The 72,089-nt window shown below is 46.9% G+C and overlaps 2 protein-coding genes and 1 long non-coding RNA gene across 4 annotated transcripts in view; all 3 read left to right on the forward strand.

The window, feature by feature from the left end:
• Nucleotides 1-2,796, forward strand: part of LOC135385742 (cytoplasmic polyadenylation element-binding protein 1-like) — a 20,699-nt gene extending 17,903 nt beyond the window's left edge. For both annotated transcript variants that reach the window (XM_064615231.1, XM_064615232.1), the window contains exons 8-9: nucleotides 1,451-1,545; nucleotides 1,703-2,796. In XM_064615231.1, the coding sequence (XP_064471301.1) occupies nucleotides 1,451-1,545; nucleotides 1,703-1,885 (278 nt within the window). In that variant the 3' untranslated portion in view covers nucleotides 1,886-2,796. The remainder of the gene's footprint in view (nucleotides 1-1,450; nucleotides 1,546-1,702) is intronic.
• A 10,542-nt stretch (nucleotides 2,797-13,338) lies between these two features.
• LOC135383833 (solute carrier family 22 member 7-like) lies at nucleotides 13,339-15,458 on the forward strand. Its single transcript, XM_064613144.1, has one exon. The coding sequence runs from the start codon at nucleotides 13,422-13,424 to the stop codon at nucleotides 15,321-15,323; it is 1,902 nt and encodes a 633-aa protein (XP_064469214.1). The 5' UTR covers nucleotides 13,339-13,421; the 3' UTR covers nucleotides 15,324-15,458.
• A 21,551-nt stretch (nucleotides 15,459-37,009) lies between these two features.
• LOC135385749 (uncharacterized) lies at nucleotides 37,010-47,785 on the forward strand. The gene is made up of 3 exons (XR_010420488.1): nucleotides 37,010-37,116; nucleotides 45,234-45,386; nucleotides 47,328-47,785. It is a non-coding gene; the product is annotated as an uncharacterized LOC135385749 (long non-coding RNA).
• Nucleotides 47,786-72,089: the final 24,304 nt, after the last annotated feature.

Raw genomic sequence — 72,089 nt, forward strand, 5'->3', positions numbered from 1 at the left:
GTGTAGGCAGGTAGGCCGAAGTGTTCCAGTAAGGGGGCGACAGAACCGCATCTGGTTAGTGAGCAGTGCGCTCGAAGTGTGGTGCCGAAGTGCCGGGGAGGACCATCGTTACGCACAGGGAGACCGGGAGAACGCACTGTGGCCTCAGTGCTTGTCCTCGGTGGAACGTTGGTCCCAGTGCCTCTTGACCACAACTGGACGGACTGTCAGGACCTTGCATCGCAGTCTGATGGCAAGGCTAGGCTGCCAGGGTTCTTGGGGCTGGCATGGCGGTGCGGATGGGGCCCTGCAGTTGACCGCGGTGTACTGCAACCGGTATGGGAGCGTGACGCTCCGGAAGGTGCTTGCTGGTCACCAAATGTAGAGATGGTGTTCCTTTACATTAGTCGTGACCGGCGATGATGGCAAACGGCAGATGTTTGTTGCGTCACGCTGGGACGACTGCGCCAGTAGAACTGGCTGGTAGGCGCAGTGGCACACGGCAGTAGAGGCATGCCTTCGTTGTCGCCCACAGGCTGCCACAAAGCTAACTTGATTTTTTATAAATCATACCCCATGTACTTACCTCTCACAAGATGCTTGTTTTTTTTCAGTGAAATTTGGGAGGGTAGAACTACACATCTGGCTCATTTCGTGTGGAATCACCCATGCTTAGCTCATTTGCCATATTTTGCACGAGTGAGCATGCTCATGAGTTTTTTTAGGTATTTATATCGTAGGATTTACTGCAGCAAAAAAATGGGCAAAATGCCTGTTGGTGGTCGTCCTGTACTCTTACTAATAACTACAAGACATAGCTGCTTTTCAGCCGTGGATGCAGGACTACCAACCTCTCTGAACCACACTTTCAGTGTCTCTAAATCAGCTCTCTCTCGCTGTCAAAATTGCTTGGTCCATGTCCCAATCCAGCCCACAAACGCTCTGCCTTAAAAGCTTTTGGACACTTTAGACCTTCGGTCCTCACTGTGAGGTGATTTCATTGTTCCATTTCACCACATTACTGCAGCACTACGGCAGAGTATTGCCCTGGCATTGAAACTCCCCAGCGATCATCATTAAATATAGTTGCTTGAATGTGTGCTGGTTTTACCATTTGACATGGTGCTTCCCTTGCTTATCTGCCAATCAACATGTGCCACAATGTCCTTTCATTTTTTCATGTTTTTTTTTTTCACATGGTGGACAATTTACTGAGCACCTGATCAGTTCACTACTGCATGCACGTGTGTGTTCCTGTCTGCATGTCAATGTTCTGCATTTTTCAGTAATCCGAAACACTAATTTTACCTAACACTAATCTAAAGCTTCGACACTCCAATTGGTTTGCAAGTATGCCAGATCCGATAATTTATTACGCATTCACTACAGTCAGTCCTTCCTTGCCCTGCCTGCTAATGGTTATTAGGATGTAATGTCATTTTGTGTAAGTGGGTCTTCACGTTTCTTGTAGGTTCCGGTAGAGTGACCTTCAACAACCAAAGGAGTTTCATGAAAGCTGTAACAGCTGCTTTTGTTGAAATCAAGACTCAAAGATTTTCTAAGAAGGTCAGTTCTTTTCCTGTTCCTTATTCCACGGTAGAAAATGGTGGCGTGACTGACTTGATCACACTGCCAGTATGCCTTGCATTTGAAACAGTGAAAGACTTCAACTGTGGCACTTTCTTTGTCTAACTTGGAGACCAACACTCTTGCATAAATTCAGGTACAGGTGGATCCCTACCTGGAGGATGCTTTGTGCTCAACATGTCACCAAAAGCAGGGCCCCATCTTCTGCAGGGATCAGGCGTGCTTCCGCTACTTTTGCCGCCCCTGTTGGCAGTGGCAACATTCCCTAGACAGCATGCGCAGCCACAAGCCTCTAATGCGCAACAAGTCCAACCGCTGAATGCAAACCCCCTTCTTACTTCGTTTGTGTGGACACTTGTTTTCTAACCAGAGAATGTGCTTAGTACATCGCGGGGTGGGTGCCTTTGAAAGCTATTTTTTTCTCCCCTGTTGTTTGTTAGTATGAGTCACTAATATAAAAGAAAAAAATTGTTGACACTTTTTGTACTGTTCTTGAGTGGAGTGGAAGGCCCCCTATTTCTTTTGTGTATCAGCACTTGATCCTTTTGCCTATTGCTCCTTTCAAATCGAACAAGTTGTTTTTAAGTTGCGGGCAACATGTGCCTGGTGTGATATTACGATCGCTACTAGTATTTTTGTTTGTGTGTGTGGTACAGGGGCGTATTTATTAGTTTTATTTGTACAGATCTAGGCATGTGATAAAGCCACGTGTGACCCCCTATTCCCCCCTTTCAAGAGACTGCCTTTACCATTCTTAAGACCGTTTTAAGAAACGCCTCCTCTTGTTCTTAACGGGCATGTGCTGCATTGCCAGGCATTAGTTCCGCACTATTAGCTCTACTAGTCAAGGTGTACTTTTGTTTCATGCACTAATGCAGTCCACTGCATTTCTTGACTGTTCTGAACGGTGTTAAATGCTGTGATGTTTTTATATTCCAGATGAAACATTTTATCCAGCATGTTGAGTGTTTAAAAAAAAAAAAAACATGAAGGGAGCTAGGATGAACATATTACCGGTAGCCTCTACGGATATGACCTTGGCACGAATTACGGACCAAATTTTGTGGATTGGAATTTGATGGGATTTTGGTTATGCCTGAATTCTTTACATCTGGATGGTTGTAAAGATTCAGGAATCTCTGCATTGGGTTATGTGTGTGCATTGGGAACTCCCTCACCAATGTTCTCTATAATCCTGTAGTGGAATAAAGATTTGCATTGTAACTTGCAGCCTTCCATGCTCTATGCTATGTAGTATAGAATGTACTATAGGGAGAATAGCTGATCTTTGTACTCATCTGTATACTGTGCCCAACACTTTGCCAAAGATTGCCTTGCTTGCATCGACAAAGTTTTGCCAACTGCACTGTAAATGTGCTATACTAAATGAACAATGGGGTGACACTTAATGTGGTTCGAAAGACTATCATGTCAGGCTGTCCATCAGGAGCCACCATGCGAAATATTTTTGCTGTGCGTTGTATTGTTACTGTGCAATCAAATTTACAAACACAGTGAAGTAGCCCTGGACGTCCGACACGATCCTCGTGTGATGTACCCGTGCCTTTGTTTCTTCTCGGCTCACGTACGCGCAGGTGTGCGCTCAAGTTTGCCTGGCGATACACCAACGCCCATCTGAGCCCAAGCGGCAGCTGGCACATCCCCCCCCCCCCCCGCTATCGAAGGCCAGATAGCCTGGTTTGCTTTTAGAGATACGCGGTCAAAATCCAGCTACCTCTGTTCGGTAGCTAGTCCACATCTCTGAAACCAGTCTGCAGACGCTCTAGGGTTCCGTGTTACACACGCCGAATACTTTCCTTGGAAAGTTAGGCACATACTCCGAATTGCCCTCTTGCATATTGTATTGTGCAGCATGCCGAAAATGCCGGTACCCCGATTGCATTTTCTTTTTCCTCTGCATGGGACATCACATTTCAGCTTTTGCTTCACTTTTCCGCTGGCAGTGTGGGGAATACCGCCATTGCGACACTTGTACTTGTACGTGGAATCCCCGCAACGTACGAAAGGAAATTCTTCGTGTTCTCAATGCCCACCTACTGCTCTGCTTCCACGAGACATAGCTGCCGATTTTTGGGCATCTATTTTCCGGAAACTTTCTAAATTCAGAATTTCCGAATCATCTCCGCCTCTTGTCGCGATACTCAAACCACCAGTCTCCATGCGCTCCTTAATTAGGCTCGCGAGCCTAATTAAGGACTGCCAAAGGTGGACTGCCAAAATCGCACTTCTTGATGAATACTGTCTTGAGTGACTGACGATAACGTAACATTCCACATAATCCGGTAAACATCTGAATAGCGTATCAATGTTTGAAAGATCAAGGAAAATGTTAATTGCTTCGCGTGCACAGTTAACGTGGGGAGTGCCGGCCGATGAGATCTTTTCCCACACCGGTTCCCGAGCGGGAGAAAATGAACGGGCACGAAATGAACACTAACGAATACACACACACTGGAAAATGAAGGAACTCTGCAAACGGCAGTACACACTGAACCCTAGACATATCCGATACGCGCGCAACGAAACTATGTGGTAGCGGCAAAGGGACGGCGAAGCGAAAGGCGATGACAGAGTGGATCAAAATGAGGGCTCAGGATCTAACGCGTTTTTTCCGATTTTCGTTTAAAAAAGTTTAAACGTTTTATACGCCGTTTAGATTAACGTATAGTCTGGAAAAAGTTTTATGAAATGTTTAAGCGTTTTGTTAAAATGAAGCGGTTGAACGTTATGTCACCATATGTCAAGGTCGTTTAAACGTCTTGTTAATACGAAACTCAACGCCTTTCGAAACGGGTAGCTATTTAAGCAACTTATCTTTATTAATGGGAAACATGGACGCGCCAGGCATTACGGGGACAGAAGTATGGCGGGCTACTCTTAAAAAAAAGGGTGTACTTTAACTCCTTTCCTTGCCACATATATAACACCCTTTTGGAGAGTACAATTACGCTCAAAAGGGTGTCTCCTCACTCCCTCAAGGGAGTAGCATAACACCTTCTCCCTGCCGGGGAGTAATATTACTCTCCAGTGGGGAGAAAGGTGTTATGCTACTCCCTTGAGGGAGTGAGGAGACACCCTTTTGAGCGTAATTGTACTCTTCAAAAGGGTGTTATATATGTGGCAAAAAAGGAGTTAAAGTACACCCTTTTTTTTAAGAGTGTAGAAGTAGGCATTCTAGCCCGCCATAACAGAAGTTCCCGTTATGGCTGGCGCGTCCATCGTTCCCATCAGTAATTACCAACTACGCCAGTTTCTCACTGTCTTATAAGTAGCTTATTCAGTTCATATTTGGCTTTTAAGCAACCCTGTTTGTGTTCATTTTCGTCGTACATTTCATTATGAACCGACGTGTTTCACTATAGTTTTAAACATGTCGAGCTCGTAATAGCGGTGATGTTTGAATCTTTTGGGTAGCCTTCTTTACGCGAGTAGTATTTTGGTGAAAAGACCAACGCGGAAGGTTGTCACCTTGAGCGACTACTTTAGCCTGAAACATGTAACCTGCTCTTTCCTCCCACTATTGCGCTCTAAAACCAGAACATTTGCTAATTACGCGTTAAGAACCAATCACTGTCCCGAATGATATTCTTGCGCCAGAGTTGGAAAAAAAGGGATGAGCCCGACTTGGCATGATGCGCTGGCACGAATTCCCACTAGGAGCCGTACACCCCCCCCCCCCCCTCCCCGTTATGAACAAATTGGGATGTAGAAAAAGATGAAAAAAAGATAACACTCAGAATTGTAATTCTGCTGGACGATGTCGATGAGATAAAGCTCCGCTTTTGGAGTGTCAGCGATCCCAATGCCATGAGTGCACGCGGAGCGGAGCTCGGTGTACGCTGCGAACGGGGTCGTGGCAACGCTCTATTAACCACCAAGAAACTGAATAAAATGCGCCCTGCGCTGTCTCTGTTGTTTATTAAACATAAGACTGTCACAAATGAGCGGGACAAAGTAACATGCCACTTTAACGATACCCTGCACTGTCTTTCAAGGAAAGTAAGCTGTAGTAGTGTTTAGAGGAAAGAAAACGATTAAAAACGATTATGTAAAAGAAAACTATTAAACGTCTCATAGGAAAACGTTTATATACGTATGCGTGCCGCTGTATGTTTATGCAAACGAAAACATTTAAACGTATCTTGGGAAAACGTTTAAATACGTATATGTGCTGTTCAACGTATATCTCACAGAACACTTTTAATCTGTGAAACGTGTTGCAAAACGAGTTTCTTAAGAAAACGTTTAACATAGAGCTCTAATCATAATCATAACATATGAATCAAATTAAGGAACAATGCTGGAAGACAGGAATGTGGAAAAATGTATGGACGTCTACAAAGCACAGACCAACGTGGTCCGGAAAAATTCTACAGGGGAGACAACCGAAGCAGCCTGCTCTTTCAAGCACGGATCATTACAAGAAAACGCACCTAACAAGTTTTCCACACTGACAATGCCGAATGCATCCTCTGCAAGACTGGAGAGTAAGAAGATCACATATACTGCATTCAGGCCAAACACTACTTAAACGAGGCCGAAACCGGAACTACTACCAATGCTACTGGGCCTGACAGTACGCACTACATTACGGAACACACAAAAGGCATCTGGAAGCGTGGGAAAAAGAATGGGATTGAACGAACGCTTAACATAACCAACCATACCGTACCGAACGACCGGCGCCGTCCAGAACCGACACACAGCTCCGAGCCAACAAGCCAGGCTTCCAGCCCTATCAGAGATGTCAGAACAGCAGTCGACCAAGAAGACTACTACAACACTCAACATGCCGGACGTAAGGCAAGGCCAGGCTAGCCAGGCGATCCTGGTCGCCCAGGGAGGGGACCCGACAAGAAACCCCATAGCAACACTTCACGAAAAAACAAAATTGATTGTTTTATTTTTCCTTAAATATAGACGTTGCCCTAGATTCCAGCAGCAACATACGCCAGTGAAGCAATCTGTCTCAGTAAGCAAGCGATGGAACTACTGGACCGCCAACAGCGCGATATCGGCAGGTGCTTCCTTTGCCACGCTAAACCCCGCTTTTGCGGGAAAACTCTGTTGGTGCTCTTTCTCGTATAACGAAGCCAGGTCCAAGACACGATATGGGCAGGAACTCGCATGTTCCGGCACATCCGATTCACGGGATCGCGAACCAACCGAAGCGTGGCAGTGCGAAATCAGAGCGGCACTGGAACAGAAACGAACACAGTAGAAGAGAAACCTGCCAACGACTAAAAAGAAAAGCATGACCATGTACAGAGAAAACAATTGTGTCCCAGCACCGGAAGATTTCTACTATTGAGATAAAGCCAACGGACTACTCTTCCAAGCACTTACAGGGTCCCTGACTAGAGAAGAGACTGAATCAACTCTTCGAATCGGGAAGCGCAGCCTGCCAACTGTACGATACAGGCAGGGGCGTGGGAAGGTGGAGGCAGCCCCCCCCCCCCCCTTTCATGAGTCCCGTCACCTCATTTTTCATCTGTACGTGTCGTCCGAGACACTCGCTTTCAGTTCTGTGAACGCGCAGAGTGAAAAGGGACACACGTTTAAAAAGTGGAAGACTAGATTCACCCGCATAGGTATATACTATCCACACAATTACCCTATGTGATACTGTATGTGCGAACCTGCTGTCCGAAGAGTAGCGACACGCCGTTCAGTAGCCTTGAGACGATACAGGAAAACGGATTTCGCGAAGACTCGAGGAGTCTTTATAACCAGTTCACTGGTGTGCTTGATGACACGTCTAGCATATCCGTTGTCTTTGCATGAGCCATGGCCAGAACCCTCCGCTATCGCCATACCTCGGCGGAGCTTTTTCAGTGCCCCATTGAGCTTTTGACGAGAACAAAATAAAGGAACATGCCACCGCTTGCTTATTACTTCCGTTTGTCTTATCGCACTTAATAGAGAGTTTTAGCAGACCGTTGATAACGTGGCTAGCGCCTCACCGTATCAACCGGAATTGCCCCTACACACCAAGTTCCCGTTTTTTATAACGTGGTTCTTCGTGTCACCTCTGCTCCAGTGGTTACAGCAGGGCTCAAGAAGACGAAACAAATAAAAAAACGCTGGTCCGTCCTCAAGTCCCCCGCCAATGGTCCGCGGTGGGATTTCGGTCCCCCGCGGACCGGAGAAGGCGCACATTTTGATGACGTAGGCTGTGACGTTTACGCCGTTCGCGGACTTCTCCCGGGGATGCGTCCCTCGTGTGAACCCACCCTTAGCACTAATGTCCGTGCACCAAAAGGTCCGTTCTCCGAAATGTCCGTGCACCGAAACGTCCGGTTCCCGTTGGATGACAGCATAACTGATGAAGAGACGCCACGTCACTTCGACAGTGGCGTCGGAACTATTTTTCCACTGGGGGAGCGAAAAAAAAAGCCATCATCATCATCATCATCATCATCATCATCATTTATTTTCCTTGAGGGCTTTTGTAGGCATTACAGGGGTGGTACACAAAATTGAAAACGTGCTCCAGGCAAATTACGACATGTGCATACTTGTACAGCAGACATAAACTAACATTGGAGAAGTAATGTGAATGAATAATATCAGCGAGAAGATGATGTTAATGTAAGTACAAACATAATTTACATAATATTTTATACATACTTTACAAACAAGGAGAGATAAACGAATGCTATTAGCCGCGAGAACGATGGACTTTTTGTGCGGGCTTTTCCAGTCAAGGATATTTGTGTCTAGCAAGCTTGTTGCCGATGCGGCAGCCCCAGCAACGGAAGACGCCACGGAAAGAACATGAAATGTCTACACTCTAAATCTTTTCACACCTTTAAAGGTGTAATAGCGTGCATGGCGCACGCCTTTTTAGGTGTAATTTTGGTAACATCATTATGGAGCACGGATTCGCACAAATTTTCTTTACTCGAGTGTTGTCTGTCCTCCAAAAATTCAGTCTTGCAACATCTCAACATTGTTCAACAGTATTGTAGACACTTGCGCGTGCTCGATTATCGATAGCGATGCCTATATGAATTAGCTCGTACCTACGATATCCAAGACATAATGAAAGCAAGATTTGCACTGACACTTGATCTTTAGTAGTGCTTTCCAAATTTTGTAAAATGTCATCCTGGAGATGCAATGTTAGGCAACCAGGTTGAATGTGCATAGCGCACACCTTTAAAGGTGTGAAAAAGTTTACAGTGTACGTGGGAGCCGCGGCACGGAACGAAGATTCCCTTACCAATAGTCTCACAGCACGACTGTAGGACGCCAACTCCAACGAAAATCTGGAACTATATTCTCCGGGGCTGAAAGCGAGTATCGTCTGATCCTCAATCCTTTTACCTTCTGCGATTAAACCAAGCTTTCCTGGCGCGGTCTGGGTGCTCAGCAAGAGCCTACAGGTACCTGTCCCAAGGCTCGGTCGGGACGATACTGAGTATAAAGTCTGGAGCTCCGTGCTAATCAAGATTCGGACTCAGCGGGTGAAGCGGATTACGGGCAGTGGCCTCGCGATGAATACACGGCTTCCGTTTACGCTAGACAAATCTTCACCGATCACTAAAATTCCATACAGGCTGTCCAACAAATTGCCCAAAGACATTCTAAGCTCAAGAAACTTGAGATCGAACTGGCCACACAGGCTTCTCGACAAGATGCACAGAAGTGACCTCTGCTACTCACACTCAAAATCGCAACACAGGCAACCCGACAAATTACACAAAAGTGATCTCTGCTTGTTAAAATCTCGATCGCCAGGCTACCCAACAAGTTGCACAAATCCTTAAATAAACTCAAAATTGCCACACAGGCTACCTAGCTAAACAACTTTCACGTCAGTCTCGTCAACTTCACTTAGCTGTAAGGGTGGGGAAGTCCGAAGATTCCTCGAAGAGGCCTGAGACGTCTTTCTTGTCGGCGGGGTGTCTTCTGGCATTTTCCTCGACGATACACCGTGGCAACCAACATTTGCACAGGTCACAAAAATAATCTAACTGCACTGTGCAGCAACCTGCAGTTGACACTTACCTCGTTACGCTACCTCGTTAAACGGGGCTCCCGCAAGTCACCCCACGGAACATCCCTCTTTTCTTGGGCGGGAAAGAGTCACGACGCCACTGTCACAAAACCCGACTATGGCCGCTATACGTAAAAAAACAACAACAAACAAACAATAATTTACTTCATTTCTAAATGTCAGGGTGCAAAGACAATTCCCAGGTCTCGGGGGCCAAAAGATTCTGGGCAAAAACACGTGGCATCGGGTTACTGTAGACGGTCCGAACGACCCAGAAATGCAATGCCTGGTCTCTCCGTAGGGGGTCGAGACCTACCCGGAGGACGCACACTCGGAGTGTCCCTCCAGCGCGTCTGCCAAAACATGTGGAAGCAATAAGTTTGGGGATCCCGAAGCTGTCATGGCCAACTGAACCAATTCCTGTTGCAACAACTCTTCTCTAACGTAACTCGCAATTAAACGAAAATTCGCACAAGAGCTTGTCGCCCTGTGGCAGTGCCCTTTGACTGGGGGAGCCGTCGCTCCCCCTGTTCCGGCGCCCCTGCAAATCGATACTGGGAGGTAACCGGGTTCGAATTCCGGTGACGGCTGTGCTGTCTGGGGCTTTCCTCGACGCTTTCAGACATATGTCGGCACAGTTACCTCAGAAGTCGGCCCAGGACGCACATTCCCCCAGGGCGTCAATCGTAACGTTGCCCACCTCTGTGAGGCCGACAACGGCGAGTCCTTTCACCATCACCATCACCATCACCACCACCACCGCCGCCGCCGCTTCCTACAGGCTACAGAAATGACCGCCACGCTCATGGTGCAGATCTTTTCGCCCTGGTTGAACGTAAAATAAAAAGAGTTGGTATTATGATGCAAACGTTGATGGATGTGAATCTGTTTGGTGCATGGTTCAAGGAATTGATAACACTCAGGCGGCAATATGTACATTTTACCGGCCTCCTAATTCAGACTGTGAAGCTTTGACGGGTGATTTTAATCTTTCGGGTATTCAGTGGTGTAGTGAGTCAATTTTTCGGAATAATGTAGTAGAGGAGTTTATCGTGAATTCCAAATATCTTGCAAGTGTTCGAGAGGCAATACCATATTCAGCAGCGCTTCCAAAACTGGGTCGCGGAGGAAGCAGAAGAAGGGACAGCAACAGTTTTCGCTGAAGCTACTTCACGTACTTTGGGCACGGTTGGAAGGAAACTACACATTCTTGAGTACCAAAGCTACGAAGATCCTCTTTCCCTTTGCCACGACTATTTTTGCGAACTTTGTTTGAAGCAGTGGCGTGCATGAAAACAAAGTACAGGTCGCCGCTTAACATCGAGCTGGAATCGAGAGTTGCTCTGTCCAAATTCCGCCCTCGTTTTAACAAACTGTGCTCTAACAATCAAGCTTGCTTTAGTCATTGGGAGCAGTTCTTCCTGCTGGCATACGAAGCGTGAACTGGAACTGTTATCCGTCTCGTCACCTAAATAGATGGGCTGTTAGAAGGTGCAGAACAATGAATGCAGCAAACACTTCCACGCATTTTGAACATAATTAATCAAGTATGCCCAATAGACCTCTACCCGAGAAACGTTATTATGACGTTGGTAGACAGACTGAAACCGAAACAAATCGGAAGGGCGAGGGCTGAGTTCCACGGATGGGCACTTGTTTTCGCGTTTTTCGCCAAATCGACGCCGCATAGCGGTGAAACTCGGGACTAGCCAAACCAGGTACACCCGGCCGGCCTCGCGTACACTTGCGGAGAAGTTGCTGTTTTTCGCGTGAATCGCTGAGCTGCACTCGTATTTTGCTGTTGAAATCATGGATGAAGTGAACATTGCAGACAACGATTAGCGAACTAAACCAAACTATTTTTGTCCTGTGTCACAATGCGACTCTGCGCGCCGAGGGGATGATAGCAGTTTGTCTTTTCTCGTTTTCTTCTTTCCACACATAGAATATCGCCTACTTCGAAGCATCCTCGGAAGAAATGGATTGAGCGACTCAAAATCAGCAAACCTGTTACATCAGCAATGCTTGTCTGTGTCTGGCAGAGCTCTTGGAGCGGTACTGCATACATATCTGATGAACGTTCTTTCTTTCTCTTTTTTGTTTTTTCTGAAGCACACTTCTGTGCAACTCACGCCAGGAAGCGGAGCAAAAACTTGTCTAGACAAAACAGAACAAGTTTGTTTCAAACTGGAATAGCCATTATGTGTAAGAAAGCGCAAGAGATGGCGTGAAAACGTATACCAAGTCAGTTTTGTATCTCTGCATTTGAATCAGCTCGTCAAATCACTTGGGAAAGAATGCAGAAAAAATGCGTTTCGTTAAGGTTTCCCAAAAACATGCGCACCAGTGACACACGGAGGTCGCAACATTACCGTGTAACTTGGAAACTACATTCGTACACGCGCTACACACTTAGAAGATGTTAGCTGTAAGAGAACTGCAGCACAGATGTCATGTGCTTGCATGTCTCTCACATTCCTGCAGCGCAGGGCACTCGCTGCTTGCTATTTCGGCCTCGCAAGCGGTAAGCGTGAAATTCATCTTAACGAAATGCGGTTGATCAAACACGCCGGAACTTCGCAAATAATACGCGACAACTATAGCCTTCTCTTTGGACAACCCGGTTACACCTGCCAGAAGTATATAAGCAGCGCTTAATACTCGTTCGCCTTCAACGCATCGAGAAATAACATTGCAGTTCAGAAATCTTAAAATCGAAACTAAGCGATAACCTGGATACGTCCACCATGTTGAAGTTTAGATGCACCACCTAGTTAGAAGCAAATCAAATTCTCACACCATCAGTGGCGTAGCCAGACCTCCAAGGTAGGGGGGGGGAGGGGCTCGATACGAAAACTTGCCCCCCCCCCCCCCCCCGCTGATCCTGTGTCGACAACACACACATACTTATGCACACTGCAAACTGAGGATTAAAAAGGAACGAAACTAGTTGATTTAGGCGTTCACAGTACGATTACATGTATAGGCTGTCATGACCAATGAGGTGGTGTCACGAGATTGGAAGTATTTTGAAAAACTCATACTTTGAAAACCATTCAAGATAGGCGCCATGAACTGCAAGAACTTTCGCGATCGTCACACTGGTCCCCCCCCCCCCCACACACACACATATATCATGTTCTCGGATTTGCACGATTTGTGTAGGTCGGTCCGTGGCAGGTAGGGGGGGGCTCGAGCCCCCCCCCCCCCCCCCCCCCCCCCCCCCCCGCCGTGGCTACGCCACTGCACCCCATGCATTTCCTATGGCCACCCGCAAACCGCCATTTCGCCTGGAGACGAAGCAAAACCAAAATATTCAACAACCAGATGGACTAGATGCAGGGTTTCGAGGCAGCGCCACCAATACGTGTGAATGTGAACGTGAAGCAGACAGAGGAAATGGCGGGTTTTCCTGTGGTATAGGCCATATAGGAAATGCATGGAGTAAGAATTTGCTTTGCTTCTAACTTTTTTTGTACGAAGTGACAACATTTGAAAAAACATATCGATAACTATCCGTGTGGAAAGTTTGAAGCGCCAGTAATGTAATCTTCTATTTTTACGACGCGATCAAAAATGTGTAACCTTTGCTAAATTCACCCTGTAGTTACAGTTACAAGTTATTTGTAACGTAGCTTTCTACCCAAGACTGCGTTGAAGGGAAGAGTGGATGAAGAAGAATGTCACGATCCGTGGCCAATTGCCCCGTGCTATGCGCCACTGCGGAGAAAGACGAAGAAGAAGAAGGCACGAGTAGCTCGCGGCCATCTTTTGATTGGACGAAGAAGGCACGAGAGTGGCAGCGTTGTTTCCACAGCCAGTTTGCTTTCATATGTCTGACTCCAAAATTATGCCTACGAGCAAATTCCCGTCTCCACGGCATCCAAGTTTCAAGGACGCATTGAACCTAAGCGAACCTTCACCCGTCATAGCGATCAACACCATTGACGCTGGAACCATCGTACCGGACGTCGGCAAATCAACCGTTCTCGAGAACGAACCTTCGAAAGGTCAGCCACGACGTTCTATCCTTGACACCCTTGATGCCTCACACCTGGACGATATTCACCATGAATACAGCTTCGGCAACATCTACGGTCACGGCTGCTTCCAGCGAACAGTTCTGTTCTTTACCATCTTGTCAGGAGTCGTCCTGCAGTCCCACAGTCTCGCTTTTGCTCTCATTGCTCATCACGTCGACTTCTGGTGCAAGCGCCCGGTTGCCTTTGCGAACCTCAATGATACAGAGTGGAAAGAGGTCGGCATTCCTAGAAAGGACGACGGGAGCTACGACAGATGTCTTGTCTACGAGCATTTTTATGCGGGTAACCACACAGCAGTCAGGTGCCGCGAATGGGAGTACGAGAAGCACTCCAAAACTATCATAATGCAGTGGAACCTCGTCTGTGATCGAGAATGGCTTCTTGCGCTGGCAGCTACGGTCTACATGATAGGTGCGCTGGTTGCTGTTCCTGTTATGGGTGTCGCAGCAGACCGCTACGGACGCAGAACAGTCATCTGTTGGGCTGTCATCATTTTGCAATTCGCCGCCTTCGGAAGCTGCTTTGCCACCAACTTTGCAGCTTTCATCTTTGTCCGATGCATTGTCTCAGGCTGCGTGAGCGTAACTCAAGTTACACTCTTCATCCTGATGTTTGAAGTGACGTCAATGGAGCATCGAACATTCTATGGCACAGCGGCAATCGCTCTCAACATCCTATTCGCAAGAATACTAATGGGCGTGCTGAGTATTTTAGGACTGGATTGGCAGACAGTCATGCTTGTCTTCATGGGCATAACAACAACGCTCAGCGGTGTATTTTACTTCATCGAAGAATCACCTCGTTGGCTGATAACGACGTATAACTTCGAGCGCGCCGAGCAGTCGCTGCTATGGGCGGCCAGCGTCAACGGCGAACCGCTGGAAACAGTTCGTAAGGGTTACGAGGAGATAACAAGCAAACTGCCGAAGCAAGCTGAGACTAATCCTGCGGGAATGGTAGTCCTGTTCAAGTCTAGGCCAATGTTGCTACGTTCTAGCATACTGTTCACATTTTGGTTCACCGTAATGTTCTCATACTACGGATTATCCTTCCTCTTTGAGGTCGAGCGTTGGGTGTTTGTGGTGAATATCTTGGATATTTGCCCTCTTGCTGTGACGACGTACTATGCGATGTGCAAAGTAGGGAGAAAAGCTACTTTTACCGCCATCTTCCTGGTGCTTGGGACATGCAGCGCTTTGCTGGCATTGACTTCATTTCTGGAACACATGTTCGTGCATACAGTGCTTCTGATTGTGGCGAAAGAAGCGGCGTTACTGTCCGGTCTCGTCTGCTTCCTTTACACAGCCGAGCTGTTTCCCACTGTCTTACGTAGCATTGGAGTGTGCTGTGGTTACGCATTCGGGCGTCTGGGTGCAGCGACTGCGTCGGCTCTGTCTTTACGGCAGTCAGTGACAATCAATTTGGCTATCCTTACCTCCATGGCTGTTGTGTCTGTTCTGCTGTTGACGAAACTACCGGAAACTCTCTCGAAACCGCTTGCTAACACCTTAAAGGAAGTTGATGGCGGTGTTCAAGAGGCTGCTGACAATCAAAAGGAAAACGATGTGAAGGACGTAGCACGTGTGGAACAACATGAAGAAATTATTCTGGTACAGTCGCCGAAATGTCCTGAACACAAGCATGCATCGAAGCACAGAAAGAAGACTCGGCGTACTCCAATGCCCCCTTAGTGAACCCAAAATGATCCAGCTGTACATTCAGCTTTGAAGTACGCGTGGAGGACTCATCTATGCGTGCTCTGATTTGTCTATAGCATTAGCAACCATATTAACAACGCATTATTTGATACAAAAACAACTTTATCAATTTTATTGATCTGTTGGCGCTGTGTCGTTAGCGTTCGTATTCTCCGCGGTGGAAAGGGGGATTGGTGAAGCTTGGGGGAAGGTGCGGCCAGGCTGCTCTGAATTGTAATATTGTGATGTAATAGTTTGCGCGAAAAACGTCCGAATTCTTTCCGAATCGAAATCGGGACCGAACTATTTTCGGTGACTGGAGCTTCGGGCCGAATTCGACCCTATCTGGCAGATACGTATCTCCGCCGAAATCAGTGTCGGCAGCCGAAAAACCCAGCCAATAACAGGTTGGACGGAAGGGAAACCATAACAACAATGACTTTGTAAGCTGTTAATAATGGTTACCTGCGGTATGCTTTAATTTTATTTAATCTTTGTCTTGGATCTTGCTGTGACGACGTACTAGAGAAAAACAACTGCAGCGACTGCATCGGCTCTGTCTTTACGGCAGTCAGTGACAATCAATTTGGCTATCCTTACCTCCGTGCCGTGTTAGCGACTGCTCCTCCTATGAATATGCGGTTAAGCCTCGGATCATGTGGTCGGACCACCACAGTAATGGGATAGCATGTACGAGTCGATCGTTTCTAATAAGCACATCAATGGCTCTTCTAGGTTATGTTAGGTTGCTCCCCCCACTGCCGTGAGGGACTTCCGACGCCCGTGTATGGATACAAGCCAGGAAGATGATCTTCACTATATGCTCCTAGGCTGTCCAGCCCTACAAAGCACAAGATATCTCTAATCGAATACACTGGAATCCCTTCTGGGCTTCAACACAAAATTTGAAGAACACGGAATCGAATGTTTCATTACGGCCAGTATGTTTCATCCAACCCTCCCTTTTCGTAGTATCTCTGCTATGCGATCAACGACATTTCGTAGAGAGCTTTTGCCATCTACTATATAAGTGATTTTACCAAATTTTACTTTACAGCAATTTAATTCCTTGAATTGGACTACGAAATTTGCTGAAGCCATGTTAGGTTACATCGCCCCGAATGCGGAAATTTCTGATGTCAGACATACCCAATTCCATTACGAAGTACATTCCCTACGGTATTGAAGTTGGTAATACAGTGACAGCTACAATGGTAATTTGCCTGTCTCCTTACCGAATCTGCGAGTCTTCCTCTCTGCCTGGCGATTTTGTTAAGCGATTATCATTGTATCAGGGGATAGTCGGTAATGTATCTTCCGAAAGAACTAGGGAAATGTGAGATGCGCTTTCGGTCTATGAGAAAAACGTTACATTCACTTTACAGACTTCGGAGTTCAATTGACGCGATTGAATTAATTGAATAAAATGGGTAAAACGAATTCTATGGGGCGAAAGTTCTCTGCGGATGAATATTTTGCCTGCAAGTACTATATGGTCTGGCCGTAGGAAAAGCGGGATCACCGGTAGGCGCGTTTATTGACCCTGGACCGACTTCACTCGCGACTCGCGAACAGAAACAATAGCAAGCAAAAACTTAAGAACAGACATCGATATCAGAACGAACCAGTTTCTCTATAAGCGGCTCATTCTCCAACACGTAAACAACAGAGGAAAATAATCTATCATTTGAACAATCATAAAATCATCCTCGTTACTTAATCTAATCGAACACTATGCAATTTTCATTCTAACAGACACTACAAACCTTACTTTGTTTTATGAATCCAACACGCGGAAAATAGACATGGTACAATGAGAAATAACCAAGGCTCTCACTATTTTACCCTTTTCCTCAAAGCTGGGAGACCGTATCTCTCTACCTATATACAACCAAAGCGCGTGTCTAAAAACTGTATGCTTTGTCACTCCAAGGGGTGGGGGTACATTCCTTTCCTTCTTTCAGCAAACAGGACGTTCTCAAGGCAAGCCAAGTTTGTACAAAGGCTATATATTTTATTGCCTTTTGCCGGTATTTGTGGCTCGAGACCTTTCATAGGGGCCTCTGCGGGCTTTCATTTCAACATTCCACTACAGCTTGAATAAATCTGGAGCACAGACCCAACTCCGCAGTCACCAGTCATTTTCTTAGCTATTCATTATTATTATTATGTACTGTACTATCATAATTATTCATTAAGTCTTGTGCTCAGAGCGACAAGGTCAGTGGCTGTGCAAAGCTGTTGGTGGTTGTGCCGAGCCAGCTAGAACTAAGGCCATATAGTACAACCATCATGAGATCTCCGCCTGCAAGGGTTTGTCTGCGTCGGTGCGTTTTTCAAAGTAAGTGGCAGACCAGTCCGGTTGCTCCAATACGATCTAGTGTAGCGTTCATGCATGTTTATAGCAATTTCTAACATAAATGATCCAGCCGCACACAGGATTATCTTGAACGAGCACGCTCGCTCTTTCTCTCTCTCTCTGTGCTCATCCACCCTTCGCCCACTTTCCCTTTCCCGCGAGCCTTTCCTCCTTTTCCTCTATTCCGCCTCCTCTCCCTCGGCCGGTATTTTTCACTAGGAAAAGTGGCAACCCTACCTGTATTTTATTGGACAATTATCGCAAATAGATGTTAGCATTATTCGATTCTGAAAAACACAACAAGAATTCTATCAAAACAATCAATAGCAAGCAAAAACTAAGAACAAACGTCAATATCAGAGCAAACTGGTTTTAGACAAACATTTTCTAAGCAAGCCAGAAATATTATGATAACATCTGCGAAACAATCCTCAATCAAAACGAGAAACATTGCTAATTTGATTAATTTACTTCAAATTTTAATAGTATCTTGCAACATAAAGTACTACATAGATGAACCACACAGAAACAACACATCTGAAATGCAACTCAGAAATATGAGGCGTTCCCAACTGAGACAATATTTGACTCAAGGTCATTATTTTTATTAATGTCAATCGAGTGAACAACTGAAACAAATACAAGACAATAATTAATTCAGGCAGTCGTTTTCTAAGCAAGCGAGTGATATTTAAAAGTTTCCTATGGAGGAACACAACTGATACATCATGCATACATAATGCCCAACTGACAGAATATTTTTTAATATCAATCGAGTGAACACCTGAAACAAAGTCAAGATGATAATTAATTCAGACAAATAATTTCTAAGCAAGCAGCGTGAATACACCACAGAATCAGTACAGAAAGTTGTCTTTTTCAATGAACAAACAGGATCAACTAGTGGATTCAAACAATAAAGTGAGAGATGGAAGCCGCCGACCATAAACTTCCCCCACAGCCCACACCCACGTCAAGGTTATGCCCATAGGGAGGGGAGGATTCTCGTGCGGTCTTGTACATAGAATCATTGAAAGCACACGTCTGTTCTTACGCATCACATATTTTTGTAAATCAATTTGCATAATTCTCATGGCGACACGGGCGGGATATTAATAACATTCGAAACCCGATAGCATAACACATTTTTTAAACAATAAAATGAGCATAGATATGCTTTTAATTAAGTGTGGAGGCACACTTGAAAACAGAACAGACAATTGCCCTACATTGAAGAGATGGACAGATTACAATTTACAACTTCGACATCCGAAGGATAGAATTGACGGAGAAGAATCGGTACAATTATGTCATTGAAATTCAGTGGCATGATACATCAATCTTTGTTTACAAAAGAGGACCACTAATCTTTTGCGAAAACTTATAATATTTTGTGAATTAAGTTGCACAGTGTGTATATTTCTCAGCCAGCTGAACTAGTTCCTCTTATTCTCTTATTCCTGAGCAATGACAAATGTATAATTGAAAGAATGTCTATAACATCTTTTGACAATATATGTTGAAAGGAATCTATTATCAAATGCTGCGACGCAAATGGGTGATTTTACAAGCATGATGTGCAGGCGGAGTCTACAATTCTAATCACGCGATCCTCGTAACACACAGCACACAAACGAATAGGATATAAATTCTAACTGACAATCATATTTTGGGAGAAGCAAACCACACAATTATCATCAGAAATGTTTAACCAATATACATGGTGTATGCTTTAAAAGATCAGTCACATTTTCGCGCGTGGCGCGATACCTACTTGACAGACAGACTTCCGCTGCCGCAGAGTGAAGAAGTTACGCCAGGAAACCCTACAAAAAAATCGTCGATATCAGACACTGCGTTACAAAATAAATACGGCCACGCAAACTTTCGTATTCATGCATTTCCTATGCGCTATACCGACGTAAACACGCCAGTCTGTCGATAGTTGTTTGTAGCTTCCGCACAGGGCGCTAGTGACGTTGAATCCACATGTGTACGCTCCTGAATCGTGAACTGGTGCACAGCAAGGCACAAAGGATACAAAATACGGCAGAAACAAGTGGAACACGAACGAATATAATAACAGGAATAATAGAGTCCAATGAAACTGTATAGGGGACACAAATTGAATGAAATAAAAACGTTAGAAGGGCGGCTAAAAGTGTCGTTCTCGCAACACAGCAATGGCAAACAGACTGTCGTCTGCTAAGAGAAGGAGCAGAAATGTTTCGCTTGGAAGCGCCATACGAACCGCAACATGTGCAGAAAACATCTAAACCAAATCGTATCAAGCTTCGTTAAACGTGGTAAAAAAGTGGGGGCCTTGGTTCTTTCTTATTGTACCATGTCTATTTTCCATGTGTTGGATTCATAAAACAAAGTAAGGTTTTACTAAGGTTTAAGTAAGGTTTGTAGTGTCTGTTAGAATGAAAATTGCATAGTGTTCGATTAGATTAAGTCACGAGGATGATTTACTGATGGTAAATGATAGATTATTTTCCTCTGTTGTTTACGTGTTGGAGAATGAGCCGCTTATAGAGAAACCGGTTCGTTCTTATATCGATGTCTGTTCTTAGTTTTTGCTAGCTATTGTTTGTGTTCATCTGTTCTTCAGCGTTAAGTCTGTGCTAGTCACAGTTGGAAGTTATTAAATTTGTAATGTTTCTAGTTTTGATAGATTGTTTCGCTATTATTTTCCTGTATGTATCTGTTGTTTACATGTTGGATGATGCACAGGTTTGGCTCTCTTTTAATGCTAGCTGTTGATCGTGTTATGTTGTTTCTCATTATTTTTGTGCTATTCACTTAATAAGAAACTGATTAATTAAAAGTTGTGTCATGTTGGAAAAACGCATGCAACTTAGATTCTATGTTGTGCTCGAAATTCCTTGCAGCACTTAATAAGAACATGATAATGAGGAAATTGTTAGTGTTGCAATAATGGTGATCGTGACTCAGACTGTTGTGTACAATTAATTACTTACATCTATCAGAACTTGTAATTGAAATTAAAACCCCACTAGTGTTAGTGTCGCAATGATGGTGGTCACGTATAGGAATCTTGGACTTTTTATAATAAAACTTGTAATTTTGATTGTCATCTTCTTTGATTAAATGTGCTATTTCATTATAATTCTGATTCATTGAAAACTTGTGTGTATGATTACCAGCAATGACAAATATTGTGATTGATTCTTTCTGTGTGATACCTCTTCAATGCTATTGCATCATACCTGTAATAAGTAAGTATACTCTCTATTACGTGAATTGTATTGTTATGTGCTTCTTCTGTTTCAGATCGTGAAGGTTTTTTCGGCTGGATTTTCCCCCTTCACAGATTGGCATTACAATTCCCAGCACCATTGGCATTAATAAATATATTTCCACTTGTACTTTTGTGTATGACTGTCCTTTGCATGTCTGTACTTGCATGTAAACCGCCCACTGTGCAGCTGTTACGGTGGGAAAAAATTGCGAGGGAGGTCGGCCCAGGCGGAAAAATCGCCAAAGAAGTCGGCCCAGGTGTCACGGTAGTATCACTTGGTGGAGTTGCCAGCGTGCGTCTCCCTACTTGCATGTAAACCGCCTGCGCGCCACCACCGCACGGAAAAAAATTGCGAACGAAGTCGACCCAGGTGCGACGATGGCACCGCTTGGCGGGGGTGACTATCTAACGTGCATATCTATACTTGCATGTAAACCGCCCACGCGCCACCGGAAAAAAAAATGCGAACGAAGTCGGCCCAGGCGTAAAAATTGCGAAAGAAGTCGGCCCAGCTGAAAAATGCGTGACTACAAGCGCAGCGCTCTGCCCACGCGCCGCCCACCGGGAAGCGCACGGACAGCCCTCCGCCCACGCGCCACCCACCACGCGCTGGAAAAATATTCCAAGTGAAGTCGGCCCAGGGGTCAATAAACTCGCCTACCGGTGATCCCGCTTTTCCTACGGCCAGACCATATACTACTCCTGCATATTACTCGCAGCATTCATTCTATTTTTGACATGATTTTACTAGGACATACTAGGACATCTTGTAAATTGGCTTTTATACTACCCCTTTGTTGCGAAATGTTAATCAGCTGCAGCTAACTGTTGTGCTTGGATTGCAAAGTCGTAATTTGGATTGCAGAAGCATTAGTTTTTCAAACTTGCCGGTTCAGACTCGACGGTGTTCACGTTGAAGCTGCGTACCTAACATCGTGAGCACTCACGTGAACACAAGAGCGACGCGCACAAACAAGAAGTCTTGTTGTTCGTGCTTGTTTCTCCTCCCAGTCTCGTATTTTTCTTTCTGGGACTCATAACGGAGTCCAGTTTTCTTTTCTCTGTACGTATGTGCTAAACTACTTATAGGTGATAGAACGCTTCGAAAGCACCAAATTGATATCATACATGTATGATATGAATTCCATGATGGACGCTCAGTTCTGAAGAAATGATACCTTGTGTGTGTATATCGGATGTAGAACGTGCATATCTCAAATTATCTGTTAATCTTACACAAAATGAGCGCGTTTGTGCCCTCCATTACCTCTGCAAGTGCTCACACGGGCGTCTACCCGCCCCCACCTCCCATTTTTCTGTTTTGTGCTCCGTCAGCTCCACAAGCCGGAGACATCACAGCTTAAAAATACAGTGCGGTAGATAGGTATCCGGGTGTTTCAGTTAAATCACCGGGCTAAATGATTCGCGAACGGGTGCACCAATCGACGAACTTTCTTTTTTATAAGTATCTGTCCGATACCACCTACAAGCTGCGTACCATGTGAATGAGTGGGAGGCGCTCATTATTTAAATAAAAATTCAAATGAGTTTCGTAAAAAAAAGAAACTTCTAAACCAGTGCGCTGTCGGCATTAAAGTGGGTACTTCCTCTTTTGGGACCTTCAGTGGACCTCTTTTAGAGAAAAATTGCCACCGAAGCGGGTCATTTTTTGCCGTAATTAATTGGTTTTGGTTTACATATCTTGTCGCGGCTGGTCGCCGTGAAGCGCAAAAGGACGCAATTCATTGGTGAATAACGGAGTGGAAGAGCGTCCTTTTGCGCTTCACTGCGACCGGCCACGACCAACCAGCTCCCGTGGCTCAGTGGTTAGCGTGCTGGCCATGTCACGTCGAGACTGGGAGGTACCCGGGTTCAAATCCCGGTGCCGGCTGTGCTGTCTGGGGTTTTTCCTGGGTTTTCCTCGGACGCTCTCAGCCATATGTCGGCACAGTTCCCTTAGAAGTCGGCCCAGGACGCACATTCCCCCAGGGCGTCAGTCGTGACGTTGACCACATACGTGAGGCCGACAACGGCAAGCCCTTTCACCACCAGCAGCCACGACAAAAATATGTAAACCGAAACCAATTAATTACTGCAACAGATGACCCGATTCGGCAGCAGATTTTTCTCTAAAAGGTGTCCACTGAAGGTCCCAAAAGGGGTAGTACCCATTTTAATGCCGACAGCGCCATGCTTTAGAAGTTGTTTTTTTACGAAACCCATTTGAATTTTTATTTAAATAATGAGCACCTTCCAGTCATTCACACAGTGCGCAGCTTGTAGGTGGTATCGGACAGATACTTGTAAAAAAAAGAAAGTTCGATTGGTGCACCCGTTCGCGAATTATTTAGCCCGAGGATTTAACTGAAACGCCCGGTATAGGGACACCTATCGATGTGACGATATCGCGTCCCACTCGCGGTTTCACATTTTCATATCTGTGGTATCCTGTTCAGCATTGTTGAAACTCGGAGGAAATAGCAATATGTCTTTTCGTACAAATTCTTCACAAACGTTCTAAATTTTAACGGTGCAAAATTACAGGGACACCTATGTGGATTGTACACAAGTTTTTCAATTAAAATGGGAAGTATTACAGTAGGCGGGTGTCGGCGTTCGTACTCAAAAATGCCCCGTGGACGCCGTCTGGCTGACAACGAACAAAGCCATCCCGTGCCCTTCATAAGCCGTGCTGAGCCTTCGGCGCATCGCTGCGCAACTGCATCGTTCGGTCGACTGCATTAGCCATTCTTCAACAGTGGTTGTAAAAATGGGCAGTTCAGTTCCGGAAGGCCCAGGAAGCTGATCACGCGTAATAAGGCTAGGGTCAGTTGTCGCACCGTATCTATCGCACCGTATCGACGTATCTAACAGCACCGTATCCGCTAACCAGCTGAAAGCAGAAATGGGCCTCGTTGTTTCCAAATGGACGCTCTTGAGGGTCATTCATCGTAAGAATTCACCGTCCATCGTCCGTAGCTCTCCGATTCGCAGGAGCGCGCTCGAGCGTAGGACTTTGCCCGCCAACAGATCAGCGCCGAATGCACGAAGACAAGGCCTCTTCCCATTGGCGTGTGGCTTTCTAAGGTTTCACGTTGTATGTGATTTTCATCGATGAGAAAATGTTTATAATCTGGATGGTCCTGACGGCTCCCGTCGCTACTGGACATAATTGCGCAAGGACCCGCTTTCCCATTCCTAACTAAACTTTGGTGGTGGATCAGTGATGGTTTGGGGTGCTTTCTGCAGTACCTTTAAGGTAGCCTTCGTCAACTGTAGAATGGGCTCAATAGCCTATTTTACGTAGCCTAGTAGGCTCAGTAGCCTCAGCCGATAACCTGACTACAAGATCACCTTCTTCCGTTGTTTCGTCAACAACGTCGTCAGATTCTATGGGCACCGTGCACTAGCGAGAGGACGCTGCGGTCGCTTGATCGACAGCGCCACCCGTAGCGACTTCGCGCGTAACGGTCTGGTACTGACGCCGTATCGGCGCTTTCGCGTATGTAGCTTTGGTGCATACGGGTGTTTTCCCGAATTTTATATATCGGCTTTGGGGCTTTGGACTCATTAACCCGTGAGACTACTTGTGTGGAAGTGGTTTGTCACGTAAAATGTATGCGATGGGGAAGCCTTTTGCACGTGGAACATTATGTGTCTATGCACAATGTGTGACACAGTGTGTAGCGCAGACAAGCGTGTAGTATTCGTGGCCCGTATTTACGTGAAGTTAAGTGCATATTTATCCGCAAGGGACTATCAATTATAGACTACACATCAGAGACTAGCTACGTCCAGTATTTGCGCTATGAGGACGGAAATCTCGCACTGAAGAATTCACAATAATACGGTCAACAACAAATTGGAATATACATTACGAAGATAGCGAAAAAAAAAAAAACGTTCTCGTTTCTTTCTTATGCATAATCCGTTAATGTGATGATGCACTGTGAGGATAAGTTCCTTAGTCAAATTATTTCCAATCTTGCATCGCTGAAGTCGAGGGATTCCCTTTTAGCCCTTTGTGCCTGCATTTGATGCACAGTCGTAGTAATAAAAATCAATCAGTCAATCAAGATTGTTTCAGGATATAAATAAGGCGTGTTTTTGGTTGAAGCTGGATATGTAATGATAATAATGTTTTATTAGTGCTAAACAACGACCACAGCGGCCTTAGTATAGGTGAACATAGCGCATCAGACACATTGTCGCAAATTGCAACATAGAAGAAGCCAGAAATATCACGCAAAAGAAACACAAAACATAAACTATGCTAAAAAATTAAAAAAATGTCAATAATTAAGAAGAAACAGTGAAGTTGGTGTTCGACAAACGCATGATTACTTTTGTGTGTGTTTGCGTGTGTGTGCGCGGACGAATAGGAAGGAGCAAAGAATCACTTGTAAACCGAGATCACAAGATTTGGCAACGATAATAAGATCATAGGGACAGAATGCACCTACATAAAATGATGACGGCTTGCGAAACGCAGCTCGGGGAGGACAAATAACTCCCTGTGTTCGCATGCAAGCTTTATATTGAAGGAAGACGAGGTCCAAATCCAGTCTTCGCCGACACGCCACAAAATTAGGATCCGAGTAAAAGAGATAAATACTGTACGACATATGGCAGACACTAATTTTAGCCAAGCTCCACGATGTTCTTTGGTCATTCATTGGTGTATTTCGCAACTTTTTCACGTCAGTTGCTGTGCTATAAGTCCGCATCGTGATGCTCAACTGGTCATTGACAAATATACTAAATGTTCTAAGTTCTAAAAGTTCTAAGTTTGAAACAACGGATTTGAGCGGCACGTTGGGTGGATTGCCGTGAAAGCGCTCTCTCAAATACGTGATCGGCGGGACGATACAGCGAGAAGGACGAAAACTTTACGGCAAGTTGCCTCTCTTTCACAGTAACTTGGTTGTCGTGGCAGATTACCACATAGAATTAGTTTCCATTTTGTCTTCTCCTTTGACTTTCTATGCAGGCAGCTTCAAATCGCTCTTTTCGAACGGCGAAACTAGCACAGCACTGCTAGACGCTGCTGGCTGGTACCAGGGCATTACGCCGCGTTTCCCCTCAAGGGGCCGCTGCAGTCGATAGAAAACTCTAGCGCACGGTGCCCATAGTCTTCCAGCAAGACAATGCTGTGAAACACGTAAGCCAGCCCGCCCGAGCACGGCTCTGCGAACGGCTCAACGAAATCACGACCCTGCCTTTGCTAACCCATAGCACTGACTCAAATCCATTTGAAAAAGCTCTCGGGAATCGCTGTGCGGATTTACGCGAACGGTCGCCGGTATCGTACCTGTCAAGAGCTCAAAGAGGCAAAAAGCCATCTGTGGGAGTCCATCGGTACCGACATCACACACAGCCTGAGAGTGTTGAACGGCGTCTTCTCGACGTTATTGCTGCCATATGACCCCCCCCCCCCCCCCCAAAAAAAAAAGCCCCAGAAGAAATGTTCCTGAAAAATTTTTCCCGGAAGAAATGTCCCCTGAGGAACATCCACATTTGGTACGTGCGCGTGTACTTGTTGACCTTGGAGGATGACTTTTTACCAGTGTAAATATTGGTATTTCTTTTTGCGATATTATTATTTATTTGCCGTATTTTCACGCGTATTAGCCGCACCGCAGATAAGCCACAGGACTCGTTTTTAGATACATTTTGAAAATGTTTTTGCAGATAAGCCGTACTCGCAGATAAGCCGCGGGTAATACGACGCGACTGCTTTGTGCGCTAAACCAGTGATGCACAAACAAAATCAATAGAGACGCTCAACGCTCGTCGACGCCGTACTCCCTGCCAGCTGCCCTATTCCCGTACTGGTCCGCGACGTCGACGACTTTTAGTTTGAAGCCGCTGGCCTCCGCGTTGGAGCCATGCCTCACCTCAAACTGCCGTGCCTAGCTGTGTCCACGAATGCTGCTGCTCTGGTCAAATGAGAACTGACGCTTAGCTGACCACGTTTTATCCCGATGTCAGGTGTATTGAACCCTTCCTGGGTCTGCCGACAAAGGAGAACGTAGGGAAGGCCATAAACCCTGTGGTCCACATTCCGGTGTCGGCATAATGTATAACAAAGGAGGTCAGTTCTAGTGTTCTACTAAGATCGGATTGTGCCCTTCTTGCGTGTTTTTCGTGGATTGACGAGTTAGTGGTGTTCCAGGAGACATTAATCACTGTCACCCCTTTTGTTAAAGCTGCGTGGGGGAATGTATTCGGAAGGTCAGTCCACTCGAATGTGGACCCGCCCTTGTTCGGTATTGTTCGTGCACTGGCAGGGCGGTCCTGCTCTGAAAAATATGAGACACTGTCGGCCTTTTCGTTTAATCCGGGGTATGGGGAAAATACCAGGGAAAAATAGCCATCAGATAAGCCGCACCCGCGGATAAGCCGCAGAGCGTCCGCGAAAAAAAAAAATCGCGCATAAGCCGCGGCTAATACGGTATTTATTTACATAACATATATACATAGAAGCCTCTGCCGAAGGGTCAATAGCAACTGCTAGTAGACTAATAGTAGAGCCACCCGCGGGCACGGGAGAAAAATAAAAATATAGAAAGGAATCAGAAAACAGAATTACAAGGATACAGACACCTGTAGTTACACATAAGTACATGTATATTGCAAATATGTAGATGTTCTAATTATATACACGTAACTTATTGGATCATTTGCCTGAGAATGCACAGCGCATGCGTGGCTCTCGATCTGGCTGAAAGCAGCCGGAACGATTACTGCGTAAACGCTACTCCCGCTCCTAGAATCCTTCCGTCAATGACTGAGGTTACGCTTCCCGGGTTTCGGCACCAAAAATGTAGGGAAAGGACCCATAAACGATAGCCAACAGCTTTTGCACTACACCAACTACACTCAACAAGCGCAAGAACCTTCTTGTTCTCCCTCTTCTTCAAAACAGTGGTCCACAGCTTATTGGTCTCACGGTCACGGTACAAGATCAGGGAAATGCAGGAAATTTAGCCTTGAGGAAAGAGTCCAGCCGAAGGACGACCGAGCGATCCGAGAACGTTATGAATCTCACAGATCTATTTTGCAGTTTAAATAAACGTTCGAGATGTGTTGCATACGTGCGACGTCTGGTGATAGTGCTGAAAGAGCTCGCCGTTCTCGGCCTCACTGAGGAGGGCAACGTCACGACTAGCGTCTTGGGCCGACTTCTGAGGGAACTGTGCCGATATATGTTTGACAGCGTCTGTGGAATACCCAGGAAAAAACCCAGACAGCACAGCCGGTACCGGGATTCGAACCCGGGTACCTCCCAATCTCGACGTGACATAGCCAGCACGCTAACCACTGAGCCACGCGAGCTGGTGTCCGACCCCAGGAGCAAACACAGTGAATTAGATGTGACTAAATGGGAGAAAAATACAATTCTCGTAAAACATACATTGGAAAACGTCTTGCAAGAAACAAAGCATGACATGACTTCGATATTTTACTCACAGTCAGGGGCGCCGCTAGGCAATTTTTCAGGGAGGGGCAAGGTCTCGGACCCGAGCGCCACTGCACAGTCCCCCGGGGGAGGGTGCCGTTCTACAGCTCTCTTGCGCAATAACTCCGAGTACCATCAGTGCCATCAGCGTGGATTATATTCTCCTCAATTTATTAACTGTAACGCGACGCGTACCTTATTATGTGGCCACAGAGCTTTCATTGCTTGGACACCTACCTGACTCATGTAAACATGGCACTGTCATTCCCATCCCCAAACGTGGTAAACCAACCTCAAAATTAGAGAACTTCCGCCCCATTACACTCTCTTCCTGCATATATGTAAAGTGATGGAGCGTATGGTAAAACGACGGCTCATATGGGCTCTTGAACAACGCCACATGATTCCTGACAACATGTGCGCCTACCGCCGACATCGGGGAGCAACTGATGCTCTCATCCAACTCACCGCAGCAATACAGCAGGCACTTTCTAAGGACCGTATCTCTCTTGTCTCGTTCCTGGACGTCAAACAAGCGTTTGACACCGTTAAATATGAAGCCATCACTACCCCTCTACAACAATCTGGCATCACAGGCAGGATCGGTGCCTTCATACAAGGATATCTCGAAAGCCGTACAATAGCTGTTGCAGTCGAAGGGCAAGTAAGTTCATCACGTGTTCTCACCCGAGGAGTTCCACAAGGCGGAGTTCTCTCACCCATCCTTTTCAATATTGCACTCTCCGACCTTCATCTCAACGCTCCCGACACTCTTTACACCGCAAAATATCTAATCTATGCAGACGACATCTGCCTCCTCTTTCATGGCAAGCTCAAGCCCTCCCTTCAGGCTTCTGCTCAAGCTACACTAAATCACGTTTCAAGCTCCCTCGCCACTAAAGGCCTCAGTCTCTCCCCGGAAAAATCAGTAGCCCTCGTCTGCGCCCCCAAGGGAAAACATATCCCAAATAGCTTTCCTGCACTCTCCCTCCAACAACAACAACAACATATATATTGTGATGATGAAGTGAAGAAACATTCATTCCACGTGTGAACAAGACACGCTACCTCGGCATCATCTTTGATTCCCACCTGTCATGGACCCACCAAGTAGACCACATGGTACGCAACTGTCAGCCGCTCCTTGATGTTCTAAAACTTCTCTGTGGCAAGTCTTGGGGCAATCATCCTCGGTCTATGCTTTCACTATACAAAGCGCTCATACTAAGCAGCATGAACTACACTCTTTCCTTCATTGATCCCTCTCCCACCAACTGGCAGCGCCTAGAACGACTTCATCGAACTGGTCTACGCATCGCTCTGGGTCTTCCGCGGGTGTCTGACATCGAGGAAACCTTACTAGAAGCAGAAGAATGGCAGTACGCATTCACGCCGAGAGATGCCTCTATGAAGCTCTCGACAGGCTTCGGCTCACTCAGTCAGCCACTTCTGTCATAAATCACATCAAAAGCTGCTTCAACACGAACATCTGAAAACTGTGCAAGTTCTACCTCAGAAAAAATTTCAAACTGCAACCTCCACAAGAGTTTGAAAACTCGCCTTCACCGCCCTGGAGAGATTTCTTGCCTGCCACAGTTACCACCATACGGGGCATTCAAGGAAAAAAGCATGCGCCAGTAGTCGTCTCACGTCACAAGGCCCTTGACCACATTTCTAATCACTACAGCTGTCACAGTCTCATCTATACCGACGACTCGGTATCTCAACACTCTGCCTCCAGCGCCTACTTTGTTCCTTCTAGCAACCTGCAGTGGTCTTCAAGACTTGACTTCCACACCATCTCATCTACTTCTGCTGAACTATGTGCCATCCTACACGCCTCCATCGCTTCGTCTCTTCATAAGCTTAATCAAGTGGTCACGCTCACCGATTCCTCAGCTGCACTTCATAAGTTATCGGATGTTGATAATCAATCAGTACTGGCGAAGAGCACCCAACGTGCACAGAAGCAAGGAATAAACATTACCCTACAATGGATTCCCGCACACGTTGGCCTCCCAGGCAATGAACACGCTGATAAACTTGCCAGGGCAGCTTACTCTCTACCCTCAAAGCCCTCTCCTATCCCGCAAGAATGCCGCACAGTCCCTTACACAGTCATCCAGTTCAGCCACCAGACGTGCAATATCCCAAGCCCGCCCCCCTCTGTTGTCATGCACCTGCAGCAGAGCCACTGCCACTGTCCTTCACCGAATCCTCACAGGATCCGCATTCACGCACCGCTGGCTTCATCGGTTCGGACTTACACCGACAACACTATGTCGACAGTGCTCTTCAAATTCGGAAACCATAAGTCACATCCTGCTCGAATGTCCCACCTACAACGAAGCACGCAGACGGCTGCTCAACACTGACCCCAGCATGTCTACATGTGACATCATATTTGGTGGCAACTCGCCTGGCGAGCGACGACGCCAGACTGCTGCTCTGGTCGCGTTCCTAAAGGAAACGTGGCTTATATCGCGCTTATAGTATAGTGTAGGTTTCTTTTTTATTATTTTTTTTCTGCGTCTTAGTCGTGACGCTGCCCGCTTCCAGTGTGGCCAACCACGGCGAGCAGTTTTCATCTTCATCACCACCACCACGGAACGAAAAAGAAAAGTATGAGAAATACGGCGGGAACTTTCAGAGATGTGCAGCCTTGACCAAGTAGGCAGGGCTCTGGCAAAGTGACAAAAAAAAAAAAGTCTGAGCCAGGGAGGGGCAAGGGTATCAGTATGTGCTCTCTATGTGAAAGAAGAGTCCAGGGTCACTCCCAAATACTGACTTATACCCTAGTCAGACAGCATTTCAAATGTCAATTGCGAGAAATGGCCTTCGGCCTCTCAAATGACCTTTGTTCGGGGGCGCCTGCCAGACAGGCGGGAAAGGAGTGCTCCTCAACTGACTGCTCTCACCGGCTCCCTTTTTCGGTTTCGTTTTCCCTGTCTGCTGTGGAAATTTGAAGTTGGTCTGTGCGCCACAAATCAAGATGCAGAAGTCATATGCACTTCTCTAAATAGGATATCTAAATTACACAGTTTCACTCCATTATCCGCATTTTATAGGTTTTCCTACATTCAGCTGCGAAGGTAGCGAGGGTACAATGGCATAACACTGTTGTCGAGATTGCTCCTTTCTGCACCTCAAATGTCGTTGGGGGCCTCCTTTCGCGTTGATGGTCATTTCTTAGAGAGGTCCCTTGAGCTGCCGTCTGACACGGCTCTGAGAGGTCATTTTTTGCAAATGAAAATTCCACGAAGTCCTTCGAGCATGCCGTCTGACTGGGGTACCCCAGTCTTCAAGTACTTCAAGTCTTCTTCTATGACATCTTCATTTATAGTGTGGCTGCCCGGGGCCAGTCTTCAAGTACTTTAAGTCTTCTTCTATGACATTTTCATTTATAGTGTGGCTGCCCGGGGACAACGACGAAGACGTGCCTCCTGCTGCCACTGCGCCTGCCAGCCAATTCTACCTAACGTTGAGTTCTACCGGCCATGACCTACTACTATACTAGAGACCTGGACAGCCGCAATGCTCCCAGCACCGGGGTAGTAGTTCTGGCAATCGCCGCTTGGCTATGGGATTTGGCGCTAGCTCGCACTATTCGTTACCACGTGACTTGTCGAAACCGCGGCGATGTATGGTAGGCTGTGTTGACAACGACGAAGCAGTATAAGAGAGATAATAGGGCGTCCTTAGCAACAGCCTGTGTATCACTAGCCCGCCATAGTATCACTGCGTAGCAGACTAAAGGCGGCGGCAAGGGTGATTCCCTCTCCCCAATAATGCTATGTGGCGCTTGCGGCGGTCACTAACGTAACTAACCCGTGACCCGTCTCTCCCATAGGGGATCGCCAGCTGTCCAGGTCTCTAGTATAGAGTAGGTCGTGCTACCGGCACCGTCCTAGCTCGAGGCCACGAATATCTGCCCGCTGGGACATTCCATTACCGCCGGTCATGACTCATGTAGAGGGACACCACCTCCTCTACAATAGTAATACCAATCTTGGAACCTTTTAACGATGGCTTACAGAAAACGACAAACTTTGTCTTACTCATATTCAACGTTTGGCAGCTAACCGCTGCACACGTGTGTTCGCCTCGATACACATGGTCCGTTCAACATCCATGAAATTGCTAGATCTATAAAAGAAGCAAGTATCATCAGTGATATGTCATATTTATATATATATTGATAATTTGTGCGATACGAGAGGAAGGTCATTCACATATGCAGGGAAAATAACAAAGGTGGTGATGGTGAAAGAGCTCGCTGTTGTCGACCGCACAGAGGTGGGCAACGTCACGACTAACGCCCTGGGGGGAATGTGCTTCTTGGACCGACTTCGAAGGGGACTGTAAAATAACACAGGACCCAGGACGAAGCCCCGTGGAACTTCAATGGTTATCGGTAAGAAATCAGAAAACATTCCATCGATACTAGTGTACATATGACACGAGATCACAAATAACTCAAAAAAAAAAAAAAAAAATGCAAACTGCTACCGCATATGCCGTAGAAAAACAACTTTTTGCAGCAAGATGTCGTGATTCACAGTATATGAAAGGCTTTGCACAAATTGACAAAGAGCCCGACTGATATTTCTGAGTTATCAAATGCTTCCTGGACCATGTCAGTGATGTGACAGTGCTGACTCGGTTGATTTACCTACCCGGGAGCCATGCTGTGTATTGCCAGGTATGTTATAGTTCGTAAGAAATGGAGGAGAGCTGTGTACAGATTGCCCCGACCGCCCCTTCAGTGGCACCATGGACACTACCGAGCCCATCCCTCTCGACACATATTCCTGACCTCTTGGGGCCTAAGAGCCAGATCCCCGTTCCGGTTCTCAAGCAATTTACTTTGGAAATTATGGATACAAAGTACAGATGCTGCACGGCTGTGTTCACAGATGGTTCGTCTACGTCGGATGGCTCCTCCGCTGTCATACCGGACGCCCTTCACCCCTGTGTTCACCTTCACATTCATCCGCCTTCACTCCTGTGTTCCGGGTTAAGCTGAGTTACAGTAAGACGGCGCTGTGTCCAGCTTGCCACACCCCAGCTACGATCCTCCATATTATCGAAGACAGTGACCGGTACACCTGTGAACGCCGAGTGTTTCGACGCCAACTTGAGCTCATTGACCATAGACCACTTGTCCAAACTACTTGACCAATGGAGCTCCCCTGCGCATGAGTTCTGGGCTCTTCGTTCCCTTTTTGCTTTCATGCAAGAACTGAACTCCTCGAAGAGCTCTAAAAAGACCTCCAGGTGAGCTCCGCGTTCACCATAATTCATCCTCTCATATTAACATCTGTGAAGTGGGGTAGAGTCCTATGGCTACCACGGGGAAACGTCCAATGTCATCATCACTTCTCCTTCATTTAATGTTGTTGTTGTTGTGTATAGATTATCTTCTCAAAGAGTATAACACTGAGGACCGATATGGGCCTGTAGTTTTCAATCAAGTCGGCCTTTTTTAATATATCGGAACAATTAGAGCACTTTGAGAGAGTCAGGATAGATTGCTGCTGAAAGACATGATTAAAGTAATGACACGGCGCAAAATTTAACGATGCACAGAGAAATACCATCATGACCTACGGATGTGTTATTCTTGAGCCTATGGGCCAAACGAGTTGGCTACAGAAGATCCCATAAAGCTTACAGGGGCGCACAGTGCTGTGTCTGCTGTGTAAACTCAGAGGCTAATCCAATGCCAACTGACGCAAAATATGTATTGAAGCTATCGCGAAGATCTTTAATTGATCCCGCGCACTTAGGTAGTACTCTCTCAATATGTTCACTAGATTTGGTGGCAAGAATTTATAGCCCATACGGGTCTTCCGAAGACTCTCCAGACGAATGTCGGCACAGTTCCCCCTGAAGTCGGCCCAGGACGCATACGAACTCCCCCTGTCCCCCACGTCTTCCTGCTGTCCTCTCTCCATCTGTCCACACCTGTACGGGGCTCATAGCCACAGTTGCTCCGCGGCGCTAACACGGAATTAAAAAAATAGCCCATGCTATACGCGAATCATGTTGACATTGTAAGGTAGCGTTAAGTTCTGCTTCAAATCACGTAGAGTTTTGTCACACGGTTCCTAAGATATTTAAAGCTAGCTTCGTACAGATTATTCGATGGTCGACACTTATACGTCATGTATCAAAAGTCCTTCTCTTTCATCATACGGAGCAGCTCATTGTTGATCCACGGACAAAGAGGCTTGTCGTAAGGCGAACTACAAAAGTTGACTCGTTGATCAGACTTTGCATACGAAAAACTAAATTATCACATTCCCTGATCACATCATGGTCCCACGCTTGAGCGCAGTCGTAAGATAACAGGAGAGAACATAGCTTCAAATAGTTGAGTTTACCGAACATCGAAGTTTTCGAGCAAGGAAGCGAGTAAGCGTATATTCTATATTCGATTTCCGAACCAAATATGGAATTCAATGTTCGAATTCCGAATCGCATTGATGTTTCTTCCAAACCGAATATATTTGAATAGTCCCGAAGTTTACGCGTAAGGCCGGTACAGAGAGGGCATAAAACAAAATGAGCGCTGCTTCATAAGTAGGGTTTCGAGTTTTCGGAGTTTTCATTTTGGAAAATTCGAAGGGTGTTTATCGGAGTTTTCAACTTTTCGGAAATTCGGAGTTTCTCGGAGGATTAAAAAGTCTGAAAAATGAACGGCGCGGATTTCGGAGTATTGCGGAGCAGTCATCGCAGAGACAATGCAAGGAAAGATGTGCAAAAGTGACTGGGACCACACGATGTAACGCACGGATGTTTTACTAGCAAGAGCTATTGAAGTACAAGCAAGCGTATTTGCACAAGTTGTGAATGGTGCCCCAGACTCAAAATGAGTAGCAGCTGTGACGAACACAGAACTGTTCGGTGCCAAACTAGCCCAGTACCCGGGGTCAAGTAGAGTCGCTAGGGTCCAGGATACATAGAACAGATGGGCAAGTGCGTCTAGTATCCTCCTTTTGGGCCATTCATGCGCCCAGCGATCCTGAAAAAGGCTACCACTTCTGACCTTTTCTTTCTTTTTTTTAGTTGTGAATCAGTTTGAAGTCGAAAACTAGGTGTGAAAGAGGGGGGACAAAGGAAGAAAAAAACAGGAAAAACCTTAAGGCCGCCCCGTGGGCGTTGGAAAAATCGGAGTTTATCGGGTACATGCTGTATATGTATCCGGTACGGTCAGTGAACGAGTCACTTAATTTATTCGTATTCACTTCGGTTTTAAAATGACTGTCACTGTCACTGGTCACTGTGGGTGACCAGGGTCAGTTTAGGAGCACTTACTTCGTTGTTTCTTGCAATAAAACGGCCTGTACGGGTCCCCCGAGGCGCAACGCGCGACTCCGCTAGACACATCTAAATACATTTTCTAAAATTTGTTGCTTTTTTACTGCATTTTATTTTCCTCTTTACCTATCACGCTGCACATCGAACTCTTAAAAGCAAGAACTCGATCGAACACGCTCCAACCACCATTCTCTCCTGATTTCTTGAAACTTGGTGGCGTACGCCTTTTTGTGACACATTTGGGTTAATTGTCACAGAAAAAGTTTTTTGTTAAATTTTCTTATTCGCGCCGCGAAGCAACTGTGGCTAAAGCGACGTGCAGACGTGGACTGAGACGACAGCAGGAAGGAGGGCGACAGGGGGGGTTAGCGGAAACTCTGCCGACATATTTGTCTGGAAGGTCTCCCAGAAAACCTAGGGAACACCTCAGACAGCACAGCCGGTGCGGGGATTCGAACCCGCGTCACCTCCCAGTTTCGGCGTGGGAGGCGATCATCTTATCCCAGGGGGCTTCAAACTCAAATCGAGTCCCGGGCTACTTTAACCTTAAACCACATCATGGAGTGCCGCAGAGAAAAGAACTGTCCGTGATTACTATAAAATACCGTAAAATAAAAACGTACACAAAAACAGGTAGTTACCGTGGACGAGGACGGTATGTGTAGAATTCATTACTGAAAAACTCCACTTGACGCACAAAGGGAAATAAATAAGCTGCCTTCCCAAAACGGATACTGAAAATATGAAAGATGATTGAAGCAAAATACGTAGTTGTTTGCGAACGATAACACATTGTATTGTTGCCTTGGCCTACAGCTTCAACTTCGAAAAAGAAATAGAGAAATCAGACAGAAACAGCAACCTGACTTTAAGTCAAGAGATCCATCGATTGATCTCTTGACTCGATTGATCTCTGATAGTAATTTATCTACGCTAATTCCTGGACCGCAGTTTCCCGAAGTGCCGGTTACAATTATAGTCTCGGTTTCCAATAATCGTCGAAAGCGATATTCGTACAATGCATAACGTAAAACCCCCGAGACTAGGGAACAGGGTGAGCTGTGTTTGAGACTTCGTGTTGTGTCTGTCCCTTCGTGTTCCCTAGTCTCGGGGTTTTTACATTATGCATCATCTTCACCAGCTCGCTTGCTTCCTAGCCATTTTTTCATTGCGATATTCGTGTCTGTTTCTCTCTGATACGGATATTTTTTTTTCTTCCTCGTTGTCGCCTCCTCCCAACTGTAGACGTCACAAGTCTTACACCACAACAGAGGAGGAGGAAAGAAGGGCGAAGGGCTGTATGGTCGCACACTCACGCAGTTGTCTCCATCAGCCTCCAGCCACGAACAGGTCTTGCTCCTGCTCCTCATCGTGAAAAGTGAGTTGCTGCTCTTGTTTGCCACTTGCCTTTCTTCCAACATTCTGCACAATGGGTCACGCGGTATCTTTTTAAAAACCTGAACTTTTACGTTGTGTATGTGTCCGCTTTGCGTAACATGCACGAAGCGGGGTTCAGAAACACGCTGGACAAACGGCAGACAGGAAGAAGGATGGTGTATCATTAACGCCGCGAACGGTTGCTGCCTCATTTCAGGGAATAAATATTTACCCGCATTATGACGATATACAGGTTTTGTATGATACGGCTACTTCAGGGGCGAGACTCCGGTACCTACGTGCACCCCCTCTCTTTTTCCTTATTGGATTCAAAGTGACGTGCTCCTGTATAAGGGCAGAGCATGCTCTATATTATTGTTGTTGTTGAAATGTTGCTGATCGTTATATCAAAGGAAGGAACCACCAAGACATTGCCTCCCTACTGCATGCTGCGTCTTGACATACCGTGGAATTTACCCGCACGATATTTCTCCTCTAATTATAGTCGTAACTATATACTAGGTAAAACGCAAAACAAATCGGTTACGACATAAATACTCGAATTATCCTTCGGAAGATGACAATTGTCCACAAGATGAAGGGAGAAATGCAAATAGTAAACAACGCGCTTATTCCTGCTTTTGAAGAAAAAAAAAGAGACTTTGCATTGATCTTTTTTATTTCTTCTGTATTTTGCATAGTATGTCGCACACCTACCAACTCCTCTAAGCCTTTGCGACGGTAAAACCCGGCTCGTTCCATTTTCATCTGTACCACAACGAGAGGGACCCCCGTAAGGAGGGTGGCGGAATACGACAACTGTACCTCAGAAGGCCCTGTGGTTACAGGCAATCCGTACTTCTCTGTGCTCCTCATCTATTCATAAATGTTGACTAGGAATAAGAATGCTCGCAAATATAGCCGCTCTTATGATTTGAAGGATGGTATAGTCACGTATGTAGTTCTCCTCCTACTGTACACACCATAAGAAGTCTGCCAAAGAGTTCGTGGAAATTGGCAGGTCATATCATACAACTAAAGGAAGCCATATGTCGAAAAATTGACATGTTACGTAATTCTAAATTCAAAAGCTAAATTACTCCATGGTACGAAACATCTCATATACCATTGTATACCGAGAGAGTTCTGCAGCCTCTGAATAGATAGGATGCACGCAACCACTAAATTTGCCTTAGGCCCACGTGGTGCGAATATGCACTCACTACTTGTACGTGTCCAATGAGAAAGCGAGCCTCGCGCAATGTGCATTTGGGACATAACTAACTATTATTACCGGAGCCGAAGTAAAGCCCTAGAAGAGCTGGAGCTCCTGTAACGGACAGCATCAGCCGCGAAAAGGAGGCTAATTCTGGCTACCAGAATGCTGACGAGAGTGCCCAGCCACAGAGGCCGGGACCCAATGATCTCCAATGATTTCCTCATTGACGTACATGCACGGGATTATATATATGGACGCGTGACTGCAACAGGATGCATTTTTAGCACTTGCGTGTAGATGTGTAACTTGTAGTGGCACTTTCTATAGTGGTGAAGTTTTCTTTGACACAAAGTCCAGGTGCGACAATTATACCACATTGGCCTCCTGTTAAACTACCGTGCTCCAAATATGCAGAACTCATTTTGCACATCCTCTACCCATTCTCTTTCGCATATGTTTCCCACCGAAGCACACATAAAGATGAATAACTGAGGCTACCTAATGTGGACGACACGCAAGGCACCTAATGCGCAGAAACAAGGTACACATACTTCTGGCGGAGGCCGACGTTATGGAAATACGAGAGGTTCGATCTCCGGAGCCGGTACACCTTAGCTTTTAGCTTTTTCATGAACTAGCAAAGTTCGCCAATTGATTTCTGAATGCCCTTGTGCGGAAGAGCGAGAGTGTAAATATTATACGCCTTTGTCCTCAGGATATATGCCCTACATTTACATCCCGAGCCGCCGAATCAAAGCCAAGGCTGTGGCAGACGCGCACCTCGGCTAACCATGCGAAAATACCGTGAAGGATAATGCCGTCACGCTTCTGTTTCCTCGCATTACTTTCTCTCGGATGTAGGAAGTGAGTACGGGGTATATAAACGGGCTGCTGCGGTGGGTGCGTCGTATTGACGGATGTAACGGTTGATAGATAAGAAGGATATACGTATTTACTACGTGATGTGCGCGTATTGATAACTGGTGGCGAGTTGTCCACTTGCACTTTTGTTTCTTTGTATTTTGCCAAGTCTGCGTCGCGTGATATCGCGACATCCGCATATTGAGAGCGCATTCTTGTCTTCTTCCTTCCTGTTCTTCTTTGGATGCCTTACTCGAGGAAGCAATTTGGAGAGCGCGTTCATAGTATCTCCCTTCTGGTTTGAGACATCCACATGTCTTCTGTATGAGATAATGAGTTACATCAAATGCAGTACCCACAAGAAGTCAAATACCAGGAGCGTATTGAGGAAGATACATCGCTCGGAGGAAAATACCGTGTTTGCGGCGTGTGCATGGCGTGCCCTGCTGAAAATTAACGGAATTTGAAAAATGACCGACGCATACATGCGGACAACGAGGGTGAGGCGCTGGTACCGCACGGAAAATGTAGACTTTGCACGAATAAACAAACAACGTATAGAACACAGAACAAGTACGTTTTTTTCGACCCCGTGTCTGAACCCCAAATTCAGGAATATATGCTGTCATGATTACACCATGCAGTTCGCTCGCAGGATCCTTTTACTAAGCTCAACGTTATTCTCAAATGTGTTCACGACCACTGAACCAGGGCCACTACATCTCCTTAGGATATAACGCGCATCGTTGAATCGCGCGTTCGGGGCACTTGTCACAATGTATAATGCGCGCGTTATACACCAGAAAGTACGCTGCTCACAAATATGACTTTGTACGTTGTATGTGCCCTCCGTATACCCCCTCAATGACTTCTAGAACGATGCGATATATAGAAGGACATCATTGCCCCATGCTGGTGCTAAAATTTCACGTCGGATCCAGCAGATCCCTTGCACGCAGACACGTCTAGCAAAAAGGGAGTTTTAGAATTGGGTTCCCGAGTGTCTTGGGGCTCCAAAGAAATAAGGAATCGTCACCGCTATGCGCAGCGATGACTCGTTATTTCCTTTCGTTTCCAAAGCCCGTGGACCTCACAATTCCGCACCTCTCCACAACGAGACCCATCTGGAATATGGTCACTACACATTACATGCCCACACGGCGTGATGACTGTATACACCAGAGTAAACTACGAATCGTATAGGCTGAGACTAAGCAAGAGATATCGTGGAAGAACGACGGCTCTGATAGTGCTGCGGACATCAAAAAGCGGAGAATCCAGCGATCCGGTGAATGGAGATTGAATACCTAAGCCTCAGGTCGAGATCCACCGACAGGGACTGCCCTTCTACTGCAGACGATTTGAAATAGTGAAACTTTGGAGACAATACTGCGAAATAAGGTGAGATAATGAAATAAACGAATCACATGCCTTCCATGTGCTCGCAGCTTTTGCCGATCCACGAGAGCACGCAAACAGAAAAAAGGTGATGGAGTGTCCTTTCATAGTCTCCTTTCGTTTGCCCATCAGTGGTCGAGTGACCGAGTGCTTAGCATGAGGACTCCGGAAAGCAGCGTGTGTTTATTTCCCGGTACCATCTGTGCTGTGCGCTTTTGCTTTATTTTTTCACGAAATCTTCGAGGCAGATGTCGGCATAGATCACACAGAACGTGGCCCAAAGCACAGACTATCCTTCCAATGCCGCAGGCCGCTCCCCAGTACGGGTGCGCTGAAGTGCTGGATACGGGTGTCGTGCACTTGGACTTCGGTAGTTTCCCGCAAGTACGAGGCCTGGTTTTGAAGCTGCGTCCGACACACATCAGACGGGACGCTGAGATACACACAGCCACATGACAGCGGCTTAGCATGCTCGGTTGGGCGCTCATCGCACCTATAACCAGTCTTTGCTTCCAATTCACGCTCACCACTGACTGTGCTGCATGTGCGCTGCAGCATAGCCTCAAATTCATGCAGTCGATGTTCCTCGGCGCTGACGTCTGCGCACGCGCGTTACGGTTTAGTCTGACGGAATCTGTACAGGCGTGACTGACACGCTCTGAATGGCCGGACAAAAAAGCGAAGCATTCGAGGAGTGCTGAATCGCACAAATGTTGCTATTTCTTCCCTCTTCCTCAGGAAGAAAGCGGAGGAAAAAATACGGAACTAACCGTGTTCAACAAAGACTGGCACCTCGGGCTCCACGGAAAAATTAAAAGTTTTCCGTGTCATGTTTCCGTCGATGTTGACTGGTAATGGCCTTCTTAGACTGAATGTGTCCATAGCAACGTAATAATAAGAGAGGTCTAGATAACCAGGACAGTGGTGACATGACACAAAATAATACGGAGAAAATTAGCAGAGCTCTGCAGTTTGAGGCTTTTGCTTGTGATGAGATGTGCCGTTCGCTGCCCCAAAGCACATTACAAACATGAAAGGATCACGGAGCCGATAAGCACTGTACGTAAATGTCCGTTGTCTAATACTACTTCATTCCACTCTCATTCAGGCCAGCAACCAGCCGTAAAAAAATGCGAAAAGGAATATGATGGAATTAATTATGACGTACACTGTTTGCGTTTATATGAACTGCTCCAAGAATTGGGTAACCTCAACTTGCGTCATAGGATGACGGTGTTGTCAGACGACTTTTCTTTCTGCACGTGTATTCCCTCGTTGCAATGTCCTTGACGAGGCTATGCTCGAAATCTTATAGAAACTTATTTTAGATGGCACCAAGGTCGGATAACAAGGCGTAAATAACCAGGAGATTGCAGACGAGTTACTTTGAAGCAATTAACAGAAAAGGGAGATAGCTTGCTAGTGTATGCCATAAGAATGTTAAATAGGAGCAAGGTGTAAAGGAATGAGCAAACACTTACTCGGTACTCCACTCCAGAGTTGGCGTCTCTAACGCCTTAGGTGTCTGAAGCGTTGGAACCCAACAGGCACGAGTGCTTCCAACATCGCCCAGCACTGTGTCATTATGCTGGCGTCGCTGTTATCTTGCCCTTGTGGTCATCGTCAATTAGGATGATGAACGAAAGAAAGGCGGTCAATACATGTTTATTCGGAGAAAAAGAGGAAAGGTCAGTCAAACGCGAGGTCGACTTGCTGTTCCACTGAAAAAATCAAAATAAAATAAAATAAAGGAGAAAAAAGAAAGAGTGTGCAAGGGGGCGCAACACCCTCCAGCCTTTCTCGGATTCCCCATTCACTTTTTTATCATATTCCCCATACATTTCTAAAAACCTGGTATACCGCCGCTAGGAGCTGTTCAATTCACGTAAAATAATGTCTTGGTTGGTAGGATTCAGAATTGGCGTCGACTGCCTCTCACGAATCATCTGAAATGTGTTGTGATAGTGTTTCTTTCTTCTTTTTTCCTGAAGGAAACGTTACGCAAGCATGCCTTTTATCAAGGCAGGAAATCTGCAGCATTGCTGCACGTATACCACCCGGTAACCATCCGGTTAGGTTTTTATCGGTTCTTATCCAAAGCAAACAAACACCGGGGGGGGGGGAAGAAGAAAGAAAGAAAGGATGGAGCTTGGATGACCTGTCGGAGCCGCCAAAATCCGAGCGTAATTCCACTGTTGGGTTATCTCGACGGCGACAGCCTAGTTACGTATACTGTAGTTGGCTTCCTGCCACCTTAGAACTTCCTCATCCGAGAGAATAGTCAAGGAATTGCTTCGACCCTTTTACTGACGAGGAAAAGGCCTGGACGCGATCCCTCATCTGATTCACTTACTGGGCTACCAAGAATGCGTCTGGTTGTAGAGGGAAAAGCTTCGTGCAGGATATGCGATGCATAAATAAATCAGACGTTCGTGAAAATTTGTCGAAAATTAAGCCGACGTCTGAAAACCATTAGTTTTTCCTTCTGCAAGCATAAACAGGACTACATCAAAGTACTAAAACCGTGATGGCGCCGAAATCATTTCAAAATAAAACATTGAAAAATAAATTATGTAAAAATCCACTTTTCAAAATAACTTTCCAAAGACAAACTCTGTCAATATCCAGGGTGGCAAAATCAACTCGTAGAAATACACTTCACGAAATCAACGCTTCAAAATAAATCCTCTCTGATTGGTGGACGGCCGAAGCTCCCCTACGTCCGCATCGGAAAATAGTACGGCTGTAGTACTTTGGGAAGGCCTCGATAGTCGATATTACCAACTTACCACGAAACATTTATTTCCAGCAGTTCATTCGCTAAGACGACTTTCACAGACATCGCAAACTCGTGAAGCTGAGCGGTTAATTAGTGATATCGGGGTTTTAAACACGGCATATCATCTTGCGAAGCAATCGATTATTTTCTTTGTTTAGAGACGGTGAACTTTGAGATCGGGCCCTTGTTATTCCTGTTTTCATACGCGCGTCGTCTTCTGCACTTTTAAGCCAGATATTTCGACTTTCCCAGCTCTTATTAGAAGACAATTAAATGATTAATAATGGTAGAAATATTCATAGAAAACGTTCGAATTGTGCGTCGCATTAAAAACAACGTTGTAGGCCTAACTATTATTTATTTTGGCAGTGTTTACTTTGAGGGCGTGGATTTTTTAATGTTCTATTTTTGAGAATTTATTTTCGGCGTACACCCCTAAAACCGCCGACAGGTTGGAGTTAAAAGTAATGGCTGATTCTTTCCTGTTTGCTTTTCACATTGATAAAACTGTGGTGAACTATATAATAAAAGCCCGTTCAATTTTGAAAACGACTTCGAAGGACCGACCCCTGTACATGCTGTTTTCCTTTCTCATGTGCTTTTGAAATATCGTAATTGTCGTAATACCGAAATACTGTAAGCCTATGGAGGTTTAAAGGTACCATATATAACAGCAGGCAGCCAGGTTATGTTGGCTGCATAGTTTAACAGCTTATTGCATGTAAACTCAGCACAACAAGTTATACGTGTGACAGAGAACGCCAGGTATTTTTAATTTGCTAGTAAAATTGCGGAAAAACAGCTCGGTGCGATGTCTGGTGGGAAATGATCCCCTGTTCGTTAAGCCTGGCTTGCTACACGATGACTACGTGGCCGACATGTAGCAGAGTTCTTTTGTTTTGGACACAGTGTTATGCGCATGCAATGTAGTTTTGATTTTGATTAATTAGTACTTAACGAGCAAAGCGCATTTGGTGGCCACTTCGACACAGTGTTGCCTGTAACTTTTCGTTTTAATAAAAAAAAAATATGAGAGCAATTGGGACTAAAGTTGTGACGTAAGAGTACTGATGGCTCAGGCTAGCCAATAAATAAATTTTCTGAGATTGCAGCTCTACTCATTTACAGTACCTTTAAAAATGTTTCACTCCCTGTACCCAAAACAGAAATACACGAGTTTGAGTTTGATTATAAAAAAAAAACGGAAGATATTGAATTCGTCACCAAATACATGAATATTATTTCTTCCTTGCCTTAGCCGCATCAGCTATGATTACTGAAGTGAAAGAGGACAATAAAACTTCTGTGGATGAGTGGGGGAACACTGACTCATCTATACAGATGTCCATATTCTTTTATAAGGGATCCAGAGGATGCAGGCTGCCACCTCATCGACTTTTTGACACTGCAAAGGTGTTTTGTGTTTGGGGCCCTCCAGGATGCAGCTCTGACTGCGCTTGTAAATTTTATTGCACAGTGTTCTTTGGAATCCGTTTATTAGGTCCTGTGCACTGTCGGTTATCGCTTTGCATATAATTGGGGCCCCGAGACTACGTTTTGGTGGGTGCGTGTGTTACGACGCGTTTCTATTCTTTCTATTTTTTATAGTTTATTTGTAATTTTTTTCATTTTTTTATTTTTTTCGAGTTTCAGAATTCGTCTGGTGCCGAATTCAATTGCTCCATATTTTTTGTTTAAATTTACTTATCAACTTATCAACCTCGTCGACTGAATCGAACGAAACGTTTTTGCTGTCCAAGTGTTATGAAATCGTCGTGTGAATGATTGTGTCTTAGCGAAGATGCTCCAGGAACAGCGAGATGGAACTCTGTGCTCAATGAACTCTAATAATCCTTTGCAGGTGCATAAAGTAAATCAAGTACCATGCGTCGTTCCGTGTGCATCGCAGCGATCCTTGTAGCCTTGTATGCCTTCACTGTCGCCCACCCTGCTGACAGTCCTCTTGTCAGGCAGAAGAGGCAAGGAGGATTGCTGGACGTTTTCAGCGGGTTTGGTAAATAATCTATCTTGTAGTTGTATACTGCGCGTACGCACTGGTTGATAGCGTCAGACGACCCTGCGTTGTGGTTGGCGCAAAATATAGAAAGCTTGAAGCACTTAGATATGAGTGACCCAAAATATCGACTTTTAATCAGGGTGTCGGAGCGAGCCGAAAACCGGAACCGAAAACCGAAAAAAAACGCTATTTTGGTGCGAACCGGAACGGGATCGAAACCGTATACGTTTTTTTTTTTTTCGCTCAGGAGGGAAACCGAAAAATATATTTAACGGTTTTCGGTCCAAGAAAAAACTTCGCCGGTTTGGACTACGAATAGGCGAGTGAAACAGACGTCTTGTGCTCTGAAGTCATGTCACGGATACTATACGAGGGTTACGGTTACGGTGGAATGTATGTCGGTATACTATGACCCTTATGCTCCCTTTGTAATGGTTTATCGCGCACGCACACAGACTTAGAGGTACATGTGACTCTCTAGCAATGTGCCGTAGTGTTCGTTTTAATTTGATCCCCGCCAACTCTTCTCAACTAAACAGTAACCCAAGGGGGCTGCAGAACTGCTTCTTTATCGATAATGTCGCGCAACGCGTCCCTTGTTGGAGAACAGCTAAGGTGAATACCTTTACGTATACGCGAGGGCAAGCCCGTGCGAAGTGGCAACTCTTTTGTGGACAGGACACGAAGAAAATAAAACGGAGCCGTCGAGCGCGTTTGTGAGTGAAGGTGTCCCTCGATTTGCGTCCTACTCGTGCGGTGGCGCTTGCTGGCTAGACAGTAGCAACAGACATTCGGATGGGGCGCGATCGCTCCAACCCAGCAAGAAAGTGCTTTACGTATGACATCACGACAAACAAGTCCGGTTGTAGCATGTGCTTCAAGAAAGGAGAAAGCCCATTTGGACAGACAGTAACCTACAGGAACCAGGAGCTACCAGTTTCCCAGCTGTCTATTAATATTAAATACCGGGTATGCGGAATAAACGGGTTTACATTTTGTAACATTGATTTTTTTTTGTGTGTGTGGAGATGAATATTCCTAGTAGAAGCGGAACCGGTTAAAAACCGGTATGAACCGTTATTCTTTTGCTCCGGAGCAGAACCGGTACCGGATCGTTTATGATGTAACCGGAACGAAAACCGGAACGAAAAACGTTTCGGTTCGACACCCTGCTTTTAATAATACATTAAAACGAAACAACCCTGCACTGCGAGACACACAGCGCCATAAGAAGGCGTAGAAACACTAACGTGTTTCCCCCAGAAGAGACTGAAGCTGGTGATTATGGGGAAAACGGCCGCTGTCCCCGACTTTGCATTTGAGGCTCCATCCACATTTTATTTACCAGACAGTTATTTAGTCCGAAATTTGAATTATAGGCAGTATAATTTCTCACGATTCTTCATGTGCGGCACACTGTGACAATCCGGTCGTTCGGTGCGTGTCGTCTGATATATGAGCTACGTCCCGTCGTGGATTATTCCACGATATTTGGCACGGTGCAAAGCACTCTGGAATTCAGGCACATTTTACGCTCAAGAAAATCGGAGGATTTCGGCAGTTATTTTAGGAACGTGTTATCTCACTCCACAACTATACATATACCACGATAGCCTTTGCGAAGGCTTCTCCATCTCCAGAATTTTCTTCTCCACACCTCACCTCGCCTCGACAATGAATGTCAACGAGGTCCTGCATTGCAGGAGCCGTTCGCATAAGAGTTGAGTACGAGACAAATTCATCCTCAATAGCCTTGACAGGGCATGCAGCATTCAGCAAAAAGTGCTGCCAAGACTATTGAGAATGAACAACTTTTTTGCAAGCGGGCCCTGGTCTTTAGAAAAGGTGCTCTTTTACGATTGTGGTGAAATTCTGGCTGAATGAATTAAAATGGTGCTTTTTCCTCGTCCACCTATGGTTTCCCATACCCTCTTCTAGGCTCACAGGTGCAACAGGCAGCCAGCCAGTTCCCTAGCCAAGTGCAACAAGCAGCGAGCGAGTTCCCCAACCGGGTGCAGGAAGCGGCCAACACATTCCGGAATTGGGCGAGCAACGCTGGACAGACAGTCTCCAGTGGGGCATCGGCTGCTTTACAAAGGATAAGGGGGACCTTCTCGCCATCCTCTTCTTCATCACCCTCCACTTCTAATTCCGACTCCGATTTTGTCTAAATATGTCAGTATTTCGGTGCATACTTCCAAACTCGTCTTACATCCTTCGTCACGTAGAAGAGAACCATTTCAGATCTAGAATGTCAGAACCCGTTTTCACCTGCGTATATCAAGTCTGTGAATAAAGAGAACCTTCTTCCTTTTCTGTTTCGTGAAAAGGGAAGAAATCGAAATCCTGTACATGTGCTTTCATATTCTCAAGTAATAAAAATTGTGAACTTTGCAGTGTTATATTCGGGGTCTACAGGAAGGAGGTGCCTCATGAGTGCAGCCCCTTGGTTTCCGCCACTGCAGGGTACAAGGTCACTGCAGAATATTGCGTTAGACTCAAACAAGGGACACTGGTTTGCATGGTATACGGATGTTTCGATACAGGACATTCTGGTACATTGACATCTCGGTACATGAACATCGTCGTACACGGGCATCCTGGTACAAGTCATGCGCGGGGCACGGCGCGCATGTGTTGCGCCCGTCGAGTTTGTAAACGAAGATTAAAACCTGTGCGGAATAAATGATCTTGCCGAGGTGTTTTTGTAACAAACACCAACGTTATTTGATGGGTGGAAAACATTGATGCTCATTTCTACTTACAACGCACCAAATGCTATGCATATGAAGAACACTGCGAATAATGAGCCTCTGCTGTTTCCCTGGAGGAAGGGAACGAATGAACTATTAATTATGTAACTCAATTCAATCAGTTATGTAACACAATCATATTTATGAACTAATACGGCTAATGTTCCCGAACTTTTGTCGTCGTTTAGAAACACCCTTATTATTAGGATTTTTTCGAATACTGAATCGAATACTTGTGTATTCGATTCGAATCGAATGTGGAATACTATATTGGTATTTCGAATCGAAGCCATTGCTCTTCGAAACCGAATATATTTGAATAGTCTGGAAGCTGCGCGCATAAGCCCGAAAACAAAAACGAATTTCGTGCTGTCAGATATATTCGTCAAATATAACATTAATTTTTGTTTTTCATAATAAATCAATCAATAATTAATTTACTTGAGACCTTGCCTGAATCTCAGCGGCGATCCCGATCGAGACGACAATTGAGCAGAAGCAACATTATACCCGATTTAATAGAGTCTTTGAAAATAGATCTCTACCCGAGAAACATCATCACGACGTTGGTAGACAGACGGAAACCAAAACAAACACTCCTGAAATATCCAGTAAAACTGGACAGACTGGTTACCAGTATCCAGAGTCAGACCGGGTTATTAACCCAGTCTGAGACTGGTCCTACTGGTGCGTCCAGTGCCGGCACTGGTCCTACTGATGCGTCCAACGGTCACTCTCCAGTGTAACCAGTACCCAGCATAGGTGGGCATTTTGGTGAAACCTCACTCGCCCTCACGGCCCTCATGGGCATATGCCCTCACTCGCCCTCACCCTCACCGCCCTCAGAAGCACATGCCCTCACTCGCCCTCACCCTCACGGCCCTCACCCTCACCGCCCTCACGAGCACATGCCCTCACTCGCCCTCACCCTCACGGCTCTCACGGGCACATGCCCTCACTCGCACTAACCCCTACGGCACTCGCAAACGCAAGCCCTCACCCTTGGGGGCCTCACCCTCATAAGGTCTCCCGTGAGTGCACTCACGAGGTTGTGCCCCTCATGAGACATCCTGTGAGTGCACTCATGAGGTGTGAGGGGTGCCGCGTCAGTGTGAGTGAAGTCACTGGTGAGGCCTGAGGGGTGTGAGGTCAGTATGAGGGGGATTCAGAAATGAGGTCAAATGACGCATACCAGACCTGTGCAAATTATAAAGGCATTGATGACATGATTCCAGCGACACAACTACCGGCTGTGTGCACTTTAAAGGGATGGTGTGCACGTATTTCGAAATTTCGAAACGTGACGAAATTTCGTCTACGTCGCGCTGGGAACACAGCAAAGCGTCCTGAGCTGACTGATTACTTTGGTGATATTGTTCCAGCGACCCAACTACCGGCTGTGTGCACTTTAAAGGGTGCACGTATTTAGAATTTCGTCTACGTCGCGCTGGGAACACAGCAAAGCGTCCTGAGCTGACTGATTACTTGGTGATAGGGTTCCAGCGACCCAACTACCGGCTGTGTGCACTTTAAAGGGCTGGTGTGCCCGTTTTTAGCAATTTCGTCTACGTCGCGCTTGGAACACAGCAAAGTCTCCTGAACTGACTGATTACTTGGTGATATGGTTCCAGCGACCCAACTACCGGTAGGGTGCGCTTTGAAGGGCTGGTGTGCTCGTTTTTAGCAATTTCGTCTACGTCTCGCTGGGAACCCAGCGAAGCGTCCTGAGCTGACTGATTATGTCGTGATATGGTTCCAGCGACCCAACTACCGGCAGGGTCCACTTTAAAGGGCTGGTGTGCCCGATTCTAGCAATTTCGTCTACGCCGCTCTGGGAACACAGCAAAGCTTCCTGAGCTTTGCCCAGGAAACTGGGCTGTGCGCGACGTAGACTAAATTGCTAAACACGTGCACATCAGCCCTTTAATGTGCACCCTGCCAGTAGTTAGGTCGCTGGAACCATATCACGAAGTAATTAGTCAGCTCAGGAGGCTTTGTTGTGTTCGCAGCGCGACATAGACGAAATTGGTAAAAACGTGCACACCAGCCCTTTAAAGTGCACCCTGCCTGTAGTTGGGTCGCTGGAACCATATCACCAAGTAATCAGTCAGCTCAGGACGCGTGGCTGTGTTCCCAGAGCGACGTAGACGAAATTGCTAAAAACGGACACACCAGCCCTTTAAAGTGCACCTTGCCAGTAGCTGGGTCGCTGGAACCATATCACCAAGTAATCAGTCAGCTCAGGACGCTTTGCTCTGTTCCCAGCGCGACATCGACGAAATTGCTAAAAACGTGCACACCAGCCCTTTAAAGTGCACACTGCGTGTAGTTGGGTCGCTGGAACCATATCACCAAGTAATCAGTCAGCTCAGGACGCTTTGCTCTGTTCCCAGCGCGACATCGACGAAATTGCTAAAAACGTGCACACCAGCCCTTTAAAGTGCACACTGCGTGTAGTTGGGTCGCTGGAACCATATCACGAAATAATCAGTCAGCTCAGGACGCTTTGCTGTGTTCCCAGCGCGACATCGACGAAATTGCTAAAAACGTGCACACCAGCCCTTTAAAGTACACCCTGCCTGTAGTTGGGTCGCTGGAACCATATCACGAAATAATCAGTCAGCTCAGGACGCTTTGCTGTGTTCCCAGCGCGACATCGACGAAATTGCTAAAAACGTGCACACCAGCCCTTTAAAGTACACCCTGCCTGTAGTTGGGTCGCTGGAACCATATCACGAAATAATCAGTCAGCTCAGGACGCTTTGCTGTGTTCCCAGCGCGACATCGACGAAATTGCTAAAAACGTGCACACCAGCCCTTTAAAGTGCACCCTGCCTGTAGTTGGGTCGCTGGAACCACACTCTAAGAAAAAAAGGAGTAAAACGGGGAGTAATTGCAGCTTCTACTCCCCTAGTCTGCAATTACTCCCCAATTTAGTCCCCTAACCCAACATTTAGTCCCGACGTTTACTCCCCAGGACTGCAAATTGTCACTAAACTTCGCGAATGGTCTCCTGAATGCAAAAGTCTACGTAAATAAGTGCCCTTGGTCAATTTGAACGACATAAGGCTGTATAACTCACACAACGTAGCAATTTTCCAGCCACACAGAGCAAGAAACAGTGAGCGCATCTTTCTTCGCAAATTGTGCCCTAGTATGGCGCAAGATTTTATATCACTCGATATATCACGGTTGACGGTTTGCTTCAAAGTATCTTCATGCATGCGCACCAATTATGTACCTGGGACTCTTACAACAGCGCGTGAAATGCGGTCTTCACTCTGTGACATTCATTTACTCCCGTGCATTTACTCCCGAAAGGGACTCTTTTTTGTGGCAATGCAATTACTCCCCAAAAGGAGTAAAAATACTCCTTTTTTTCTTAGAGCTCATATCATTAAGTAATCAGTCAGCTCAGGACGCGTGGCTGTGTTCCCAGAGCGACGTAGACGAAATTGCTAAAAACGGACACACCTGCCTTTTAAAGTGCACCTTGCCGGTAGCTGGGTCGCTGGAACCATATCACGAAATAATCAGTCAGCTCAGGACACTTTGCTGTGTTCCCATAGCGACATCGACGAAATTGCTAAAAACGTGCACACCAGCCCTTTAAAGTGCACACTGCGTGTAGCTGGGTCGCTGGAACCATATCACTAGTGCCTTCATAATTTGCCCACGTCTCGTAAGCGTCATTTGACCTCATTTCTGAATGCTCTCATAATGACCTCACACCCCTCAGGCCTCAACAGTGACTTCACTCACACAGACCCGGCGTCCCTCAGACCTCATGAGTGCACTCACATGAGACTTCGTGAGGGTAAGACCTCATGAGTGCACTCACAGGAGACCTCATTAGGGTAAGAACCTCACGAGTGCACTCACGGATGGCCTGGTCGCGGGCTTGCCCTCACTCACCCTCACCTCAAAGGCGTGAGGTGAGGGTGAGGGGCACTCATGAGGGCCCTCATGAGTGAGTTCGCCCAGCTATGTTACCCAGTGTAGACTGGCGCCCAGTTTCACCAGTTTCAATTCCAGTCTTCCCAGTGCTGTTTCCAGTGAGACCAGTGATATTTTCGGTCTGGCCAGTGTGCACCAGTTAAAAATCCCAGTCCGAATGATACTAGTTTTTTCAGCAGGGAATCGGAAGGAGAGGGCTGGGTTCCACGAATGGGCACTTGTTCGCTGCCTCCTATTGAAGGAAAAGTAGGACCGAAGGTTCCGTCACTTTCAGAGACCATCGTAATCCCCTCAAGACCGTGGCTTTCGGGCGCGACCTTGTCCGCACCTAGCTTTGAGCGTAGTTCAGCTCTACCAAATTGGTGGTGCTGTCGAACACTATGACGTCATTTGTTTACAAACAGGGAGAGGTCTATTGGGCGTCGCTGCTTTTTATAGGCCCGCTGCCTCAGCACCGAATCTACATTGTCACAAAAATTCCAATCTATATCCCCTTTTCCAGCTGGGCATTTCGTTAATTTATTACGAAGGCTGGAATGTCTAATAGAGACGAACTGGCGTGCAAACATTTTGCCTGCGCGACAATTCTTGTGCCGAGATGTCCGTGCACCGAAACGTCCGTGTACTGAGATGTCCTTGGATGGTGGACCCTGCGTGGGAGGAGGAACCACGAATCCGTTTTTACGCTGTTTTACATTCTAGAAGATACAACAGTCGCATATGTCCCGTACCTTTCCTTTCAGTACATTCTGTTGCTAGTATTACAGGTGCCTTTAAATGGCTCGCTAGTCGCTACACAACTACACAGGGCGCACTACGTATCTAAAACGAACGCTGGGAAAGGGGTTACGCTATACAATCAGCAGAGAGTTTTAGCGTATCGTACGCTATCGCATTTGCGCACGTAAGAGATAGCGTGGTGGTTCTACGCAATGCGCGAAGCTCTCTTTACGTTTTGTGCGTGGGTAGAACCACCAACGCTATCCCCTACGTACGCAAAGGCGATAGCGGACGATGCACTAAAACTCACTGGTATCGTGTGATCTAGGTGGCACTAAAGTCACTGGATTGGGCTGGATTGGCGAAAGTAACGCCAGCCTTTCCCTTTCCCGCCTCGACCTTGGAGCAACAATGGCGGCCGCAGCATCTGTTGGCATGCTATGGCAGCCATTGTTGCTCCAAGGTTGCGGCGGCAAAGATCAGAGGATGGTGGTACTTTCCCCAATCCAATGACTTTTGTTGAATCGTACCGGTATCCAGCAAGGTAGACCCTTTTGTATTCTCAAGGAATTTTACGTCTCGACTTAGGACAATTTCTTTTGTGATATGGTTGTATAGACGATATGCCTTCCTGTCATGGCAGCTAGTAGCATACAAAGGTAACTTCTTGGCTTTTCCCATCCAATTTGCTGCGTTGCTTGTCAGGAACTCATGCGTATGCCAAACAGCCAAGAACTCGGAAATGCCTGACGGACTGATAACGACCTATACACAGTTCTTCTGTAACTCTCACGTCAAACAGTCTTTTACCGCAACGATTTGTGATATACGTAGCTGTACTGACGGCTTCCGCCCAAGGTCCAAAGGAAGGTCTGCTGTACACAAAAGTGCCCTAGTAGTCTCAACGAGCGTACGAATCGTTCGTGCCGCTAATCCGTTCTGCGCCGGTGAGTAAGGTACAGTTTTCTCATGAATGATATCTTTTTCCCTCAAGAAAGAACCAAGCTGGTCGTTGACGAATTCACAACAGTTGTCGGTACGGATTCGTTTGACACCTCGACCGATTTGGTTTTCAGCCGTACGTATAAAGTCCTTCAATGCTTCGGCTGCATCACTCTTGTACTTTAAGAAGCGCACCTCAGCTCGCCTGCTACAGTCATCCACGACGACGAGGATGTATTTGGTGCCGCCTATGGATATGGCACTGAAAATGGACAGCATAAGTCCATGTGGGGTAGGTCCAAGACCTGAGTCGTCAACGAATTGACACACGACCTGAATGGTTCCCTGGAGTGCTTGACCATGATGCAGTCCGGACATGGATCAGTTGGCTTCCATAAAGTAGGGAGTCCCCCCACAAGACTCTGACTTTCCATTTGCATGAGCGTATCAACATTCAAGTAATCCAAGCGACGATGCCACAGTATTGTTTAGTCTAACCGGACGTGGACAGTATGCCGCTTACAGCCTCCACATGCCGTCAACATATTCGCCGTCGGTGTGCCACATGTGCCCGGTAGTTCCGTGCCGAAACTACGACTTATAACACATTCCTACAGTCTATCGACCCAACCTTGGACCTACGTCTACGGACCTACGGACCAACGACTCCCTCTACCTGAAAGGGAGCCCCTTTCCGAATCCGTCTTCGTGAATACCAGATGGCGGCATGGCGGCCCCCGCATATGCGACTGTTTCGAGAACCTCTCTTTCACTAAAGCGCTTCACGATGGACGATGATTTATTTGTCCTGTGTGAAGTGTTTAGTGAGAATTCATACGAAGATACGAAGTGGTTGCCAGGTATCACGGAAGCCGTAAACTGTGTGTCACAACGCTATTCTCCACATTGCTCGTCGACGACCTGTGCTCAGAAAACTCGGCATTGTTTTGGTAGGCGTCACCATTCTGCAAGTCGGCTTCACCTAGCGCACGGGGGCATTAGGTGAAGCCCACTTTACAAAACTACCAATATGGCTAGACTGTACGTACAACTCAGCCAGCAGGGCATCTTCTATGTCTTCTCATTCGAGGTGGTTAAGAAGGAATGGATCATCAAGTACGGTATAACGGGCCATCGTCAGAGGATAATAAAATATAAAACTCGACAAGCCCTCAACACTCCGGACATGAAGCATCCGGACATGAAGCAGCCGTCAGAGGCGCATATGACACTAGTTTATCGCGTTGACGATAGATGGCGCGACGGCAATCGTAGCGTAAAAGCGTAAAAGGGAGTCGTTGACGTCGTTCTGAAACACTTTAGATGTCTCTCCGTATCCCTATCGTAAGTCGTTTAGGGAAACGGAATCGGAGGCAGCCTACAGTTCTCTGAAACTCCCTACTGGTGCCAGAGCCTCGTGACGTTGCTGTAGTTGTGGATCACGTAGATGACACGGGGGGGGGGGTATATTTATTGAATGGAAAGGCACTGGTTCAAGCATGAGTGATCCAACTAATGAAACAGAGTCTGACAACAGCGACACCACTGAGACATATGAGCCCGGCCCTGCACAAGGACGCCGTACGCTAAGAAGATCTACACGTGTTAGGAGGCCACTAGACCGACTGCAAGTAGACCCCAAAAAGGCGAGCTATTGCGGAATCGTAGAAGAGGAACCGCAAGAACCCCGGAGTTACGACGAAGCGTCAGTGTCACCACAACGAGCTAATTGGCTCGAGGCAATGGGACGAGAGCTTTCTCATCACTTCATCAAATGGAAACCTGGGGGGGGGGGGTATATTTATTAAGAAATAAAAGAAAGGAAAGGTTCGCCAGGCAAAGAGCCGGCTTGCTATTCAAAAAAAAAAAAAGGAGAAAGGAAAAAGACAGGAAAAGCAGAAAAAAATCGCAGAAAAAGAAAAAGAAGGAAAGAAAGGGAAAGGCAAGAAAGAAAGAAGAAAAGAGACACTATGACAACGGTCACATGCAGCTCATGAGCCTGAGGCTCTGAGGAAACTGAGGAGAGCGGCAGTGACAGCCCACTGGTTGGGGTACAGGACGGGGCTACAAAGACCGGCAAAACAAAAGTCGTTACAGCCAAGCTTGAGCAGACGGCAACGGAGGGTGTTTCTCTGGGGAAGGCGCTGCTGACAATACAAGAGTTGGTGTGGGATGTCAGCTTCCACGCCACAGGCAGTGCAGTTTGGGGAATTTAGCCGACCCATTTTGAAGAAAAGCGATGGTGTACGGGCATAATTGAGTCGTAGGCGGTGGAGAAGGGATTCTTCTTTACGACTGCGGTGGCAAGCGATGACAAACACAATCAATGTGTCGATAGACTGTAGGAATGTGTTATAAGTAGGGTTCGTGGTTTTCGGCATTTTCCGAAAAATGCCGGAAAACACCCCCCGAACCAGGACCGAAGTGTCATCAGAGCCAGCGCGTCTAGCTACTGCGTCTGCTCGGGTGTTTCCATACAGGCCTATGCGGCCAGGGACCCATTGAAACGTGATGTTGTGACCAGTGGCTAGGAGTTGATTGAATTTCTGAAGTGCATGGTGGTACGAGATGACGTCAATACATTTAATGATGTCTTGCTGTCGGTAAGAATGACCCACGTTTCGTGCCCTGACCGACAATATGTTCCAGTGCTGCCAGGATACGAACAGTTCGGCTGCTGTCGAGGGCACGGTATAGGGGAGTTTGAAGGCATGCCCCAGATATTCATCCGGGATGTAGAAAGCCGCGCTCGAACTATCACGTGCCACTGAGCCATCAGTGGATATATGGCGACTTAGTCGGTGTGTTAGTGCTGGTGGGCCACGACTGTGGGGACGTCTTTCTTTCGTTGACGACCAGGGATGGTAGTGTAAATACGGCGTCTTTCAAGAGTCTACGTCGCCGGTGCATAGGATGACGTTGATGCGGGAGAGGAAATGCTCCCTTTCAGACGGGCAATGGCACTGCCAAAAGCAGACGCCGAGCAGTCCTCATCAATGCGACAAAGATAGTGGAGCGGGTGCCGCGTAATGTTGCGTGTATACGCGCGAAGGGTATCCCCTTCCCGCAAAATGTGAACAGGCTGCTCTCGCGCCTCTACGAGTACGTCTACAGAGTACGTCTCCGTTGTCATGGGGACTCCCAAACGGAACCGGAGACAACGGGCCTAGATGTTGAGCAGTTCCTGTTCTTGGGTTCGACTGAGAGCATATAGAATGGGTAAGCTATACCGCAATGTCCCCAACACCAGGGCCTGATGGACACGATAGAGGTCAGTGCATGATGGGCCCCAGGATGCACCACCAATACGCCTGAGTACATTTACCAAAGCGTTTGCCTAGGTAGCAAGAAGCTTCACATGGTGGGACCACGTCATGCCACGGTCAATTGTAATACCCAGGTATCGACCGGTCGTGACAAAGGTCAGGTGTGAACCATCAATGAAAAGCGGGTACTTATGGAATGATCTTCGTGAGAATGCCATGGCTACAGTCTTGCTAGGTGAGACAACCAGGCCGCGGTCAAGGAGGTATCTTAAAATGATGTTTAATGAACCTTGTAGTCGGCGTTGGATCGTGTCACGCCGAACGGCAGAGGTCCAGATATAGATGTCGTCAGTATATATTGTAATGTGAGTGTGATTAAGAAGCTGCGCATGAAGAGAAGCCATAATCATATTGAATAAGAGGGGACTGAGGACGCTCTCTTGTGGAACACCACGATGCACGCGGAACGTCGCAGTATCCGTGTCAGCGGTGCGCACAAACAAGGAGCGGTCAGCCAAAAATACTTTGATCCATGACCAGGGGCAGCCCCCGACTTCAGCTTCTGAAAGCGTCGCAATGATTGCGCTATGGAGGACACTGTCGTACGCTTTCTTAACATCGAGGAAGACAGCGGCTGTCAGTAAACCTTCGGCTCTTGCTTGTTGTGTCTTAATTACTGATTAGAGTTATGACGCTGTCCATCGCCGACCGACCTGGGCGAAATCCCGCCATCACCTCGAAAAGAAAAAAAAAAAAAAACATGCTCTCAAGGTACCAGCTCAGGCGATTGAATGTCATGCGTTCCAAGGTCTTCTGCACACAGCTTGTAAGAGCTATTGGGCGGAAAGAATCGTTGTGATGCGGCGATTGACCCGGTTTAAGTAAAGGGACCACCATCGCGGCCTTCCACTCCTTAGGGACTTTCCCCTGGCTCCAGCTCTCGTTGAAGATCCGTACGAGGGATGCTCGCCCCGACAGGGGAAGATTCCGAAGGGCCTTATACCTGATCTCGTCTGCTCCAGGGCATAGGTGGGGAGTAACGCGTTACAAAGTAGTGCGTTACCGGTAACGCGTTACATTCGAGTAGTGAAATATGGTAACGCATTACATTTGGGAGAAAAGTAATGAGTAACGTAACGTCATTACATTTTTACTAACTAACGCGTAACGGCGTTATGCGTTACTGCGTGTTTGGGAACATTGCTTCATCGTCTAAACTTGAAAGCTTGAGCGAGGACCGTGCCTGTAGACTCCGGGAAAATCTCCGATTTTTTCTATTCATCTTCAACAATGACAAGAAGGTCACATCGGCACCCGCGAAGAACGCAAAAGAACTATTGACCTACCCTGGTTGAGATGTCACCTTTGTTTACCACCTCTATTTTTCACTCCCTTTGGTATTTTTCGGACGAATGGGGTAAAAGCGACAGAAAAATATCCTCTACCGTCTGAACAAGTAACAAAGTACCAAGGGATTCGCTGTTTGGATTTATACTGTGTGAGATAAAAGGCCACCGTCTCTATCAACCTTGACACGCACGTGTCATTAGGAGTCTGCTCAGCCACACAGATGAAAATTTTGAGCGTCAACTACTTCTGCGTTGCAATAAATCATACATGTAAGTTTTGTTCATGCGTGACCCTTGTTTGTGCACAACATTGCGTGTATTGATCTGCGGAACGCACTTGTGTGACTCAACCGAAAATGGTACATATTATAAGGACAACTAGCGAAGTAATGCAAAGTAACGGCATTACTTATCAGAAGTAACGGCGTTAGTAACGCGTTACCTACTATTCGCAACAGTAACGAATAACGTAACGCGTTACTTTTTGAAAAAGTAGTGAGTAACGGTAGTGCACTACAAAATAAATGTAACTTCCCCATCTATGCTCCAGGGGAGGTATGCTTAGGCCCCCATTAGGTTGCCCTGGCCAAAGTGGGAAAGTCTGTTTGCTGAACAAGGCACCTTATGGCTTAAAACAGCCCGGGAGAACCAAGTATTTAACTCTCAATGGTATTACCGAAGCCCCTGTGCTCATGTTAGCGACAAATAAGGCAGCGCTACAAGGAGCTATAAAGAATCTCGGTAAAGAAGTCGAACTGAAAGGTCTGGGAGAACCAACGTATGTTATATGAATTGAAGTCTCTCATGATAAAGGACAGAACACATTGACGATTGGTCAAAGAAAATACGTTGACGAAATATTGCAACGTTTCAAGATGCAAGACTGCAAGCCTACACGAAGACTTCAATGGCAACTGGAGATCCAACCGTAGCCAGTACGACGAGTATGGGAGACAAACCAAGTGTGCCTTACCAAAGTCTCATATGCAGTCTCATGTATTTAGCGCAAGCAACCCGACCTGACATCGCGTTCGTGCCCAACTATTCGAGTCTGTTCAATCGTTGTTACACCAACAAGCACTAGGAAATGGGAGAGAGGGTGCTCCGTTATCTGTAAGGAACTCGTCACGAGTAAGCCGCGCGCGTGCAGTCGATTGTCAAGTGATTGTCCTGTCCTATCTCAAGCGAAATGTGCAGGCTCAGCAGAGATGGAGGTCCACATGCGCACACCACCCTCTATTAGGATCCTTTGGAAAATACTGACATCCTTTCCTTCCTCCCAAGGCTTGATGGCACTGTCAAGTCATTCCTGTCATAACTGCAGCGAAATGTGCCAGCTAAGCAGAGATGCAGCTCCACATGCGTACAGCATCCCGTATTAGGATCCTTTAGACAATGCTAACTGACATCCTTTCCTTCCTCCCAAGGCATGTTGAGATTGTCAAGTGATTTTCCTGTGATATCTGCAGCGAAATGTGTCAGCTCAGCAGAGATGGAGGTCCACATGCGCACACCACCCTCTATTAGGATCCTTTGGAAAATACTGACATCCTTTCCTTCCTCCCAAGGCTTGATGGCACTGTCAAGTCATTCCTGTCATAACTGCAGCGAAATGTGCCAGCTAAGCAGAGATGCAGCTCCACATGCGTACAGCATCCCGTATTAGGATCCTTTAGACAATGCTAACTGACATCCTTTCCTTCCTCCCAAGGCATGTTGAGATTGTCAAGTGATTTTCCTGTGATATCTGCAGCGAAATGTGTCAGCTCAGCAGAGATGGAGGTCCACATGCGCACACCACCCTCTATTAGGATCCTTTGGAAAATACTGACATCCTTTCCTTCCTCCCAAGGCTTGATGGCACTGTCAAGTCATTCCTGTCATAACTGCAGCGAAATGTGCCAGCTAAGCAGAGATGCAGCTCCACATGCGTACAGCATCCCGTATTAGGATCCTTTAGACAATGCTAACTGACATCCTTTCCTTCCTCCCAAGGCATGTTGAGATTGTCAAGTGATTTTCCTGTGATATCTGCAGCGAAATGTGTCAGCTCAGCAGAGATGGAGGTCCACATGCGCACACCACCCTCTATTAGGATCCTTTGGAAAATACTGACATCCTTTCCTTCCTCCCAAGGCTTGATGGCACTGTCAAGTCATTCCTGTCATAACTGCAGCGAAATGTGCCAGCTAAGCAGAGATGCAGCTCCACATGCGTACAGCATCCCGTATTAGGATCCTTTAGACAATGCTAACTGACATCCTTTCCTTCCTCCCAAGGCATGTTGAGATTGTCAAGTGATTTTCCTGTGATATCTGCAGCGAAATGTGTCAGCTCAGCAGAGATGGAGGTCCACATGCGCACACCACCCTCTATTAGGATCCTTTGGAAAATACTGACATCCTTTCCTTCCTCCCAAGGCTTGATGGCACTGTCAAGTCATTCCTGTCATAACTGCAGCGAAATGTGCCAGCTAAGCAGAGATGCAGCTCCACATGCGTACAGCATCCCGTATTAGGATCCTTTAGACAATGCTAACTGACATCCTTTCCTTCCTCCCAAGGCATGTTGAGATTGTCAAGTGATTTTCCTGTGATATCTGCAGCGAAATGTGTCAGCTCAGCAGAGATGGAGGTCCACATGCGCACACCACCCTCTATTAGGATCCTTTGGAAAATACTGACATCCTTTCCTTCCTCCCAAGGCTTGATGGCACTGTCAAGTCATTCCTGTCATAACTGCAGCGAAATGTGCCAGCTAAGCAGAGATGCAGCTCCACATGCGTACAGCATCCCGTATTAGGATCCTTTAGACAATGCTAACTGACATCCTTTCCTTCCTCCCAAGGCATGTTGAGATTGTCAAGTGATTTTCCTGTGATATCTGCAGCGAAATGTGCCGGCTCAGAAGAGATGGAGGTCCACATGCGCACACCACCCTCTATAAGGATCCTTTGGAAAATACTAACATCCTTTCCTTCCTCCCAAGGCTTGATGGCACTGTCAAGTCATTCCTGTCATAACTGCAGCGAAATGTGCCAGCTAAGCAGAGATGCAGCCCCACATGCGTACAGCATCCCGTATTAGGATCCTTTAGACAATGCTAACTGACATCCTTTCCTTCCTCCCAAGGCATGTTGAGATTGTCAAGTGATTTTCCTGTGATATCTGCAGCGAAATGTGCCAGCTCAGCAGAGATGGAGGTCCACATGCGCACACCACCCTCTATTAGGATCCTTTGGAAAATACTGACATCCTTTCCTTCCTCCCAAGGCTTGATGGCACTGTCAAGTCATTCCTGTCATAACTGCAGCGAAATGTGCCAGCTAAGCAGAGATGCAGCTCCACATGCGTACAGCATCCCGTATTAGGATCCTTTAGACAATGCTAACTGACATCCTTTCCTTCCTCCCAAGGCATGTTGAGATTGTCAAGTGATTTTCCTGTGATATCTGCAGCGAAATGTGTCAGCTCAGCAGAGATGGAGGTCCACATGCGCACACCACCCTCTATTAGGATCCTTTGGAAAATACTGACATCCTTTCCTTCCTCCCAAGGCTTGATGGCACTGTCAAGTCATTCCTGTCATAACTGCAGCGAAATGTGCCAGCTAAGCAGAGATGCAGCTCCACATGCGTACAGCATCCCGTATTAGGATCCTTTAGACAATGCTAACTGACATCCTTTCCTTCCTCCCAAGGCATGTTGAGATTGTCAAGTGATTTTCCTGTGATATCTGCAGCGAAATGTGTCAGCTCAGCAGAGATGGAGGTCCACATGCGCACACCACCCTCTATTAGGATCCTTTGGAAAATACTGACATCCTTTCCTTCCTCCCAAGGCTTGATGGCACTGTCAAGTCATTCCTGTCATAACTGCAGCGAAATGTGCCAGCTAAGCAGAGATGCAGCTCCACATGCGTACAGCATCCCGTATTAGGATCCTTTAGACAATGCTAACTGACATCCTTTCCTTCCTCCCAAGGCATGTTGAGATTGTCAAGTGATTTTCCTGTGATATCTGCAGCGAAATGTGCCGGCTCAGAAGAGATGGAGGTCCACATGCGCACACCACCCTCTATTAGGATCCTTTGGAAAATACTAACATCCTTTCCTTCCTCCCAAGGCTTGATGGCACTGTCAAGTCATTCCTGTCATAACTGCAGCGAAATGTGCCAGCTAAGCAGAGATGCAGCCCCACATGCGTACAGCATCCCGTATTAGGATCCTTTAGACAATGCTAACTGACATCCTTTCCTTCCTCCCAAGGCATGTTGAGATTGTCAAGTGATTTTCCTGTGATATCTGCAGCGAAATGTGCCAGCTCAGCAGAGATGGAGGTCCACATGCGCACACCACCCTCTATTAGGATCCTTTGGAAAATACTGACATCCTTTCCTTCCTCCCAAGGCTTGATGGGACTGTCAAGTCATTCCTGTCATATCTGCAGCGAAATGTGCCAGCTAAGCAGAGATGCAGCTCCACATGCGTACAGCACCCCGTATTAGGATCCTTTAGACAATACTAACTGACATCCTTTCCTTCCTCCCAAGGCATCTGCCGCTCGCCGCGACACCATTCAGCATCGACTGCAGGGAGGCTTAGACATTATCGTCGCGTTTCTCGCCGACCGCGGTCTCTCCGTTTCACCCAGCAAGACTGTGGCCATGGTGTTCACTCGTCGATCATTCACGAGGTTCCCGCTCGTCATTGAAGGTTCACCACTGCCATTTGTCCCGTACTGCAAGTACCTGGGCGTGGTACTCGACCGTGACCTTTCCTGGTCTCGCCACATTAAGGCCCTCACAACCAAGATCAACAGCTACGTGGCGGTTCTTCGTTGCCTCGCTGGTTTGCGATGGGGCCCATCCTTCTCTGACCTCCGCCGTGTCCACCAATCCCTCGTGCTGGGTTCTCTCCGGTATAGCCTTCCCATCCTGCATGGTATCAGCCGAAGCAGAAATCGTGATCTCCTCTTTAGCCAAGCCAGGAGCCTCCGCGTCTGCTTGGGAGTCCCTTCGACCACCGAGACATACTCTGTCCTAGCCGAGGCACGTGAACCGTCGATCGATGTCCTGCGGGACGGGGCAACCCTCAGTGTTCTCGCGCGGTACCTTACCCGGCACCCTCTCCACTACCTTCGCCACGTCGACGAAGACTGCCCAGCCTCTGACTTCGGTCGTGCTCTCGGTCGCCTCAAAGGGCCCCTCCCTGCGCAGTTCTCTCTGCCCTTGCACGCCCCTGCAATGTGGACGCTTGCAAGACCCGAGACCTGTGCCACTATTCCCGGCCTCCAGAGGAAGAACGATGTGCCTTTGACAGTAGCCCGCCAGCTCGCGCATCTCAATTCGGCCTATCCTCTGAGCCGCGCCATCTATACTGATGGATCGGTAGCGAATGAGTCATCTGCAGCGGCCTACTACGTCTCGCAGGAAAACCGTGACCTCGCCCTCCGACTTCCCTACACAGTGTCCTCCACGGATGCGGAGCTGCTCGGACTGCTGGCCGCTCTGCGGTATATCGCTGAATCTGTGCCTGATGCGTGGGTCGTCCTCACAGACAGCAAGGCGTCTTTGGCGCTCCTGTCCACATACCACCCGAGTGTGGTGAGCGGTCTGCGTACCATGGTACTTCAGGAGTACGCCCAACTCTCCTCGGTCGGCCACCGTATCTGCTTCCAGTGGGTACCCGGGCATACAGGGCTACACGGAAACACATGTGCTGACGCGGCTGTGAGACGCGCCGCGCTTGATGCGGCCACGCCGGTGCCCCTACTACCGCTCCCGGTGTCTGCGTGCCGCCTGCTTATACGGCGTCTCTGCGGCGACGGCACCCGCCAGTTTCTTGTAGACGCTATCCGACCTAATGCGTTCCTGCAGTCCCTCGACCCCTCACTGGAGTTTGTCATCGGCTGCCGCTGTACCCGCGAGGAGGAGACCCTTCTACATCGTCTCCGGCTGAACGTTGCCCTCACCCGTTCACTCCTGTTCAAAATGGGCCGCGTCTCATCTCCCACTTGCCCCTGCTGCGGTGTAGAAGACGATATTTCTCATCAGCTCCTCCACTGCCAGCGTCACCACCATCATCGGGCCGTGCTCTGGCAACATCTCTCAGAGCTTGGGTGCACGGACCGACGGAGAGACGTTTCTCTCGCAACACTCCTTGGCCCTGTGCAGCGAGCTAACCAGTGGAGAGTCACTAAAGCGGTGCTCCACTTTCTGCGTAACACGGGTCTCCTGGGCTCCCTGTGAGCCCTGTGTTTCTCTCTCGGCCCAGCGGGCAGTCAGCACAGCGCTCCTCCTTCGAACCTTGTCAACGCCTTGTGATTGTGTGACTGTGGGTGTGACTTTTCAGTTCTAGTTTTGTGTTCTTCCTTTCCTTACCTTATCTCCTTTGTTCTTAACTCTTTTTTTCTTTTCCTTTCCATTTCTTCTTTTTCTTTCTTCTTTTCCTTTCCTTTTCATTTCTTCTTCTTCCTCTCTTTTTTTTCTTTTCCTTTCTTTTTCTTCTTTTTCTTTCTTCTTTTCCTTTCCTTTTCATTTCTTCTTCTCCTTTCCTTTCCCTTTCTTTTCTTCTTTTCCTTTTCTTCCCTTTTCTTTTCTTATTTTTCTTTCCTTCCCCTTTTCTCCTTCTTTCTTCCCCCTTTCTTTCCTTATGTTTTCTTTCGTCCCCTTTTCTTTCCTTCCCCTTCTTTTGCCTTTTTGTTTGGAATAGCAAGCCCACCTTCGTCTGGCTGACCTTTCCTTTCTTTTTCTTAATAAACATATCCCCCCCCCCTCCCAAGGCATGTTGAGATTGTCAAGTGATTTTCCTGTGATATCTGCAGCGAAATGTGGCAGCTCAGCAGAGATGGAGGTCCACATGCGCACACCATCCTCTATTAGGATCCTTTGGAAAATACTGACATCCTTTCCTTCCTCCCAAGGCTTGATGGGACTGTCAAGTGATTCCTGTCATATCTGCAGCGAAATGTGCCAGCTAAGCAGAGATGCAGCTCCACATGCGTACGCATCCCGTATTAGGATCCTTTAGACAATACTAACTGACATCCTTTCCTTCCTCCCAAGGCATGTTGAGATCGTCAAGTGATTTTCCTGTGATATCTGCAGCGAAATGTGCCAGCTCAGCGGAGACGAAGGTCCACATTTGCACAGCATCCTCTATTAGGATCCTTTGCACAATACTGACATCATTTCCTTCCTCCCAAGACTTGACGAGACTGTCAAGTGATTGTCCTGTCATATCTGCAGCGAAACGTGCCAGCTCACCAGAGATCGAGGTCCACATGCGCACACCATCCTCTATTAGGATCCTTTGCACAATACTGACATCATTTCCTTCCTCCCAAGACTTGACGAGACTGTCAAGTGATTGTCCTGTCATATCTGCAGCGAAACGTGCCAGCTCACCAGAGATCGAGGTCCACATGCGCACACCATCCTCTATTAGGATCCTTTGAACAATACTGTTATCCTTTCCTTGCTCCCCAGGCTTGATGAGACTGCCAAGTGATTGTCCTATCATATCTGCAGCGAAATGTGCGAGCTCAGCAGAGATGGAGGTCCACATGGGCAAAGCATCCTCTATTAGGATCCTTTGGACAATTCTGACATCCTTTCATTCCTCCCAAGGCTTGATGATACTGTCAAGTGATTTTCCTGTCATATCTGCAGCGAAATGTGCCAGCTCAGCGGAGATGAAGGTCCACATGTGCACAGCATCCTCTATTAGGATCCTTTGGACAATACTGACATCCTTTCCTTCGTCCCAAGGCTTGATGAGACTGTCAAGTGATTCCAGTCATATCTGCAGCCAAATGTGCCAGTTTGGTGGAGATGGAGATCCACACGCGCACAGAATCCTCTTATAGGATCCTTTGGACAATACTGATATCATTTCCTTCCTCCCAAGGCGTGATGAGATTGCCAAGGGACTGTCCTGTCATATCTGCAGCGTGCCAGCTCAGCGGGGATGGAGGTCCACGTGCGCACAGCATCCTATTTTAGGATCATTTGGACAATACTGACATCCTTTCCTTCCTCCCAAGGCTTGATGAGACTGTGAAGTGATTGTCCTGTCATATCGCCAGCGAAATGTGCCAGCTCAGCAGAGATGGAGCTCCACATGCGCACAGCATCCTCTCTTAGGGTCCTTTGACCAAGACTAACATCCTTTCCTTCCTCCCGAGGCTTGATGAGATTGCCAAGTGATTGTCATATCTGCAGCGAAATGTGCCAGCACAACAAAGATGGAGGTCCACATGCGCACACCATCCTCTATTAGGGTCCTCTGGACAATACTGACATCCTTTTCTTGCTCCCAAACCTTGATGAGATTGTCAAGTGATTGTCTTGTCATGTCTGAACCAAATGTGCCAGCTCAGCAGTGATGGAGGTCCACATACGCACACCATCCTCTATTAGGGTCTTTTGGACAATACAGACATCCTTTCCTTGCTCTCAGGGCTTGATGAGATTGCTAAGTGATTTTCCTGTCATATCTGAACCAAATGTCCCAGCTCAACAGTGATGGAGTTCCACATGCGCACGGCATCCTCTATTAGGATCGTTTGGCCAATACTGGCATCCTTTCATTCCTCCCAAGGCTTGATGATACTGTCAAGTGATTTTCCTGTCGTATTTGCAACGAAATGTGCCAGCTCAGCGGAGATGAAGGTCCACATGTGCACAGCATCCTCTATTAGGATCCTTTGGACAATACTGACATCCTTTCCTTCGTCCCAAGGCTTGATGAGACTGTCAAGTGATTCCAGTCATATCTGCAGCCAAATGTGCCAGTTTGGTGGAGATGGAGATCCACACGCGCACAGAATCCTCTTATAGGATCCTTTGGACAATACTGATATCATTTCCTTCCTCCCAAGGCGTGATGAGATTGCCAAGGGACTGTCCTGTCATATCTGCAGCCAAACGTGCCAACTCAGCGGGGATGGAGGTCCACGTGCGCACAGCATCCTATTTTAGGATCATTTGACCAAGACTGACATCCTTTCCTTCCTCCCGAGGCTTGATGAGATTGCCAAGTGTTTGTCATATCTGCAGCGAAATGTGCCAGCACAACAAAGATGGAGGTCCACATGCGCACACCATCCTCTATTAGGGTCCTCTGGACAATACTGACATCCTTCCCTTGCTCCCAAGGCTTGATGAGATTGCCTAGCGATTGTCCTGTCATATCGGTAGCGAAATGAGCCAGCTCAGCAGAGATAGAGGTCCACATGCGCACACCATCCTCTATTAGGGTCCTTTGGACAATACTGACATCCTTTTCTTGCTCCCAAAGCTTGATGAGATTGCCAAGTGATTGTCCTGTCATATCTGAACCAAATGTGCCAGCTCAGCAGTGATGGAGGTACACATGCGCACACCATCCTCTATTAGGGTCTTCTGGCCAATGCAGACATCCTTTCCTTGCTCTCAGGGCTTGATGAGATTGTCAAGTGATTTTCCTGTCATATCTGAACCAAATATGCCAGCTCAACAGTGATGGAGGTCCACATGCGCACAGCATCTTCTCTTAGGATCCCTTGACCAATACTAACATCCTTTCCTTCCTCCCGAGGCTTGATGAGATTGCCAAGTGATTGTCATATCTGCAGCGAAATGTACCAGCACAACAAAGATGGAGGTCCACATGCGCACACCATCCTCTATTAGGGTCCTCTGGACAATACTGACATCCTTCCCTTGCTCCCAAGGCTTGATGAGATTGCCTAGCGATTGTCCTGTCATATCGGTAGCGAAATGAGCCAGCTCAGCAGAGATAGAGGTCCCCATACGCACACCATCCTCTATTAGGGTCCTTTGGACAATACTGACATCCTTTTCTTGCTCCCAAAGCTTGATGAGATTGCCAAGTGATTGTCCTGTCATATCTGAACCAAATGTGCACGCTCAGCAGTGATGGAGGTACACATGCGCACACCATCCTCTATTAGGGTCTTCTGGCCAATGCAGACATCCTTTCCTTGCTCTCAGGGCTTGATGAGATTGTCAAGTGATTTTCATGTCATATCTGAACCAAATGTGCCAGCTCAACAGTGATGGAGTTCCACATGCGCACAGCATCCTCTCTTAGGATCCCTTGACCAATACTAACATCCTTTCCTTCCTCCCGAGGCTTGATGAGATTCCCAAGTGACTGTCATATCTGCAGCGAAATGTGCCAGCACAACAAAGATGGAGGTCCACGTGTGCACACCATCCTCTATTAGGGTCCTTTGGACAATACTGACATCCTTTTCTTGCTCCCAAACCTTGATGAGATTGCCAAGTGATTGTCTTGTCATATCTGAACCAAATGTGCCAGCTCAGCAGTGATGGAGGTCCACATGCGCACACCATCCTCTATTAGGGTCTTTTGGACAATACAGACATCCTTTCCTTGCTCTCAGGGCTTGATGAGATTGCTAAGTGATTTTCCTGTCATATCTGAACCAAATGTGCCAGCTCAACAGTGATGGAGTTCCACATGCGCACGGCATCCTCTATTAGGATCGTTTGGCCAATACTGGCATCCTTTCATTCCTGTCAATGCTTGATGATACTGTCAAGTGATTTTCCTGTCATATCTGCAGCGAAATGTGCCAGCTCAGCGATGATGAAGGTCCACATGTGCACAGCATCCTCTATTAGGTTCCTTTGGACAATACTGACATCCTTTCCTTCGTCCCAAGGCTTGATGAGACTGTCAAGTGATCCTAGTCGTATCTGCAGCCAAATGTGCCAGTTTGGTGGAGATGGAGATCCACACGCGCACAGAATCCTCTTATAGGACTCTTTGGACAATACTGATATCATTTCCTTCCTCCCAAGGCGTGATGAGATTGCCAAGGGACTGTCCTGTCATATCTGCAGCCAAACGTGCCAGCTCAGCGGGGATGGAGGTCCACGTGCGCACAGCATCCTATTTTAGGATCATTTGGACAATACTGACATCCTTTCCTTCCTCCCAAGGCTTGATGAGACTGTGAAGTGATTGTCCTGTCATATCTCCAGTGAAATGTGCCAGCTCAGCAGAGATGGAGCTCCACATGCGCACAGCATCCTCTCTTAGGATCCTTTGACCAAGACTAACATCCTTTCCTTCCTCCCGAGGCTTGATGAGATTGCCAAGTGATTGTCATATCTGCAGCGAAATGTGCCAGCACAACAAAGATGGAGGTCCACATGCGCACACCATCCTCTATTAGGGTCCTCTGGACAATACTGACATCCTTCCCTTGCTCCCAAGGCTTGATGAGATTGCCTAGCGATTGTCCTGTCATATCGGTAGCGAAATGAGCCAGCTCAGCAGAGATAGAGGTCCACATGCGCACACCATCCTCTATTAGGGTCCTTTGGACAATACTGACATCCTTTTCTTGCTCCCAAAGCTTGATGAGATTGCCAAGTGATTGTCCTGTCATATCTGAACCAAATGTGCCAGCTCAGCAGTGATGGAGGTACACATGCGCACACCATCCTCTATTAGGGTCTTCTGGCCAATGCAGACATCCTTTCCTTGCTCTCAGGGCTTGATGAGATTGTCAAGTGATTTTCCTGTCATATCTGAACCAAATGTGCCAGCTCAACAGTGATGGAGTTCCACATGCGCACAGCATCCTCTCTTAGGATCCCTTGACCAATACTAACATCCTTTCCTTCCTCCCGAGGCTTGATGAGATTGCCAAGTGACTGTCATATCTGCAGCGAAATGTGCCAGCACAACAAAGATGGAGGTCCACGTGCGCACACCATCCTCTATTAGGGTCCTTTGGACAATACTGACATCCTTTTCTTGCTCCCAAACCTTGATGAGATTGCCAAGTGATTGTCTTGTCATATCTGAACCAAATGTGCCAGCTCAGCAGTGATAGAGGTACACATGCGCACACCATCCTCTATTAGGGTCTTCTGGCCAATGCAGACATCCTTTCCTTGCTCTCAGGGCTTGATGAGATTGTCAAGTGATTTTCCTGTCATATCTGAACCAAATGTGCCAGCTCAACAGTGATGGAGTTCCACATGCGCACAGCATCCTCTCTTAGGATCCCTTGACCAATACTAACATCCTTTCCTTCCTCCCGAGGCTTGATGAGATTGCCAAGTGACTGTCATATCTGCAGCGAAATGTGCCAGCACAACAAAGATGGAGGTCCACGTGCGCACACCATCCTCTATTAGGGTCCTTTGGACAATACTGACATCCTTTTCTTGCTCCCAAACCTTGATGAGATTGCCAAGTGATTGTCTTGTCATATCTGAACCAAATGTGCCAGCTCAACAGTGATGGAGTTCCACATGCGCACAGCATCCTCTCTTAGGATTCCTTGACCAATACTAACATCCTTTCCTTCCTCCCGAGGCTTGATGAGATTGCCAAGTGACTGTCATATCTGCAGCGAAATGTGCCAGCACAACAAAGATGGAGGTCCACGTGCGCACACCATCCTCTATTAGGGTCCTTTGGACAATACTGACATCCTTTTCTTGCTCCCAAACCTTGATGAGATTGCCAAGTGATTGTCTTGTCATATCTGAACCAAATGTGCCAGCTCAGCAGTGATGGAGGTACACATGCGCACACCATCCTCTATTAGGGTCTTCTGGCCAATGCAGACATCCTTTCCTTGCTCTCAGGGCTTGATGAGATTGTCAAGTGATTTTCCTGTCATATCTGAACCAAATGTGCCAGCTCAACAGTGATGGAGTTCCACATGCGCACAGCATCCTCTCTTAGGATCCCTTGACCAATACTAACATCCTTTCCTTCCTCCCGAGGCTTGATGAGATTGCCAAGTGACTGTCATATCTGTAGCGAAATGTGCCAGCACAACAAAGATGGAGGTCCACGTGCGCACACCATCCTCTATTAGGGTCCTTTGGACAATACTGACATCCTTTTCTTGCTCCCAAACCTTGATGAGATTGCCAAGTGATTGTCTTGTCATATCTGAACCAAATGTGCCAGCTCAGCAGTGATGGAGGTCCACATGCGCACACCATCCTCTATTAGGGTCTTTTGGACAATACAGACATCCTTTCCTTGCTCTCAGGGCTTGATGAGATTGCTAAGTGATTTTCCTGTCATATCTGAACCAAATGTGCCAGCTCAACAGTGATGGAGTTCCACATGCGCACGGCATCCTCTATTAGGATCGTTTGGCCAATACTGGCATCCTTTCCTCCCTCCCGAGGCTTGATGGGACTGTCAAGTGATTGTCCTGTCATATCCGAACCAAATGTGTCAGCTCAGGAGAGATGGAGGTCTACATGCGCACACCATCCTCTATTAGGGTCTTCTTACACACTACAGACATTCTGCCCTTGCTCTCAGGGCTTGATCAGATTGCTAAGTGATTTTCCTGTCATATATCGGCAGCGAAATGTGCCAGCTCAGCAGAGATGGAGGTCCACATGCATCCTCTATTAGGATCGTTTGGACAATACTGACATCCTTTCCTTCCTCCCAAGGCTTGATGAGATTGCCAAGTTATTGTCCTGTCATATCTGACCCAAATATGCCAGCTCAACAGTGATGGAGGTCCATATGCACACACGATCCTCTATTAGGATCCTTTGGACAATACTGACATCATTTCCTTCCTCTCAAGGCTTGATGAGACTGTGAAGTGATTGCCCTATCATATCTGCACCGAAATGTGCCAGCGCAGCAGAGATGCAGCTCCACATGCGCACACCATCCTCTATTAA

This window comes from Ornithodoros turicata, chromosome 2 (assembly GCF_037126465.1).
Source record: "Ornithodoros turicata isolate Travis chromosome 2, ASM3712646v1, whole genome shotgun sequence".
NCBI lineage: Eukaryota > Metazoa > Arthropoda > Arachnida > Ixodida > Argasidae > Ornithodoros > Ornithodoros turicata.

What these genes read in the sequence shown, in the direction of transcription:
- LOC135383833 (XM_064613144.1), top strand. Translation starts at nt 13,422, where the DNA reads ATGTCTGACTCCAAAATTATGCCTACGAGCAAATTCCCGTCTCCACGG.